At 36.4% G+C, this 72,089-nt stretch overlaps 3 protein-coding genes and 1 pseudogene across 3 annotated transcripts; 2 read left to right on the top strand and 2 right to left on the bottom strand.

Annotated features, from left to right (window-relative positions):
* The first annotated feature begins 3,133 nt into the window (after nt 1–3,133).
* On the top strand, nt 3,134–7,035 carry LOC142629797 (glycosyl hydrolase 5 family protein-like). The gene is made up of 5 exons (XM_075803836.1): nt 3,134–3,612; nt 3,943–4,178; nt 4,299–4,819; nt 4,962–5,435; nt 6,754–7,035. The coding sequence occupies exons 1-5, from the start codon at nt 3,175–3,177 to the stop codon at nt 6,768–6,770; spliced, it is 1,686 nt and encodes a 561-aa protein (XP_075659951.1). The 5' UTR covers nt 3,134–3,174; the 3' UTR covers nt 6,771–7,035.
* A 25,320-nt stretch (nt 7,036–32,355) lies between these two features.
* Nucleotides 32,356–35,589, top strand: LOC142627256 (glycosyl hydrolase 5 family protein-like). The gene is made up of 4 exons (XM_075801073.1): nt 32,356–32,833; nt 33,774–33,982; nt 34,135–34,637; nt 34,939–35,589. The coding sequence occupies exons 1-4, from the start codon at nt 32,414–32,416 to the stop codon at nt 35,382–35,384; spliced, it is 1,578 nt and encodes a 525-aa protein (XP_075657188.1). The 5' UTR covers nt 32,356–32,413; the 3' UTR covers nt 35,385–35,589.
* A 1,690-nt stretch (nt 35,590–37,279) lies between these two features.
* On the bottom strand, nt 37,280–45,818 carry LOC142629424 (proteasome subunit beta type-7-A-like; annotated as a pseudogene).
* A 2,557-nt stretch (nt 45,819–48,375) lies between these two features.
* On the bottom strand, nt 48,376–49,941 carry LOC142627114 (cytochrome P450 86B1-like). Its single transcript, XM_075800915.1, has one exon. It carries the CDS (start codon nt 49,939–49,941, stop codon nt 48,376–48,378), a length of 1,566 nt encoding a protein of 521 aa, XP_075657030.1.
* Between the last annotated feature and the right edge of the window lie 22,148 nt (nt 49,942–72,089).

Raw genomic sequence — 72,089 nt, 5'->3', positions numbered from 1 at the left:
ATATAAACAACTCATTAAAATAATAAGGAAGATAGATAGTTTGAGTTTTTTAATTGAAAAAAAAGATATAATTTTAATAAAATATTGTATTTAATTTACTGAAGGAAGTGCTAGCTGAGACTCATCGTAATTGCTTATATAGTCAAGATTTACCTAATAAAGCCACACATCCACATAATTTGGGATATCACAATCTCTCACGTTGTGCTGTGATGTAATTGAGCCACATGGTTGTCATACCAGGTTTGCTCTCATACCATTTATAACAACTTAAAAAAAATACTAGTTATATCTGTGTTGTATTCTAAAAGTATTAGTCAAATTATAATTGAAGTTCCTCATAATCACTTATATAACCAAAATCTACTTAATAAATATCCAATATGAGACTCAACATGTTAAATAACCTAGGTGACCTAGTAAAGGCATGAGATGGGTCTCAGTAAAAATCCATACAATACACACTTGTACAAACCAATCTATTAAAATCATATATAACGCAGATTTGGCTAATGTTTGGTTAAAAATTTCTTCTCACTTTAGTGTTCTCCTCGTGGTAAAAAGCTTCCCGAGAGTTCTTGGACAACTGTAGTTCAACAGGAGACTATAAGTCTATACCTTAGACGTTCTCCATGACTATAGATGGGCAAAACACCCATGGGACTTCAATTCCTCGCAATTACCATCCCCCTTTTTTTATCAAAAAACTCTGCAAGCATGGTTAATTATAGGATATTCAGTCAACCCCATAGTCTCTCGTAGCATCATACAATATTCTTATTACCTTCTCCATATGACACGTACAGGATTGCTTTTCTTTTCAAATAGGAAATAGTCTCTTAGTGACTAACACTCAATCCATAAAGTCGCTGCAAATTATTTTATTACATTTTTCTACAACTCTAATACGATAAATTGTGAGTGGTTAATCATTACTTATATATAGGCTAATTTTTTTTTTCACCACCACGGCACAATTGTGGGAAGAAGTTGCCGTCTTAGACTTTTCCATAAAATCATCCACCTTTCAAAATAATACTTTTTCTTCACAAGCTATATCCATGTGACAGGTTGCCCTTATCACACTCACACATTGCTCTTGTAGTTCGGGAATATTGTTTCCTTTTTTCAGATGAGAGGTAGGGCCCATCGAGCAAAAACAAACTTAAGAAGTTGGAATTTAATCATCACCTTACTTCATAGTTTAGGGTGAAAAACATTAGGGTGCAAACAAAGCATAACAAAGACCATAATTTAGAGTACAAAATGTGCATTCAAAAAGTTTAGAATGCAAAGTGTAATATATAGAGTTTAAAATTTCCTTCAAAATTTAATTAATAAATTTTCATATTAAAAAGTGAGAAGAATAGATTATATGTAGAAAATTATTTTTTAACTAATATATATATATATATAAAATCTCTCAATTTAGTTGTCGTCTTAGGTCCCAAGATACATCGGGTTGGCAAAAGACTAAAAAGTAAAATTGTGCCTTGCGTTATATAGCTATAGCCTATATGTATTTTTGTACTTAAATGTTTTTTTTTAAGAATATTTTTGTACTTAATTTAATTGTACTAATTAACAAAAATTAAATAAACTACGGGCCTATGAAAAGGTTTATTATGGAAATTAGCAATAGCATCCATCATAAAGTAAGTTGACGCGTTTATAATAACCCTGCTCCCTAACTTTGAAATTGAAGAAGTATTGCGTAATTCCTGAGTATGGTAACATTTTATAGTTAACCTTATCATAACTTTAATTAGTGGAGTTTACCGTGAGTGTTAAAAGAGGAAGTACCATGTTATCATACTTTGAGAATACTTAATATTTACTTATGAAATTGTATTTATGTCATACCGTCATGATTTACTTAGGGATAAAGTTTAACTACAAAATTGGTTGTAGTCTAAGGCTAAAAGCTTACAACTTTATTCAATAAAATAAATATTACTACATATTTTAAAAATCTAATCGTTGAATTGCATGTTCTTTACGCTTTTAATATATATGTCAAATTTTGAGTCAAACGGATAGTATTTACTGCATGATTTATAAACTTATATTTTACGCATAATTTTAAACTACAAAAACTTCAATTTAAATAATTTATTGATGACATAACTATTGATCTCTAATTTTCTAGAAATTTTGCAAGCTAGAGTATATAAGAAGAATATGTAATCCAGTAATGAATTTGTTAAAATTCACCTCTAATAATTAAAAACATATTGAGTAAAACTATAAGTTTGTAGCTTAAAGTTACAACTAATTTTATAACTAAATTTTATCCTTTAACTAGATGCCAGAATTTCTTAATATGGAAACTATAAATAGTAAAATTAAACTTAATAAGGGGTTTTGATTTGAATTATGTTTACACTCTAAAACTGAAAACTAAGGGTTCATTTGGTAATGTTGTTTAAATTTTTTAGAAATACGTGTGAGTGAAAAAGTATTGTGAAAATACGTGTTGTGTTGTTTAAATAACGAAAACTATTGTTTAAATATTCCTACTAAACACCCCCTAAGTGTCTTAATTTCATGATAAAGAGCAATAATTATGAAGTGGATGCCATATGTCATTGAATAAGATATATAGACTCAAATCTTACCTGCAAAAAAAAAAAAAAACCAATTAGTCTCGTAATCTTGTGATAAAGAGCAATTATCGCAACGACAAGGTATCATAGAAAATAAGTATTGAGTCACAATAACCTTCATAAAAAATATTTCACAACGGTTGAGGTGACAAATTATGAATGACAGATTGATGTTAAAATGAAGTTAGTTATAGATTCATATAAGAATCAATAAAAAACTATCAACTTAATATTGTTGAAAATATTGTTATTTATGTAGCATTACTCATTAATAGGCGGTCTCTATATCGCAAGTAACAGAAGATAGAAACTTAATGCTCAAGATTAGTTATGAAAGAATTGAGAGATAAAAACATTGGGGTTTTATTATTTATTAATTTTTTATTTCAATAAGGCCTTTTATCTCTCTTTCATTCCAACACTTCCATAGTTCAAACAAACTCAACGTGGGGAGGTTGTTTTAGTTCTCCTTCTTCTCCCATTACCTTTTACTTTCATAAAAGGCTTTCAGCTCTCTTTCATCCGAACACTTCTCCTGTCCCAAAAAAAAAAAAAAAAAAAACTCAATATGAGGAGGATCTTTTTGTTTACCTTCTTCTTCTTTGTATTTCTTCTAGTAATTTCTCTCCCTCGCAAGCCTATGATCAGCAAGCCTCCTGAGAGCAAGCCTACGATAGTTCTACCTCTATATACCAATTCAAGGTGGATTGTGGACGAAGGAGGGAAACGGGTGAAGCTAGCATGCGTTAATTGGGTGTCACATCTGGAACCCATGGTGGCTGAGGGCCTTAGCAAGCAGCCCATGGATGCAATCTCCAAGAAGATTGTATCCATGGGATTCAACTGTGTTAGGCTCACTTGGCCACTTTTTTTGGTCACCAATGACTCATTGGCTTCTCTCACTGTAAGACAGTCCTTTCAGAGTCTTGGGCTGTTTGAATCTATTGCCGGAATCCTGGCCAACAACCCCTCCATCATTGATCTCCCCCTCATAAAAGCTTACCAGGTAAAATACCTACACCCCTCTTAACAAATTTTTTTTTGACATCGTAAACATGCGAGAGAAAAGAGAAGAGAACTTTATAAACTGGAATCCTTATCTTTTAGGTTTTTTGTTTTTAATATTTGAATAGATCTTATGAAATACATGGGCATTTAACGTTAGGCTTCTTCATGGGTTTGGTTTGATCTAGAATAAACTCAGCTTAGTGTGGACTTCGTGTTCAAATTGACCTGTACAATAAAACTTGCTCAATGCTCAATGTATATATAATATGTTCCAGTTACATGATGAGACCTGTTTATCCCCTCTTATATTCGACAATTCATATCTCAGGCTGTGGTGTCTAGCCTAGGGGCAAATAATGTGCTGGTCATCTTGGACAATCGCATAAGCAAGCCCGGTAGCTCTGATGGTAATGGGTTCCTTGGCAACCAGTATTTCGATCCGGACCTCTGGATGAAGGGACTAACTCGGATGGCGACCATCTTTAATGGTGTCACCAATGTGGTTGGCATGAACTTGAGGAATGAGCTCCAAGGCTCCAGAAAGAATGTGAATGATTGGTATAGGTAAGTGAGCTGTGGGAGATGGTCTTTAAAGGCAGGACTTATTTGTGACATTGGAATTGATTTTTCAGTTTAATTTGTAGTGTTGATTCTGATTTCATGTATGTAAATGAAATGAACTAGGTACATGGAAAAAGCTGCTGAAGCAGTGCATTCAGCAAACCCAGACGTTCTTGTCATTATCTCCGGCTTGAGTAACGGCAATGACTTGTCATTTCTTCGCAATCAACAAGTAAACCTCACATTCACCAGAAAGCTAGCATATGAGGTGCACTGGAATGGGTTATCAGATGCAAAGGCGTGGGAATCTGGCAACCAAAACGAAGTATGTAAGAGAGAGGTGGATAATTTCATGAGATTGTCAGGATTTTTGTTGGATCAAGGTTGGCCATTGTTAGTGAGTGAGTTTGGGATGGACCTAAGAGGAACCAATGTAAATGACAACAGGTATATGAATTGCTTCATAGGTGTAGTGGCTGAACTTGACCTGGACTGGTCCTTAAGGACACTTGTTGGAAGTTACTATATAATAGAGGGGGTAATTGGGTTCAATGAGTACTATGGAGTGCTTGACTGGAATTGGTATGGAAATCGAAACTCAAGCTTCTTGCAAAGGATCTCTGCTCTCCAATCTTCTGTTCGAGGTATGATGGTATTCCATTTTTCCTTTCTCAAAATCAAATCTTCACAGCTGCAATTCAAATTGGTTCCTAATAAGTCTGAGATCATAAGTTGGTTAGAGACTCAATTGTAACATAACCAAGATTGAACTCATGTGACTTGCAGGGCCAGGCCTACCTGAAGATAATCTACACAACGTGATTTTTCATCCAGTAACAGGTCTCTGTGTGCTTAGAGAATCAATTTATTTGCCCCTCAAGCTTGGCACTTGCAATAAATCCGAAGCCTGGAACTACCTACCACGGAGAACTTTAACATTAAAGGGAACAGATTTTTGTATACAAGCATTTAGACTGGGAGAACCAGCAATGTTGGGTTACACTTGCGCCCTCTCTAGTTACCAATGGGAAACCATCTCAGATTCTAAAATGCATCTCTCATCGAAGGTTTTCAATGGCTCCAGAGCATGCCTAGATGTAGATTCCAAAAATACAGTTGTTGTAAACAGTTGCAAGTGCTTGAGTAGAGATAACATGTGTGACCCAGGGAGCCAGTGGTTCAAGCTTGTTGACAGCACAAGTTCAAGTTATACAAGTCCCGCTCTTGAGCTAGACACGGCCTTCGCTTATCCTTATCGATGTAAGTATTTTGTATATATGGAAGTTGTTGAGATCAGCTTTAAACCTCAAATGTTTTTGAACAATCCAAGGCACTTCCATAAGATTAGGTCACTCATAAGGATTTCTGACTTAAATCAGCCAACAATAATAGAAAGAGGTTTAAAATTTACCATTAGACCCTGTGATATTTCAATCTTGTTAGGTTTTAGATTGTTGGCTAAATTAAGTTTGGTTTGTATTATATCAAGTCAAGAAGTAGAATCTCAAAAAATCAATTTTTGGAAGACCCTCACTTGACATTTGATCATCCAAAACTGAAACTGGAAGTTCACAAAACCTCACTCAGCCAAGATTACCTAAACAATAAATGAACTTTGTTGTGTTGCCTATGAAACCTAATTTTCTCTATATAAACCTATTCTTGCTCCAAAAAGATAAATTGAAAGGCTGTCATACAAGAGTAGATCTATTAGCTAAACATTCTCGAGTCTAAAGAGTTCTAAACTCCTCTCCCTTGAATGTTCACCTTGTGAGGTCTTTTTACAAGTTTTCTTATAGAATTTCTTATTCAAAACTGTAAAAATTAATATTTTGTAATTTAATTTGTTCTATAATAGTAATAAAGTTATTCAAACAAGGTTTCACTCGATGTATTCTATGATTGTAATAAAGTTATTCAGAATTAAAATGAAAAAGTCAAATTCATTTTCAAGCATGGTAAATACTCAAAGATTACAACTTATAATCGATATAAAATAATAGAGGCCTTGCAATCAATTTTGCAAATCTCCTATTGCACCATGTCATTATTCTTTCCTTCTTCTCAAAAAAAAAAAAAACAAGTAATTATTCTTTCTCATTCTTTTTTTTCTTCACTTTGTTCAACCTTTCATCTTATTCAACCTATGCTTGATTAAATTTTCCATTTCATTCCCTTTATTCATTCTTAAATTCTCTCCTTTAGAAAACTTTAAATTCTACATTCACTTTGTTCAAAACTTTCATGTACTTCAACTACTGTCTTCTTGACTTTCTAATTAGATAAAGTAAAATTATTCTTTTTGAAACTATTCTTCATCTATCTTTTTTTTTTTTTTTTTTCATATAAATTTCTTGATACTCTCTTTCCATCGCTCTCTTCCATTCATTACATATTCTATCCATAACAAAAAAAAGGTCAATAATCTCTATTTCTTTGTATTTGTTTCTCTTTTAGTAGCTTTTATTTTATAAATTGTTTCTACCATTTTTGTTTTTGTTTTTGTTTGGTTTACTAATTGTTCTTTTTGTTATTGTTGATTTAATTGATGCATCCCATTTGTTTCTCTTCGTGGCAGATCGGTATACTATGTAATTCAAGCGTTTTGGTGTATTCATTTCCAATCACAGGTTCTCTCTATGTATCACTTTGGTTTGATTTGAGTTTGAGTTCATAATTTTTGAATTATATGGCTTTGCTAATTTTGGTTTATTTTTTAATTAATTATTTTGAGTAGACAAATATGTAGTTTTTGCGGAAAAAGTACTCTCAATAGTTTCGCAAAAGTAAGCTGTTCTCCAAATGGATCCAATTAATCATTGTTAAGTAACAATTTGTTGATATGACATTTTGTGTGTGTGTGTGTGTGTGTTTTTTTTTTTTGCAAAAAAAATGTCATATTGTATCTTTGATTTGTATCATTATGATCTTAATATATTCAATAACAAAGATCATACTCATAATTCTATACTAACACTTATTTAGACAAAAACAATGACTAATCAAATAAAAATGATCAGATGAGTGATATATTTTAGTTTGTATATTTAGAATATTATTATTATTTTTTAAATTCTTTTAATGATACATATTAAAGCCTAATTATGATGTCAGTATTTATTTATTTTATAGTAATTTTGGATAAATAGATTTGCAATTTTTGCAAAGAAAGTACTCTTAAAAGATTATCAACGGATAACAGCAAAAAAAAATTTCTTCTAATTTGTCTCATTTTTGAGCAACAATTGCTTATATGTCATTTTAAGTAAAAATGATTATGACAAGATGACTGTTTTTTTAAAAGAAGGCTAAATTACAAAGTTTGTCTCCATTTTTTACATCATATCTCAATTTTGTCCATAATATTTTAATTGTGCCAATTTGGTATCTAACATTTTCAATGTTATATCAATTTGGTATCTACTGTTATCTTTTAGATGAAAAAATGTGACTTATCAAACGGAACAAAAAAAAAAAAGATTTTTAATGCCATGTCAACTGCCAACTATGCCACGTAAGATTGAAAAATAAAAATAAAAATAAACTTTAAAATTTTCATATGTGACATGAGTCATTGGTTTTAAGGGATTGCACTTGATACAATAACAATTGATGGTTGATATTGGAGGTTGAATTAAAGTAACTTTCAATCTCAACTATTGAATAAAAAAAAAGTTAAAATAAAGTTGAAAAAAAGATTAAAAAAACATTGAAAAATGAGAATGGTAAAAATTGATGTGAGAATGAGTGGAGATAATTGCACTAGATCCAAATCTGAATGTCAATGGATTTGAAATTGGACAAGGAATTGAGTCAAATTGCTATTAGAATAAAAGCCATGGGTCCACGCTTGGAGGTGACGAAATGGGAAGCCCATTTGGTACACGAGCAAGACATTGAGGATTTGTTTAGTTAGAGAAAAAAAGTGTAGTTTTTAGTATTCATTTTTAGTTTATTGTGGGACCCATTGAAAAAAATTGGTTTGGTTTGCAGGTCTATACTCAATTTTCATTTTCAATACCCTAAAAAAGTGAATTTGAATACATAAAACAAAAACACCTTTTCACCGTTTTCATTTTTGTAAAATGGATACAATGGCATTTTTGAAATAAAAGTTAAAACTCAGAAAAAATCCAATTAAATTTTAATTTGAATATCAATTTTGCGTCACATGTCCTATTCAATTTTTAATTTTTGTACCAAATGAATTATTGAGTGCAAAAATCAAAGAGTCAAAATCTAATTAGATTATAGATTAGATTTCAATTAAAATCCAATTTCACATCGCATGTTCATCTAATTTTTTTAATTATTGTGGCAAGTAAATTATTGAGTGCAAAAATTGAAAATTATAAATCCCATTAAATTCTAAATTATATATATATATATATATTGAGATACCAATATATATTTTAGAAATGTATGGTTTAAAAAATATTAAGCTAATACCATGTATAATTTGAATATCTTCTAAAAAAAAAGGTATAATTGGAACTATGTAATTGTAATTGTTTTTAATTTTACTCGTGCATATGTATGAGGTTATATACTAGTAAGCATTATGTGTGAAATTTTTTAGGTCAAAATGCAAAACTAACCCTTTAAGTTTCACTTAAGTCATTTCAATCCTTTAAGTTTAAGTTTTATCATTTCAGTTTTCTAAGTTTCAAATATAGTCAATTCATTCATTCGGTAGGCTTCTGTTAAGTGGTGCCGTCTATTAACCAACACAATGTTATTTTTGACTTTTTTTTTTCAATCTCTTAACTTTCGCCTGAAATTTGAGCCTTCAGATTCAAGGGTGGTAGTTTTTTTTATCTCTAGGGTAACAAGGTTCCAAAGAAAGAAGAGTCACCAATCTGGAGTAGTATTGGAATATGAATATGCACACCAACCATGACCAATAGTTGAAACCAAACAAGTTTTCATATCACCTGTTGAAATCACAAACAAAAATCCAACGAAATTTCATGTCCCAGCACATTATGTTTGGCATCACATTGCCATTCATTTCAAAAAAATTTCTGATTGGTTCACTATCAGTCTTCTAGCAACCCAAAAATGGATCCCCACACTACAAAAAATGAGGGCTATAGACCCTAAAAACGCAGCTATAAGCTATAGCCGCGTTTTCCATACCTATCCTGAGCAACGAAAGCCCCTGTGGGACCAATAGCTGCATTTTTTCACCCCCTTATAGCTGCGTTTTTTACCCATAGCTGCGTTTTAAAAACGCGGCTATAGGTCCATCATATAACTGTGTTTCAAAGGCAGCCCAAACCGGGTCTATAGTCGCGTTTTTTTAACAAAACGCAGCTATAGGTCCTGTAGCTATAGGTGTGGAAAAACGCAGCTAAAAGGGGGTAAAAAACCACCACCATCAGCCCACTACCATCAATCACCAAACCCATCTCAAAAATAGAAAAAAAAAAAACCCACCGATGAACAAACCCACCACCACCACCGATCAAACCCAAACTTCGCCACCTCCACGGACCAAAACTAATCCAACCCAATTAACAAAATCATCCATTTTCTCCTAAAATAAAAAATGAAAAAAGCATAAACACAAAAAAAAAAAAACCCAGTATTCCTTTTTAGATTCAGAGCACAAATAGATAAAGCTAAACAGAATAAAAATACAAAAAAAAAAAGAGAACCTAGGAGGCAGTGACGTGAGCAAGTGGAGGCTATTCCTTGGAGCATTGTGAAGGCTCTGGAAGTAGACGAATGTAGAGGTACCGATTCTTCTTTATCGACAAATGCCTGCAAACCCATATCAAAATTAGTGAATCAAACATCAACCATTGTCTATTATTGCATATAGAGACAGTGCAAAGTGTGTGTGTGTGAGAGAGAGAGAGAGAGAGAGAGAGAGAGAGAGAGAGAGAGAGAGAGAGAGAGAGAGAGAGAGAGAGAGAGAGAGAGAGAGAGAGAGAGATTGTGTGTGTGTGTGTGTGTGTTACCAGTTCTGCGATTCCGACCTTGAAAGGGTTAGACTTTTGGTAAGAACAAGACTCGAAGTTCTCGATTTTTCATTAAGCTAGTAGTGAGATCAGAGTAGGGATTTGGAGATTTGGGAGGAAAGGGATTCGGAGAGGGTGGAACTGAGGGAAGGAGGGGAGTGTGTTGGCGGCGGCGTGGATCGAGAGGTAGCTTGAGAGTTGAGAGTGATCTGAGAGTGTTTTGTAATTTAGGGTTTGTTTTTTAGGGATTTTTATTTTTCTATTTATACTAAACCTAAGCCGCGTTTAATCAAACATAGCTCTAGACACGTTTAAGCTGCGTTTAATTAAACATAGCTCTAAGCATCTATTAAGCTGCGTTTAATTAACGCATCTTAACAGATGCTTAGAGCTATGTTTAATTATTTTTCTATTTATACTAAACCTAAGCCACGTTTAATCAAACGCAGCTCCAGACACCTTTAAGTTGCGTTTAATTAAACGGAACTCTAAGTATCTGTTAAGCTGCATTAATTAAACGCAGCTCCAGAGATATTGAAGAAAAAAAAAAGTTCTGCAAAAATGGGGTGAAGAGCCACATTTTTAAAAACACGGTTTAAGTCCTACCCACCTAAATGCAATCTCAACATCACAAAACGCAACTTCAGGGGTGGAGCTGCGTTTTTCACAAACGCGGTTCAAATTACCCCTGTAGTTGCGTTTTTGTAAAACGCAGCTAAAAAACGTGGCTTAAAAACGTGTTTTTTGTAGTGCCAGTATAAGTGAAAATGATTTTTTTTTTTAATTTTTTTTACTATCTTATCTGCGCTCAGGTTGCATTCAAGAGCCATATTTAGGACTTTATCCAAAACATCCAAAATCTCAGGATTACAATCTCAATAAAGAAGTAATCCTAAGATTTCGTAATCTTGAGCTTAGATCGAAGATCTTTAATTTCCTTCAATCTTTTTAAAGTCCACATCAAATGAGGCATTCTATACAGCCAGTTTTCCTTTCCATGGGCTCTCACAGAATTCAGAAGTTAGAAAGCTAACAGCATAACAAAAGTCAGAGAAGGGATCTTTTGGAACCCTGTTACCCTAGATAAAATAACACCACCACCCTTCAATTTGAACTTTGAAGGCTCAAATTTTCTTTCTTTCTTTCTTCTTTATTATTATTATTATTTTTTTGTAATTAACATTTTTCAATTTTTTTAAATTAAGAAAATTGAAAAAAAAAGAAGAAGTCCAAAACGGTGTCGTTTTAGTTAATAGATAGTAGCACTTAACAAAATATTAATGGAGAATTGAATTGACTATATTTTAAACTTAAAAGACTGAAATGACAAAACTGAAATTTAGAGTATTGAAATGACAAAATGTCAAAATTTAGAGGCTCAATTTTGCATTTTTGCTAATTTTTCAAAAACAAGAAAATTGAAAATATTAAAAAGAAATAAAATGAAAAATTAAACATGTTTTCAAATTTATGTAAATTTACAATGACATCATTTTATTAAAACCATGAAATTTATGATTATTGGAGTTTTAAATGATAGAAGTTTAAATCTATTCATACGTCAATTTCTATCTAAATAGTAATCACTCCACCCAAGCACACGATAATAGGGAATTTTAATAATGTAATCCATGTACATACCCGGAGCTCTGAATAGCTTTAAGGCCTAATAGAGATGATAAGTTTTTTGAGCTGTCTTCACTCTTCATGCATGCTCTTTCTCATGGATCTTTAATTGGGTTAATCAATGGGCTTGAATATGTGTGTACCTATATATAAATAGATACATAAAAGCTTAGGATTTTACTATCTAAAAAGTCCAAAATGATTCAAATTAAGTCAAATATTAAATATGTAGGATCTCAATAAGATCCTGATTTAGAGGGTTCGATCTTTTTTTAATGATTTTATTTTTATGGATTTATAAAATTATTATATTTTCTACTGTTTTTATTTTTGGATAAAACTTATAAATAGTACCTTAGATGTTTTTTTTTAGGTTCATCTTTTAAAATTTTGCCATATGGTTATTTAACTGAAAAATCCATTTCTATCTTATGAGAAAAAAAAAACCCAAATGACCGAATCTTAAAAGGAGAACTTAGGGTGTATTTGTTTGGAGGTGAAATAGAGTGGATGGAAAACTTTATAGAGAAAATAGGAAATAAACTTTTTTGGAGTGAATTCTCAAAAAAAAAAAAAAAAATTTAGAGTGTGTTTGATTGGGTGGAAATAAAGAAAAATATATAGTGGGGCTCGGATATTTTCTTTCTTGGCCTATCAAAAGTTTTTCTCTCCAAAATGGAGAAAAAACTGTGGAGAGAAGCTCAATAACAAGAACTGCCCAAAATGCCCCTCACATTCTTCTTTGCTAACTTTTTTCTTTCTTTGTTTGTTTCAGGTTCACGTTGTTTCATGATTTTTTTTTTCATCCCACTTTTTTCTTTTTCTTTATTTTGTTTTTATCACATCCTTCCATAGTTTATTTTCCCTTTGTTTTTTTCACTGTTACCAACATGCACGTTCACGTTGTTTTGGTATTTTTTTTAAAAAAAAATTTTAATCTCACTTTTTTCTTTTTCTTTATTTTGTTTTTATCACTTTCCTTTCTTTCTTTCTTTTTTCACCAGTTTTATGATCTGACTTGTGCCTTTAAAATAATAATTTAAAAAAGTGAAATGTCCATACATAATTTTTTAAATAAATAAATGTGTATAAAAAATTGTATTGCCTTTTGTTTTATTTAATAGGGACATAATTGTAAATTTATACCAACTTTATTTTTTTTTATAGTTTTCCATCTCTCTACTTTTCTATCCTCCTAACTAAACACATATGAGAGAAAATTAAATCTTTTCAATCCTCCCACTTTTCTATCCCTTCCTCATTTTCTATCTTCTCACTTTTTCACTTTTCCAATCAAACAGACCCTTAAGGAATGACACCTAAGTACATTTTTTAAGTCTCACCCTTTATATTTAGACCCACATTTATGTATGTGTGTGTGTGTGTATTTGTTAAGAAAGTTACAATATGCTACTAATCCTGTAATTAAAACTATTTTCCCCCTAGACCTCTAAACACTTTTTGCATAAAAATGTGCAAATTAAATTACAAGGTTCTTGGCACAAAGATTAAAAGGCGTAAAAGCTACTCAAATATTTTGGACTTATTGGAAGGATAAGATGACGACAACAGCCTTTTTTGGGAAGGAGTATTTAATATATACATATGCAAATTGATGATGGTATTCGATTTTGCTACATTTAACTTCCAGTAAAGTTATATCAAAAAGAAAAGAAAAAAAATTCCAGTAAAATGTGACTTTATTAATGGTTTGATCTATATTGGCAAAACTTATAATCAGCTAAGGTAATATCTTCATCTATTCGCTAACAAATCTTGTATTCCTTGTTTCTTTCCAATTGTAAGATAGATTATTTGAGTAGTAGATAACTATTTCAAAATGATACGTCCTAAAAGTTATTACTTTAAAGTATTTTTAGAATATTAGCTTGTAATTTTTTTTTTTTTTTGTGATAAAGATTTATTCTATGATGTCCGCATTGATTTTATTAGTTGAACTAATTAAAATCTACATATTAGCTTATAATTGAATTGTCTAGGGAGAAAATGGTTCGAGGTACGAAATTAGTAGTATATTGTAATTATCTCACAAAAAAAAATTTAATAACAAATTAACAGGCAAATAATTAGATTACTACATAATATTAGTTATTTTAATGGTTTGTAAAATCATATAATATTGGATATGGTTTTCTTTTTTTTGGATAATATTCTTCTGTACGAAAGACTCTTCCACCAATCTTAGGAAGATCCGATTTTCACAGCTGACATTCTTATTGTAGCTTGTAAGGACACGTTTTGCACATAAGTCCAAAATAGGAAGGGGATAGGCCCAAGAAGCCTAATACAATGAATTTGTAGAGAGTGGATTAGAAATCTAGGTTCTAATGAGTTTAAATCACAATGACAATGGGCCAAGATTACAGTATGATGAAGATGAAATAGTTTGTATAGTGAAAATTGTCCTTGGACTCAAGCCGTGGAGGTTGATTCTTATATTTCCTTCTCTCAAGGTCAGATTATAGATATTCTTATGAAGTCTACAATGTTTTTCCTTCTTTTTTTCTCCGGTCCCCCTCTTCTGGGGGTTTCCTCTACCTTTTATATCATTCTTCCTCCTCTCTCTAACCTCCACGTATGGATCAACTTGTTTGTTCGGATACTTGTCCAATCAACCTCTTCCTGAAGCCTTTGAAAACAGCCGTAAGGTTGAGCCATGCTATTCAGACATCACTTCTTCATTAATGCGGCCAGAGAGTTAGTTGTAGGGCATTTAATGCTATGGTAGTAGCTTTCCCTTTAGATATTTCATAGTTTTCTTTTGTCCTATACTCTAGTGGTGCATATCCTTATCAATAGAGTCCCATGGGATGTTGCCTTTAGACTGCAGATAATCCATTCTGACCTCCGCTTAGCTGAGCCGAGGAAGTATTCCTCCTCATACCAGCTTCTCGGATGATCATGATCAGACTTTACCTCCCTATGCACCAACACGGACCCTTAGTAAGATATTTATCCATCCTCGGACTGCTTAACACCCTCAGATTGGGCTTCCGGCCTAATATGTATATAAATACGTACTCCTGGACCTATCTCCCCCACATAGCTCAAGTGCAATTTTTTTTTTTAAAGTTTAGCACACTAGATGTAGCAATTTTTTGGTTTTTGGTTTTCTAAAATAGCAATTTTGGTGTTTTAGAGCATCCACAATAGTGATGCTATTTTTTTTTAACTATTTGGCACCATAAAAAGTTACTTTATTTATTTTACCTACTCACTTTACAAAACATCCAGCATCAGTGGATTCATTTTAGCTTTCAACACAATAAAATAATATAAACATCACAATAAAATAATATATCCACTATAATAAAATAATATATTCATTACAATAAACAACAATTACAACCACCGCAACCACTACTGCTGCCATTATCGCCGCCTCCATTGCCGTCACTGCCACCACCATGTGATAGCAAATGATCATCTAGTATAACAAGTAATTTTTTTAACCCCAAAATATACTTATACAATTTTTTTTTTTTACTAAAACAATTTTTTAATCATCATGATAGCAAATAATCATCTAGTGTAACAATAATATTTTGTTTTAACCCCAAATTATATATATACAAATTTGTCTTTTGACTAAAAAAAATTTCAATCGTCATGATAGCAAATAATCTTCTAGTATAACAGCATTATTTTTTTAACCCCAAATTATTTATATACACACACACACACACACACAAATTTATCTTTGACTATAACAATTGTCTCAATTGTTCAGAAGCAATCTTGGAACAATGTGAATTATGAAATGGAGGAACCTTATAAGAAAACATTTAAAATGAAACACATATTATAGCTAGAACAATGTAGTCCATAGATTACTCACATACATAACTCAAACCAAAGTACAATAAAACTCACACACTCGCACAAGTCCCTATGACTCATGCTTCTTAACATATAAAAAAAGAAGTTCCTACGACTCGCCTTGCAATTGCTATAAATGTTCAACGAGGTCCAACTGGAGTTGAGAATGAATTTCTCGGTCTCTAATGCGTCCATAACTCTAAATGTATGCCATAAATTCATCACTCTGTTCATGTGACACTTGTATAAGAGGATTATCCACTCCATCAATTTGTTCATAATCCAAGTCTACCACTTCATGATCATTTTACTCATCTTCAACAATCATGTTATGGAGAATTATGCACACTTTCATGATCTTTTGGAGTGTTTCAAGATGGAAAAATCGTGCAGGTCCACAAACAATTGCGAAACATGCTTGAAGCACTTCAAATGCATGCTCAACATCCTTTCTAAATGCACGCTCAACATCCTTCCTGTACGTCTCTTGGCATCTGCAAATAATTTTCTCTTTTGTCATTGTGGAGCTGGGATTGTTTTCACAAATGTAGCACATTTTGAATATATGCCATTAGCAAGGTAATATCCCATTGTATAGTCATGACCATTGATTGAGTAATATACTATAGGAGCACGTCCTTCAGCAAGATTAGAATATATATGAGACTGCTTTAACATATTAATGTTATTATTTGACCTAGGTAACCCAAAAAATGCATGTCATATCCAAAGATCATATGATGCTACTGTCTCCAAAATAATAGTAGGCTCACGAATATGACCATAATATTGACCTTTCCATGAAGTTGAAAATTTTTTCTATTTCCAATGCATACAATCAATTGAACCTAATATACTTAGAAAATTTTGGCGGTTGCCATGAGCTAACAGTCTAGCAATGTTTTTATTGTTTGGCTTTCTCAAGTATTCCTTAGAGAAAACATCAATTACCGCAGTAACAAATTTTTTCAAACTTTGTAATGTAGTAGATTCTCCAATCCGCACATATTCATTTATCAAATCACCCTATATTCCATACACAAGCATTCTAAGTGCAGTAGTTATCTTTTGTAATGAAAATAAACCAAGTTTGTTGGCACTATTTCTTTTTTAGATAAAGTAAGAGTCATGAATTTCTACCTTAGATTGAATACAGAGAAAAAGAAAACGCTTCATCTGAAATCTCCTACAAAATAAAGCGGGCAGATATATTGGTGTAGGAGTTAAGTAGTCAAGAAAAAGCCTCTCATGGCCTGCAAAATGATTATGTCAAATATAACGATAATGTTTATGTTGTGATGTTTCCATGACAACTTCTTTGATTATCTCATCCTCATCTGAGTCATCAAGAAGCAACTTGCGAAACAAAGAGCGATCCATAGATGCAACCTTCAAGACAATTAGAAAGCAATTATTACTATAGATGCAAGAAACATAACTAATCCATGCTTTTAGTACCATAAGCAATCATTACGCTTACAAGTCACAACACAAACAAGATGAACAATAAATTTAAATGTTTATAAATACATCTAGTTTAAGATTAAAGTCAAGTGACATAAGCCACTACTAAAATACATGAAAGCCTCTTGTAAGTTATTATCAAAATACATAAAGGCCTATCATAAGCTACTACCAAAATACATGAAGGCCTATCATAAGCTATTACCAAAATACACGAAGGCCTATCATGAGCTACATAAAAAAAAAAAAAAAAGGTTATACAAAAGCATCATCTAAATGTGCCAACCTTTTCCTAACATTACAAAATACATAAAGGTATAAGCTACATCCAAAATGCAATCAAACCCATTAATTACGTGAACTTCGTCTTGCCATGATTTCCTCTTAGAGTTGTTCATAAAAAGCTTTTTGTGCTCTGGTCAAGGCACTTATATATTTCATCATGATTCTCTCCTCCTCTAACATATGTTGCATCTCAAATTTTTTTCCTCTCAATCATGACGCTTTCCTTCTCAATCTTAAGTTTTTCCCTCTCAATAAAAATGTTTTCCTCTTCCAATCGAGTTCTCTCCTTATCCCTCAACTCTCCCAAGCACAACTTCTCTACTTTGATATGAAAACTCTCTTTTTCTTGTTCTTGTGATTCCTCAATAAATTTCATTTTCTTGGCCAAACATTCCCCTACATCTTTTCCGGTGGCTTTTTTATTTCGATTGGCCTTTTCGGCCTTCCTACCAATTGGCCTATCAAAATTGGAAGTGTCACCAAGTCCGGACACACAATCCCCTTCGCCAATAGATGTTGACTCTAGAGTTGGAGGCATGGATGCTCTTAATCTTTCATTAGGATCGGCTCACTTTGGTTGGTCCTTCAACATGAGCCAACAATTTTCAAGATGAAAGGGTTTCTTGAAGGTCTGTTTATACAAAGCCTTTGCATTATTAATCTAAAAAAATTAAAAAAAATATAACATGATTAGTATCTTCAAACTATTGGTGAATGGGTATGTTAACATAATTTATACCTTTATCTTGTTCGGTTATACAACTTTGATGACGTGCATTAACTTTAGCCATGCACTCACAAAACTTATTTGTCTCCTTGTTAATCTTCGCCTAACGACTCAAGGAGATAGCAGTATGTGTGGTACTGGATGTGTTGTATTGTGTGAAGAATTCTCAATTTTTTTGACGAAATGTATTATGTGTTTGTTCATTACTGTGTGTGGCATCAACACTAGTATTGAGCCATGCTGACACTAAGACTTGATCTTCCTCTACACTAAAGTTAGTGCCCCGTTTTCCTTTCGTAGAAGAGGCATTTTTAACTTGAGGTGGAGAATCAAAAACTGACATAAGATTATTTTGAGATGTTTCAAAAAGTTGTAAGTCTATCTATATCCCCGTTCATGATACCTGTGTAATATGGTAGGTCTTGTTGTGACTCCATAAAATTAGAAACAACAATATATACTTCCAAGCCAACTGAAAGTAAAGACCAATACTGTATAAATTAGGAAAAAAAATGTTAACTTCCCTGCACACAGAAAATTCCCAAACTAGCATTTACATCAATACATTAGAAACAACAAACATAAATTTCCTTACAACTAGAAAATTCCTAAAAGAATTTCCAACATGACATTTATTGTAATAAATTAGAATCAACAAATAGAAAATTAGCAAGAAGCAAAAATAGAAAAAAAAAAATGTAGCCTTCCCTGCACACAAAAAATTCCCAAACTAACATTTAAAAACAAAAACATAAATTCCTACAAACAAAAAATTTCCAATACTTTCCAATTCTTTGCAGATTTATTATTAGATTCAACAAATATAAATTCCCTGCAAACAGAAAATTCCCAACTGACATGACAAATTTATCATTCCAATTACCCAAATAAAAAGTCTCAAGCATTACATGATGAAGAAGACAGAGACAACTCACCTGGTCAGCAAGCAAGCTTCGAACTTGGTGGGTCAGACAAAAGAGAAGAGAGGCCGACCTGGATTGAAGAGGCTGAGATGGGTCAAAGCATCAAAGAATGCGAGTCGGGTTGGCGTGGGTCAGCTTCGGACTTGGGGCTTAGGACTTGGGCGGTGTGGGTTGGAGGCATGGATTAGTGGCATGAGCAAAATGGGTTTGCGAGTGGGTCGACGACATGGGTCAGCTTCGGACTTGGGCTTGGGTCGGTGATGTTAAGCGGGTCGACGGAGTGGGTCAGCGGCTTGGTTCGACGGAGTGGGTTAGTGGCGTGGGTTGGTGATGTTGAGCTTCGGGTGGGCCGATGACGTTGAGGTTCGAGTGCGCCAGCAACGATGAGACAAAGAGGTGAGAGTTTGAGAGTTGAAAGAGTTGAGAGTTTGAGAATTGAGAGGTAAGAGTTTGAGAGAGTTGAGATAGACGGGTTGGATAAAAGAAATAGAAGAAAAAAAAAAAAGACCAAACAAATAATATTTTATACGGAGGGAGAATAAATTTTTATTTATTTATTTATTTTTATTTTATACTTGTGGGGAGTAAAAAGACCCAAGTGGGCACATGGGCCTATAGACTGTAGCATGGAGGGCCGACCTGCTCCTGAGTTAAGAATTTGTTAGCTCTGTGAATTGGCCCATACGCCGAGGGTTCGAGGATACAGCCGAGGGTGAGCTTCTCCTCGGGCAAATCCAAGAGAACTTAGAGCTTCATTATGAAGGTCAAGGCACAACTCTGGAAAGACTAATGGTTAAAGGGGGAAACCCTGAACTTTCGAGGTACACCGGTGCTAGAAAAATATCAAAAGAAAAGGCTGCCACCTCCACATTAAAGACTCTGCACCTACCTCCCTGGCCGCATTAATGGGGAAGTGACCCCTAAACAGTGGAACTGAAACTTCTGGTCACTATTCAAAGGCACTAAGAAAAGAAATATCTAGGGGGGAAGGGGTTGGAGTAACACGTGGATAAAGCATCAGGAGAAGAAGTATTTAAGGGGGGTGGTCTGTAACTAAAAGGAGGATGAAGAATTGTAACTTTGAAGAAAGAAAGAGAAATGATATAGAAGTAGTCCTCGGCTTATGTCCGAGGAGGCCTATTTGCAATTATCATTTGTTATTTACAAATGTTTGTAACTTTTAGCCTGTTATCAAGTTCTCAGTACTTCTAACCTAGGTTTCAAGCCCACACTCTACAAATTTTATTGTTTAAGGCTCATTGGGCCTGAGCCCGTAGTTGTCTTTGGGTCCAGGTGCAATTGTGCACTTACAATTGGCGCCGTCTGTGGGAAATCTAGTCTAGAAGGAGCAGGGATACTATGGCAGGCCTAGGTTCTCACCATGCAGAATCACAGGGATCACAACCGGAGGATCTTTTCGAGCGTCTTGAGTGTCGAAGGGATCGTGAGGGAAGTGTCCATACAGAAGACCTAGGGGCTAGCCATACTCATGGTGGGGGTAGCACCACTCACGAGAATGGTGCTAAAGCCATGCAGAAGGAGATTAATCATTTGAAAAGAAAGTTGCACCGCGCCAGACGTAAGTCCTCACCGTCCTCATCTAATCCTTCTTCAGAGGAAGTCCGGGGAGGTAGTTACAGCTCAAGGTCATGCTCACCCCCCAGCTCCGGGGAGGACTACTAGCCAGCTCGCAGACGCAAGAAACTTCCTTCCAGGGGCTTGGGGAACGATGCTATGAGCCGGGTGTTGCACCAACTCTCCAAATCTCCATTTTCACAGAGGATTGAGAAGGGGAGGCTCCCTAGGAGATTCAGCCAGCCCACTTTTACCATTTACAATGGTCAGACTGATCCGGTGGAGCACGTGAGTCACTTTAACCAGAGGATGGCGGTGCACTCTCATAACGAGACTCAATATGTAAAGTTTTCCCCTCTAGCTTGGGACCTGTTGCTATGAGGTGGTTCAACGGCCTTAAATCGGGGTTTATAGGTTCGTTTGGGGAGCTCACTAGAGCATTCGCTTCGCGGTTCATTACGTGTAGTAGAGTACCTCGGCCATTGGACTCGCTGCTATCCATGACCATGAGGGAAGGGGAGACGTTGAAAGCATATTTCGACCAGTACTGGGAAATGTTTAATGAAATAGATGGTAACTTTGATGAGGTGGCGCTCAATACCTTTAAGGTAGGTCTTCCTACTAATCATGACTTGAGAAAGTCTTTGACTAAAAAGCCCGTCCGCAGCGTACGTCGCCTCATGGACCGTATTAACGAGTACAAGAGAGTGGAGGAAGACCAGCAGCAAGGAAAGGGTAAGGAGAAGGTTATCCCGCAGGAGAAAAAGGATTTCAGGTCGGATAGATACCACAACAACAAGCCGAGGAAAGATTATATTGGTCAATCCGACTCGGTAGCAACTCAGGCTGTGAATACTGTGTTCCGAGAACCAGTACACCAATTACTAGAGAAAGTTCGTAAGGAGCCCTTCTTCAGGTGGCCTAGTAAGATGGCAGGAGACCCTACGAAGAGGAATCAGAACCTCTTTTGTCAGTACCATCAGGACGTGGGCCATACTACTGAGAACTGTCGGACCCTTTGGAACCACTTGGAGCAGCTAGTTAGTGAAGGAAAACTAAAGCAGCACTTGTGTCAACCTGGTGGACAGGGCAGCCAATCTGGCTCAAACAATCAGAAGGGTAATCCATCTCGGCCGGCATTGGAAACAATTAACGTTATCTTCGCTGCACCTGGCAGGACTGGCTTAGGTCCCACTAGGGTGATGTCGGTTTCCCATTCTCAAGCCGAGGAGGTAGGCTGCAAGCCGAAGAGGTTGAGGGTGACTTTACTCGTTTTGGGATTTTCGGAGGAGGATAAGGTTGGTACCATTCAACCCCATGATGATGCTCTTGTTGTCACTCTTAGGATAGGGAGTTATGATGTGAAGAGAGTGATGGTTGATCAGGGCAGCGATGCAGATATCATGTACCCTGATTTATTTAAGGGGCTAAGGTTGAAGCTGGAAGATCTTACTCCTTATGACTCGCCACTTATAAGCTTCGAAGGGAGAGCCGTTTTGCCGAAGGGAAAAATCCATTTGCTCGTTCAATCCGGCTCATAAACGGTTGAGGTGGATTTCATTGTGGTTGACGCGTACTCCCCATATACAGCCATCCTTGCCAGGCTGTGGCTGCACGCTCTGGGAGCCGTCTCCTCTACCTTGCATGTTAAGGTTAAATTCCCCTCTGGGGAATATGTTGAGGAAATCCTCGGCAGCCAATCGGTGGCCAGGCAATGCATATCGGCCGCAGTGCTTCATCAGACAGAAGCCGAGTCATCAGCTTTGCCCATTCAAGAGTCATAGCAATTAATAGCTCCGGACGCACCTGGAGCGCTGACAGGAGAGGAGGTTGTTTATGAGGAGTTAGAGAAGTTTTTGATAGCGGATGACCCAGAGAGGTTCTTCCAAGTTGGCATACGTTTGCCACACTAGGAGAAGGTGGAGTTGTTGGAATTTCTCAAGGACAATATTGATGTTTTTGCGTGGGACCCTTATGAGGCTCCCGGCGTTGACCCGAGCTTCATTTGTCATCATTTAAATGTCAACCCTACTATTGTTCCGAGAAGGCAGCCACCTCGGCGTTCTTCCAAAGAGCATTCCGAGGCCGTGAAGGAAGAGGTGCTCAAACTCAAGAGGGCTGGGGCTATTAAAGAAGTTTTCTACCCCGAATGGTTGGCGCATACGGTTGTGGCTAAAAAGAAGAATGGAACGTGGAGAGTATGTGTGGACTTCACAGATTTGAACAAGGCCTGCCCTAAGGATTCGTTCCCAATGCCGCGTATTGATCAACTGGTGGATGCCACTGTCAGACATCCTCAGATGAGTTTTTTGGATGCCTTCCAGGGTTACCATCAGATTCCATTAGCATTGGAGGATCAGGAGAAGACTGCCTTCATTACTCCAACAGGAAACTACCACTATAAGGTCATGCCATTTGGGTTGAAGAATGCTGGGGCTACCTACCAAAGAATGATCACCAGAATGTTTGAACAGCAACTAGGGAAAACCATTGAAGTATATGTGGATGATATGGTGGTGAAGAGTAAAACAATACCTTCATACGTGAAAGATCTGGCCGACACCTTCCAGATGCTAAGAAAATACAAGCTGCGCCTTAACGCCTCAAAGTGCTCTTTTGGCGTGGGGTCTGGAAAGTTCTTGGGATATATGATTACTCATAGAGGCATAGAGGTAAACCCAGCGCAGGTTAAGGCTATTCAGGATTTGCAATCGCCTCGGAACCCAAAAGAAATCCAGAAATTGGCCGGAATGATTGCCGCATTGAACAGATTTATATCTCAGTCAGCTGACCGGTGTCGTCCTTTCTTCCAGTTGTTGAACAAGTGAAAAGGGTTTCAATGGACCGAGGACTGCGTGTTAGCTTTCCAACAGCTTAAGCAATATCTTTCTCGGCCACCCATTCTGTCTTGCCCCGAGGCAGACGAGGCTTTGTTTGCTTATCTGGCAGTGGCCGTCCACGCGGTCAGCCTGGTCCTCATAAGGGATGAAAGCGGGGTGCAAAGACTGGTCTACTACGTTAGTAAGTCTTTGAATGAGGCCGAGGTGCGCTATCTGCTCCTGGAAAAAGCGCTTCTGGCAATAGTTCACGCCACGCACAAGCTTCCTCATTATTTCCAGTCTCACACTGTGGTGGTTCTGACTCAATTGCCTCTTAAGGTGGTGTTACGCAGTGTCGATTACTCTGGCAGGGTGGCAAAATGGGGAACCATTTTGGGAGCCTTTGATGTTAAATACAAGCCTCGCACCTCGGTGAAAGGCTAGGTCCTTGCTGACTTGGTGGCAGAGTTTACCGAACCATTGTTAGAAGAAACTCTGAAAGAGGCACACATGGATGAAAAATCAATTGGTGTGATCACAGCTGCAGTACCTCCGACTTGGAAAGTGTATGTGGATGGGGCAACTAATCAGAGAGGGTCTGGTGTTAGACTTGTCCTGATGTCCCCTGAGGGAATTGTCTTCGAAAAATATTTGAGATTGGCGTTCTCGGCTACTAATAATGAGGCCGAGTATGAAGCAGTCTTGGCGGGCATGAAGATGGTACACAGAATGGGTGGAAAGGAAATCCATGTGTTCTCGGACTCTCAGTTAGTGGTTGGACAAATCACGGGGACCATGGAGGCTAGGGACCCAAGAATGCAAGAATATTTGGCCCAGGTCAAGCGCCAGCAAGCTGAATTTGACTCCTTTGTTTTAGCTCACATTTCTAGGAATGGAAACACCTATGCAGATTCTTTGGCTACGTTAGCAACGTCTTCGGCTCAGGGCTTACCCAGGATTATCCTCGTGGAGGATTTACTAGAGCCAACTCTTACTGCTGTCAACGCAGTTCGCACTCATCTGATAAGGCCTGGACCTAGTTGGATTGACCCAGTTATATCTTTCCTTAAGAATGACATCCTTCCTGAGGACAGGTTTGAAGCAGATAAGATACGTCGAAAGGCGCCACGTTTCTGGTTGTCCGAGGACCAGAAACTGTATAAACGATCCTTCCCAGGACCGTACTTGTTGTGTGTGTACCCTGAATCAACGGAAGCACTTCTAGAAGAACTACATGAAAGGATTTGTGGGAGCCATACCGGGGGAAGATCCTTAGCCCACAGAGCTCTGACTCAGGGTTATTGGTGGCCCAATATGCAGAGGGAGGCTCAGGATTATGCTAAAAAATGTGATCAATGCCAGAGGTTCACCCCTAATATTCATCAACCTAGAGGGGCTCTAAACCCTTTCTCTAGTCCTTGGCCTTTTGCACAGTGGGGATTGGATATAGTGGGGCCATTTCCGAGGGCTGCAGGAAATAAAAGATGGCTTCTCGTGGGGACAGATTATTTCACTAAATGGGTTGAGGCCGAGCCCTTAGCAAATATCAGGGACGTTGATTCCAAGAAATTTGTCTGGAAAAACATCGTCACTAGTTTCGGTATACCACACACACTTATCTCAGACAATGGCGTTCAATTCGACAGCAAGGCTTTTAGAAAATACTGTGGTGACATAGGCATCATAAATAGATACTCCACCCCAGCTTATCCTCAGGGAAATGGGCAAGCCGAGGCCGTTAACAAGGTCATAGTCAGTGGGTTGAAGAAAATGTTGGACGATGCGAAGGGCAGATGGGTAGAAGAGCTCTCACATGTTCTGTGGACGTATCAGACTACACCGCGCAGGTCCGCGGGAGAAACGCCATTCTCTATGACTTATGGAGCCGAGGTGGTGATACCTTTGGAATCTGGTTTTCCCACCCTGAAGACAAGTACTTTTAGTCTGGAGAATAACGATGGCCTCCTAGAGAAAGGTCTTGATTTACTTGAGGAACGACGTGAGGCAGCTATGGTCCAAATGGCTTATTATCAACAGAAGCTTAAACGGGGATATGATGCCCACGTGAAACTAAGGCCACTCGCTCCTGGGGATCTTGTATTAAGAAAAGTTGTGGGCACTTCTAAGAACCCAGCTTAGGGTAAGCTAGGACCAAACTGGGAAGACCCCTATCGCATTGTTTCAGTAGCGGGCATAGGGTCGTATCGGCTAGCTGACCTAGATGAAAGAATTGTACCACGCCCATCGAATGTAAATAACCTTCGAAGGTATTATTATTAATAAAATGTGCTTTCGTTAGTTAGTAGTTCAAAGTTATAAATACCTCAGGGGCTTACAATTACTATTCTTAAGTGTCAAACAGAAACTTGGTTAAGTATGGTCATCGGACAACAAACCTTGTGGAAATTGATATCTTATTATTTGTTAAACAGAACCTTAGTTATGCCGGGTCCTCGGACCTCCTACTTTGGGAAAATTAACATTTGAAGTTACTATTCTTAAGTGTCAAATAGAAACTTGGTTAAGTATGGTCCTCGGACCACAAACCTTGTGGAAATTGATATCTTATTATTTGTTAAACAGAACCTTAGTTATGCCGGGTCCTCGGACCTCTTACTTTGGGAAAATTAACATTTGAAGTTACTATTCGTAAGAATCAAACAGAAACTTGGTTAAGTATAGTCCTCAGACTACAAATCTTGTGGAAATTGATATCTTATTATTTGTTAAACAGAACCTTAGTTATGCCGGGTCCTCGGACCTCCTACTTTAGGAAAATTAACATTTGAAATTACTATTTGTAAGAGTCAAACAGAAACTTGGTTAAGTGTAGTCCTCGGACCACAAACCTTGTGGAAATTGATATCTTATTATTTGTTAAACAGAACCTTAGTTATGCCGGATCCTCGGACCTCCTACTTTGGAAAAATTAACATTTGAAATTACTATTCGTAAGAGTCAAACAGAAACTTGGTTAAGTGTAGTCCTCGAACCACAAACCTTGTGGAAATTGATATCTTATTATTTGTTAAACAGAACCTTAGTTATGCCGGGTCCTCGGACCTCCTACTTTGGAAAAATTAACATTTGAAGTTACTATTCGTAAGAATCAAACAGAAACCTGGTTAAGTGTAGTCCTCGGACCACAAACCTTGTGGAAATTGATATCTTATTATTTGTTAAACAGAACCTTAGTTATGCCGGGTCCTCGGACCTCCTACTTTGGGAAAATTAACATTTGAAGTTACTATTCGTAAGAATCAAACAGAAACCTGGTTAAGTGTAGTCCTCGGACCACAAACCTTGTGGAAATTGATATCTTATTATTTGTTAAACAGAACCTTAGTTATACCGGGTTCTCGGACCTCCTATTTTGGGAAAATTAACATTCGAAGTTACTATTCGTAAGAGTCAAACAGAAACCTGGTTAAGTATAGTCCTCGGACCACTAACCTTGTGGAAATTGATATCTTATCATTTGTTAAACAGAACCTTATTCTTAATATCTTGTCACTGTTCTTATTCCTATCACATGTTTTGTGGAAATCAGTATCTTACTATTCATTAATTCGGATCTTAAGTTCTATATTTTTAAGTGTTAAGCAATTTTTTGTAAGGAATGGTCCTCGGACCTTACATCCTACTAAAAGCGATACCACAGATTACAAAAGTTTAACCATCATATGAGATTTTTTAACTAAGGCATTGTTTAATGTCCAAACTAAGTTACTCTCTGTCAGTCTCTTAAGTATTCTACTTTGCAAAGCAAATATGCGCATGGCTGTGTGGGGGTTATAATTGTGCAATCCCTGGAGTTAGATTTGTTTGTTCTGACCTTCCTTTAACTATGTATTAATGAGAACTTTTACGACAAGTAAAACAAATACAACATGAGTGAAAATCAAACAAAATTGTCTTTCATTGATTATTCGGACATACATTACATGCTAAGTTTTGAGTACAAAGAAAGAGAAGTCCTAGGCTAGGTCCTAAGCTCTTGGAGGGGGGTCTTGCTGAGAAGTGCTGGTTGCCTCGGTGTTTCTTAGCTCCAACTCAAAGGGAGACAGAACTTGCTTCCCTTTGTTTGCTGTAGTTGTTGGAGGGACAACGGGCTCCGCACTCTGGCTCAAGCCCTTCTTGGCATCCCCACCCCCTTCCTTCTCTTTATTGGAACCTGAAGGTTCTGTAGGATCTGGAACGAGCTTTGGGACCATAGGAGGAAGAGCAGAAGGAGCTGTCTCAGGGGCAAGAGCAGCAGCAGGAGCCTCTTCTATCTCCTGTATGTCCAGGGGAAGCCAAACGTTCTCGGACTTCCTCAGCTCCGAGGCTGAAGGAACCCTTGCTACATTTAGAGCTTCCCCCCAGACTTGCTGACAGTACTCCCGGCACAAGGCGGCGAAAGCCTCTGTCAGCTGCTCCTCTGTTGCAGCTACCCTTTCCTCATAACTCGCTTGCTTGGCGGCCTCCAGAGAGCGTTTGAATGCGCCGGCTTCCTCCTTCATTCGCGTAAGATCCTTCTCCAAATCCGAGCGCTCCCTTTGGGCTTGGGCCAGCTCGTCATCTTTTTCACGGAGAAGCTTGCGCTGCCCTTCTATTTGAGTCTTCATAGTCTTCAGGCTGGCCTCGGCACCGTCTCTTTCTCTTTTGAGATTAGCCACCTGAGAGACAAGTTTCTCATTTTCTGCGAGGGCTTGGCCTAGGGACTTCTCAGTCTCCATTCGAATGTCAAGCTCCAGTCTGGCCTTCTTCCGAGAGTCCTCTATAAACTTCTCGGCTATAAAGACTTCTTGAACGGCCTACATAAAGTGTTAGAGAATTAGATATAGCAGGACACTCATTAATAATCCAGTATTATGAAGAAGGGAATATTCATAAAAAATTAAGCTTACCAAGGCTAATTCCCTTTTTAAAGACAGGAATAGTTGAGGTTGGCTCATTCTCTCCAAGGTTTCCATGTCCTTGGGCAGTAGAAGAGGGCGCTCCAATGCATCGGCCAGGTGGTGGACGTGGCCTTGTTGGATTGCCCTGATACTAGACTGGCAGGAAATTGGTACACCGTCCAGTCTTAGGTCAGGAGACTAGGTGGCCGGTACTCGGCGCACTTCGGCCATATCTCTGATCTCCCCACTCTCGACTGAACGAGACCTACCTTTGCCTTTGTCTAGCTTCTGCTGCTGAGTTGGCTGCGGCTGTTGTTGTGGCCTTTTTTGTTTTTCACCAGCAGTCTCCTCCCCACTCTCGACTGAACGAGCCCTACCTTTGCCCTTGTCTAGCTTCTGCTGCTGAGCTGGCTGCGGCCGTTTTCTTTTCTTTTTCGGCTCCTCAGCTGGAAGCTTGGGTTCGGCTGGAGGAGGGGGAGGTGGCAAGGATGGAACAGCTTGGGACCCTCCTGCCTTCTTCTGGGCGACTTTTTTGCCTCTCTTGGTCAGAAGGCCGTGAAGTTTGTCCATGTCCTCCTCGGAGTTGTCTTCGGGGTGGGCAACAACGAACCCTGCAATTTCGGAGGCCTCGGTGGGCTCTTCTTCCTCGTCAGAAAGTACGACGAATTGGTTTCCTCGGGGTTTTTCGACGTTCTCGAGCTGGAAGTTATCTATTTTGTCGTCTAGTGTGTGTGAAGAGGACACCTGCTCCTCCGGGACAGCAGTTGCTTGGGAGTGTGTTGAGAGGGGGATCGCCGCAATAGGACGGCTGTACAGAATGGTGTTGGGGTCGTTGGGAAGGTCGTGGTCGGCTAAGAAGTGCGGCCTGGCTACGTGAATCCTTCTTCGCCTCCGGTCACCCGCAATTATTGCGTTCTCGATCTCCTGGAAGTCCGAGGAGATAGGTTTGTACCCTAGAATCAAATGAGCCGCCCTAAGTTGTAAGTCTTCGCTGACGAACACTTCGGAGCGTCGGAGCGTAGCACTCGATTCAAATCTGCAACGTTGCAGTGGCTTAAGCGGGGGTGCACATTTTGCTTATCTGCAAAGAAAGACATCCAAATAAACAAACATGGTCAGATTCGTAGAACATGTAATAAATCAAAGTTAGACTCTCAAGTAAATGCAAATGCACATTCCTAAATGATAGAGGGAGTTATAGGGTGGGAAGTTAAATCCTAAGGTGTCGCACCTGGATCTCCCCACTCAACTGGGCAGTGGGGGCCGTCGTGCCAGTTGCCTGAGACGATGAGGTAGTCATCCTTCATGCCTTTATTAGACTTGGATAAACAGGAGATTAACCTAACTACGCTAGAACGGGATTTGATGTAATAACCTACATTTTTAAGTTTATGGCACTCGTACATAAAAACAACGTCGTGCTAGGTAAGGCTCAGACCCATTTGCTCATTTAGAGCGTCGACGCTACCTAAGACTCTAAAAACGTTGGGAGCGCACTGATCGGGACATAACCGGTGGTTGCGGAGGTACTCCCTGGTTACGGGTTTCATTGGGAGGGTCATCCCACCTTCTACGAAGGCGACCATTGGGATAATGACCTCTACGGTTTTCCTAGAACCAGCCACGGCTTCTGCCGGGCAGTATTTTAAACCTACGTCGCTGGGAATGTGATACTTAGCTCTAAAACCTTCCATCCTAGCGGCGGTATCAACTAGACACATAAACTTTCCCATCAGAAAGGAACGAAAGACTAAGTTCTAAGAGGGAAAATGGTTAGAAGGGGAGCCGAGGACAGGATCCGAGGAGAATGGGTTAAGAAAAAGGAGTAATCACTTACAAATTTGAAGTTGTGCGAATTTCCACGGATTTGTGCAGACAAAAGGTGATTATTGATGTTTTGATGGGATTAGCCTCTGAAGAAATGAATGAAGGCGCAGGTTCCGAAAGCGTCACGACGTGTGGGAAGCGGCCTTGAAATTACATTTGTCCCGCCCAAATTTTCATGAAGTAATAAGGGCCGTTGGATGCTCATCTCACCGTTGAATGTGGGGGACAAGGTGTAACTTATGGTAATAAATGCGCGCATTTTTAAAAATAAAGCCGCCAAGTGGCATCTTCTGGAACGCGAAACCGTCTCCACACGTGCACTTATTTACCAAACGTGTGGGGTAAGTTCTCGTTGGATCAAAACCCTATTTTTCTCCTCGGATGCTGAAAAATAGAGTTTTGAGGGGCTATTGTGGGGAGTAAAAAGACCCAAGTGGGCATATGGGCCTATGGACTGTAGCATGGAGGGCCGACCTGCTCTTGAGTTAAGAATTTGTTAGCTCTGCGAATTGGCCCATATGTCGAGGGTCCGAGGATATAGCCGAGGGCGAGCTTCTCCTCGGACAAATCCAAGAGAACTCAGAGCTTCATTATGAAGGTCAAGGCACAACTCTGGAAAGACTAATGGTTAAAGGGGGAAACCCTGAACCTTCGAGGTACACCGATGCTAGAAAAATATCAAAAGAAAAGGCTGCCACCACCACATTAAAGACTCTGCACCTACCTCCTTGGCCGCATTAATGGGGAAGTGACCCCTAAACAGTGGAACTGAAACTTCTGGTCACTATTCAAAGGCACTAAGAAAAAAAATATCTAGGGGGGAGGGGGTTGGAGTAACACGTGGATAAAGTATCAGGAGAAGAAGTATTTAAGGGGGGCGGTCTGTAACTAAAAGGAGGATGAAGAATTGTAACTTTGAAGAAAGAAAGAGAAATAATACAGAAGTAGTCCTCGGCTTATGTCCGAGGAGGCCTATTTGCAATTATCATTTGTTATTTACAAGTGTTTGTAACTTTTAGCCTGTTATCAAGTTCTCAGTACTTCTAACCTAGGTTTCAAGCCCACACTCTACAAATTTTATTGTTTAAGGCTCATTGGGCCTGAACCCGTAGTTGTCTTTGGGTCCAGGTGCAATTGTGCACTTACAATACTTTTTAGCTACAATGCATAGCCATATATAGCTATGAATGGTAGCAATGTAGGTAAAAAATTTACCTATACCACCATTATTGCAACACTCTTTTTGTATATAGTAGCGCTAAAAATAGTTATTTAGCTTTTTCGCACCACTATTATAGATGCTCTTAGCACACTCAATATAAGTAATCTTGCAAGCCTATATCTTAAAAACTTAGGATAAAAAGTTACGTAGAAAGAGGGAAGAATGTTGGACTTATAAATGTCATGCCCTCAAAATTTTCAAAAAAAAAAAAAAAGAAGTCTAATGTTTCGGATGCATTTAACAACACAATTTTAATTATAAAATAATATTTTTTGATAAATAACTATAAAATAATACATGACAAATGCATCTTTTGTAGATTGTTGGAGATTCTCTAAACCTACAAAAGAAGGTAAGTGATGGGTACAGACTCAAATAAGAAGACGGGGTGTTAATAAAATGAGAAAAGTTTTGACAACTTTTTATATTTTTTATAAACCGATAAACATAGATCTACTTCCATCCCAATTTGTTTGGTCTACTTAGAAAACCTAGCTATTTAGGGGAACATTATTAAATGTCTTTTCTTTTAAAAAAAAAGTTAGAAGTTTCCTAATTTACCCTTAAACAAATTTATCAAAAAGTTAAACAACCGTGTTTATAAAAAATTTTGTGAAACAATTTTTAAAGTTATTGTAATTACAAACTTATCTTCAAATTTAATTTTTTTTTCATAGAAATTCTTCAAATTTAAATTATGTTGCTACCAAAGCCTCATTCAAATTCAATCTTTATTTTCAAATCAAATTTTAATAGATTACTACAAGTAAATTATACAGAAGTATAATGAAAATGTTAACAAAATAATGAGATTTGACTTATCAAACATAAATTAATTTTAAGATATCTCAAAATAACATACTATAAGCAAAACAATTTGAGATTGAAGAAGTAACAAAACTTTTCTTAAATAGTTTGTCATAAGAGCCTAATAAGATAGGGGGAAAATAGACAGGATTTAGAAAGCCTTTTACTATTCAGTTGTTTCCTTTTCCTTTAGTCGGATTTGCGGCCATCATGGCACCATATAAGGCCTTTCAGCTCTCTTTCATCCCCCCAACAGCTCCACAGTCAAAACAAAAATATGGGGAGGTTCTTTTTCTTCTGCCTTCTATCTCTTCTAGTAATCTTTCCCACTGGCATACCTCAAACTCAAAGCAAGCCAGTCATGGCTCTACCTCTATACACCAATTCTAGGTGGATTGTAGACGAAGCAGGAGGGCAACGAGTGAAGCTGGCATGCGTGAATTGGGTGTCACATCTGGAACCCATGGTGACTGAGGGCCTTAGCAAGCAGCCCATGGATGCAATCTCCAAGAAGATTGCTTCCATGGGATTCAACTGTGTTAGACTCACTTGGCCACTTTTCTTGGTCACCAATGACTCACTGGCTTCTATCACTGTGAGACAGTCCTGTCAGAGTCTTGGGCTGTCTGAATCCATTGCCAGAATCCAAGCCAACAACCCTTCCATCATAGATCTTCCCCTCATAAAAGCTTACCAGGTAAAATACCTATTCCATTTTTTCTAGATTTTATAAACTGGGCAGCCATTCTTATGTTTAGGGTTGTGTCGTTTTTAATATAAATAGATCCAAAGCAGAACATGGGAATTAATTACGTTAGGCTTCTTCATGGTCATGGGTTTGGTTTGATCGACAATATACTCAGCGTAGTAGTTGTGGACTTTGTGGTCAACGTGACCTGCAGGTCCTGCACAATGAAACTTTTGCTTCTGCTATTATTATAAGACCTTTGGTTATTTTTATTATTATAAGAATAATTATTATTGTTATCCTATCTGAATTTGCTTCACGATTCCAAACACAATCACTTATAGATGATCAAACGTAATTTAGGATATGTTTAGTGTTTTAGGATGCTTAATTTAGTCATAAAACTGTATTTAAATTAATATAATTTGGTGTTTTTGTAAGTTGTAACTCCAAAAATTAAAATTAAAAAAAAGAAGAAAAAGAACGATGACTTAAAAAATATTGTCTTTCTAAATTTTATGTAACAATCTTAGAGGAAGTTTAAAAGAGTCAAAGGATGTCATATTATAAGAACTTTAACATACATGTTAAGAATATGAAGAACGGAATTAATTTTCAAAATATAGTTTAATGATAAATTACATCAAATTGACCTATAAATTGATCAAAGTCTTAATTGGTTGCCCTTAGGGCATTTGTTAATAGACAATTTTAGAAAAATTTTAATACTACTTTTATGAAATATATAAAAAATTGTAAAAATAACCAGTTATTTTTTTCTTTTCTTATAAAAAGTTTTTAAAAATATTTTCTAAACCAATGTTCATTAAGACATCTATTAAATTTATTTATATATATATATATATATATATATATATATATATTTACATGATTAGTTACAAATACAAGTTTACCCTCTTCAATATGTTTGACACAATTTATATCTCAGGCTGTTGTGTCTAGCCTAGGGGCTAACAATGTGAAGGTCATATTGGAAAATAACATCAGCAAGCCCGGTGATCAGTATTTCAGTGCGGATCTCTGGATTAAGGGACTAAGTCGGATGGCCACCATCTTTAATGGTGTCTCCAATGTGGTTGGCATGAGCTTGAGGAATGAGCTCCATGGCCCTAGACAAAACGTAAATGATTGGTACAGGTACAAATAAGATTTGGCTTTGCAGGATGGTCTTTATAAAGTGAACTTCATTGGGCCTAGCCTACAGAATAACCACACATCTAGATTCACATAAAAGATACATTACATGGCTACATGATTCTAATTTCAGTTTTGCAAATGAAATGAACTAGGTACATGCAAAAAGGAGCTGAAGCAGTGCATTTAGCAAATCCAGATGTTCTTATCGTTCTCTCTGGCTTGAGTTATGACAAAGACTTGTCATTTCTCCGTAATCAACAAGTAAAACTCACATTCACTAGAAAGCTAGTATATGAGGTGAACTGGAATTGGTTCTCAGATGGAAAGACATGGGAATCTGGCAACCCAAATCAAGTATGTGGGAGAGAGGTGGATAATTTTGTGAGATTGTCAGGATTTATGTTGGACCAAGGTTGGCCATTGTTAGTGAGCGAGTTTGAAATGGACCGAAGAGGAGCCAATAATGTGAATGACATCGGTTATATGAATTGCTTCTTGGCTATTGCGGCTGAACTTGACCTGGATTGGAGTTATTATTTGAGAGATGGGGTAATTGGGTTAAATGAGTACCATGGACCACTAAATATGAATTGGACTGGGACCCGAAATTTAACCTTCTTGCAAAGGATCTCTGCTCTCCAATCTCCTTTTCGAGGTATAAATTTATTCCAGTTTTCTTGCTCTTTTAACTCCAGTTTCGAATCATTTTGCTTCAATTCATGACGTGACGGTTGAAGAGACCATTCATATGTTGCTTTAATTAGATGACTTTTTTAATGAGTCATTTGACTTATTTAATAATACACATTAATAATTTTATAAATCATCACATAATAAGTTAGAAAATATAGGTTCAAATCAGTTTAGAACCAAAATTTGTCTTTATTTTTTTTCCCGGTTCTTAACTAGTTAGAGATTCAATAGTAATAGAGTAATAATGCTTATGTCACTTTCAGGGCCAGGACTATCAGAAGCCAATCTACACAAAGTGATTTTCCATCCTTCAACTGGCCTGTGTGTCCTAAGAAAATCATTAACTGAACCATTGAGGTTGGGTGCTTGCACTGAGTCTGAAGCCTGGAGCTACACACCCCAGAAAACTTTAACATTAAAGGGAACATATTTCTGCTTACAAGCAATTGAATTGGGAAAGCCAGCAAAGCTTGGAATAATTTGCACAGGCTCTAATTCAAAATGGCAAACCATCTCAGATTCTAAAATGTATCTCTCATCAAAGGTTAACGATGGTTCTACTGCTTGCCTAGATGTAGATTCCGACAATAGCATTGTCACAAATACTTGCAAATGCTTGAGTAGAGATGACACATGTGACCCAGGGAGCCAATGGTTCAAGCTTGTTGACAGCACAAGAAGTTCAAGTTCCGCAAATACATTCAATTAGACTTTATCTCGGCTTTGACTGTTAGGATTTCGTATGGAAGTTTTTGAGATCAACATTAGAGCAACAAGCAAGGGAAGCGATTCGCTATTGAAAAAAAAAACATAGGACAGAAATTGTGGAATTTCTCAATTCTCAGCATGCTAACAAATATTAGTCCACAGGAAATTGCAAATAAATAAATTTAAACAGTTGTTCTTTGATTAAAGAAGCTCAGATTAGTATACTGGAGATGATTGCCTGTGTAAATTCTCCAAATTAATTATTGGGATTATATGCTGCGCAATTATCAACTAAAGCATGTGAACCCTATGGCTTAGATTATCTCTTGTGGGCAGAGCATTGGTTGCTATCCTTCAATCCTTCATGGAAGGGTCTCGATCCTTTTTGGAGCTTTGATTTTCCACAACCCTTTCGATTGAGTGTCATTGATGCTACTTATCTGGTATGCTGATTTCACTGAGAAAATTTGGTACCCAAATAAGTTTATCTTTCTTAGGCTTGATTGGGATTGGAAGGGAGAGGCTAGCTTGGGCAGAATGTAGCTTGAACAACTCATGTATTAAGCTTTCCTTTCAAGGGTCAGTCCAAATGAGCTTATCTGTATCTGCTTGCAACCTAGGGATTGGGGTGAAGTTCTATAGCCATGGCACCCAAAGGCTAGTCCATATGTTGATTGATGCTCCATCCCCAATAAGATAGTATGCACTCTTGGCTATAATTCTATTTGCGCTTTCAATGGCTTTCTAAACAGGAGAAGCGGTCTTGGGTGGGGGTTTATAGAGCCAGTCTTGTCTTACCTTGTACTTTGCTCTCGACATGCACAAACTGTCTCTTTTAGAGGCAACCATTCAACTGAGCTTGGCAAGAAACGCATTGTTGATGTCCTTGTTTTTTTTTAAAACTTAGTCCACCTTTGCACTTTGGCTTACAAAGGTTATCCCATGCTAAAAGAGTGAGGAATCTACCTTCGAAGCCATTTGGTTTCCACCAAAATTTGTGAGCAAGAGCATCCATTTTGTTTCAGGTTTTGGCTAGTATGCTACAAAAAGACATGACATAATTTGGGATGGCTTGAACAACTAAGTTGATAAGTCTACCTCTCCCAACCCAACATAGTGTCTTACTCCTCCAATCCATTAGCTTAGCTTCAAGATTTTCTAGAATGTATTTGAAGTCCGTGCATCTTTTTTGAGGAGAAATCTTTAGGGGTAGCCCCAAGGTGTTGACTAGTAGCATTGTACCAAAAACCTCATGGATCTTTAGGAATTCTATGGTGGAAATACCCTAAAAGCTCTAGAAGAAATTAATCCTTAAGCCGTCCATTATATTTAAGTTATAGCCCACCTAATTAAATAGGTGTTAAATGGGTAACGCATCGGCTACTCACGGGAAACCAATCAATTTTTTTTCCTAATTCTTCCCTACCCCAATATCCATTGAAATGACAAATATAACTCTAAACCTCTTAGATAACTTAAGTTACTCCTAGTGGGAGAGTTTTGTGTTACACTCAAAAAGCGCCCGAGGGTTAAGTGTAACATAATCAATAGTTTACACCCACACAATACCAAAGAAAGGTTAATTGTTACACTAAACTTTAAGAGGTTTTTCACCCAAAAAAAAAAAATCTTTAAGAAGGTTTCTGGTTTTACGGGAAATTACCTATTAGAGAAGTGATATAATGGTTAACTTGAAGAAGGTTAATTGTTAATTGTTACAGGAAGGTTAACTTTTAAGAAGGTTTATTGTTAATTGTCATTTGTGTATCTTTCTCAATTTCAAAAAACTCAAACCTTTAAACCTCAAGTAATTTTTAAAATTTAAAAATTTAAGGCATGTCACAAGATTAAGGGACTCACTATGATTTCCAGCTTGAATCTGCCAAACATAATAGACCAAAGTTTGAAATTGTAGATCTGAAACAGTTCATTCAAATCACTCTACAGAAAGAGATCTAAAACAAAGGAAGTATAATAGAAATTCATTCAAATTGCAACATGGAGTTGAATAAAAAATCTTATTCTTCCATTGTATCTCCTCCTTCAATCACTTCTACCAGTTCTTGCAATGGTGTGATCCCTGTCAATAGAACCTCTGCAACCATGAAAATTTGATGGTATCAGATGACCAATAGTTCACGGATGTATCAATTTGCATGCAGAACGAATAGAAACGAAAGAATAGTATATAAATTTGATTGTCCTTGCCTGATGCATCTTCTTGAATAGAAACGAAAGAATAGTATATAAATGAATCAACGAATAAATTGGTAATCATTTAACACAATTAGGCACACTTACAATAGTCACAAACCTTTCATACATCCTAAATATTATTGTAACAATTAACTGCATTCAAATAATTGTGATTAGCGGAGAGACCAAAGGGTCATAATCTTCTGCTGAATTTTTTAAGAAATGTTAAGTGAAAAACAGAAACAGTAAAATGACACTGCAATGCTTCTTTACTAAAAGGAGAAAGAAATAGAAAATAAGTACATATTAAAAGGAGCTTGAGGCATTTCATTTATTCTCCGTTGACTTGGCTAATTGTTGTATTCAACTTGCCACTGAATCTATTTCTTCAAATCAGATCTATATTCTAAGGAAATTTATATTGAGCCCAGAGAACAAGCGAAAAACTTTACCCAATCAAGGAGAGGAAAATTTAATATAAACCAAACAAAGTGGAAATAACTAAGAATTAGATTTACTATAACCAATACTTTAAACCATCCAAAGTTAGCTTCATTCATCAATAGATAAGAGCATCTAAGTCAATTAACTTCTAGACGGCTAATGATTCTTAGGATAGAATTACTAACCAGTCTTCTTGGGAAATGAAAATCCTTTGGAACTGACATAGGTGTGAGGATTTGCTAACTAGTGGTTTCTCAAGTACTCTTTTTGTCCCTAGACAAACAAGCATAATTAAAATCAGTTAATGACACTGGTCTAGGTTGAGAGATAAAAAATTCAAACAAAAAAGAAAATTAAACCACAAACCTTAGTTATCACACAAACATCTACATTGCTTCCACTTCCTAAGTCATTGAATATGCCAGAGGAAATAGCCTCACACACCAATTTTATTCCTTCTTCTTTCTGTAGAAAATTGTATTTGAAAATCATTATCCACAGAAACATTAAAATATATAATCTCCAACAACAAAAAACCAGCACCTGGTTATTAGAACAATGAACTTCATTTCAGAAAACACAACTACAACCAAACTAGAAGAATCTTTCACAAAGTAGACTAAAAAGAATTTTTAGTGATGACAGAAAAAAGAATTTTTGACTTAATTCCGCAGAGGTTAGATACACCAAAGTCGATGGTAAAAGCACTTCCAATTATATAGCAGAGACAATAGACTAGCTTACTGTCAGCCCTTCACGGTACTTCGACTCAAAAACAGAGATTGCAGCAAGGGAACCAGAACCCATTGTAGCAAATGGCAATGTGTCTGTTGATCCATGAGGGTAGATCTGTGCAATGAAATAAATTCCAAAACTAAAATCAGTATCATGAAGAACAAGAAAACAATATATGTTCAAATGTTCATGAATTGAACCCGACTCACAGTGTGCAAACGTGGTCCATTAGCATCAACTCCACCAAGCACCAAAGCAGCTTGAACATGACCTTGGTATCTGAACAAGTCTCGAAGAAATTAGACCTCCTTGTCCTTATCATCTACTAAAAAGTATAGAGCTACATTGCTAAGGACGATGTCAATAGAAATTTGCTTACTTGAAAAGGTGAGACTTTAAAAGAGTAAGAGCAGTGACAACCCTAGATTCTCGACCAGTATGATACCGATGTAGTTGCAGCTGAGAACTGACCATGTCTAGAAAAGACAAACGGCAAGGAAAACAAAGTATAAGATAACTATAAAAACTGAAAAAGAGTTAGATAGACAGATGGAGGACAGTTTTCACATAGAAATAAATGATTGCGGAAGCATAAAAAACAAGTACAGGCTACATTTTCTTAGAACTCAAAGATACCTGTCACAGCCTCTGTATCAGCAGCTGTTCCTGCTCCGCAGCAATAAATATTAGGCGCCATATAATGAATTTTCTCACAATTCTTATCACAAACAATAGGTCCTTCAGTGGCTCTTGTGACTGCCCCTTGAATGACACCATCCTGGTGACAAATTGAGAAGTATATCAGCAAGTTGAAAGAAATTTGAAATCCACACGAAATATAAGGAATTAAAAAAATTAATGACTGGTAGAAAAGTCCTACCAAGAACTTCACTGCAAAAGAATACCAAAAAAAAAAAAAAAAGGCGCAGTCCCCACCCCCCCTCTCTCTTTCTATCTCTTTCCAAAAAGCAAAGCATAAGTGCTCAAGTTCATGAGGGCATTAAAGACTTGCAAACAAATTAATAAAAAGTATCTTCAAAAGAATTAAAGATTCAAGCATGCTAATAAACCCACTACAAAATTCTAACTGGGAGCATATAATGCAGCACTTTCAATAACACGAGTCCATATTCATGTATAGAGGTACTTAGTGTCCATTTGGGTTAGTTTTTTTAAAATGTGTGTTTTGAATAAAATATCAATCTCAAAATTTTTTTTTTTTTGAAAACATGCTTTTAGAAACACAAATAAGCTTTTGATTAAATGTGTAAAAAGTATTGTTTCCATGAAAATTGACAGTGTGAAATGAGGAAATTTTTAAAAAAGCACTCCATGAGCTGTGATTTGAAAACATACTTTTTCTCTAGTTTTAAGAATGCAATTTTCTTAAAAATGCAAAACCAAACACTAATATATATATATATATGGGAAAAATGTCCATACACCCCCTAAACTTTAGAAGAGTGATCATTACACCCCCTAAACTTTTATTTTGGCCAATTTACTCCTTCAACTTTACACATATGCCAAATCACTACCTCTGTTAATTTGCTGTCAAAATTCTAACAAAAAATGCACATGAGACACACGTGAAACAAAGGAGAGAACTGTTTTTTGAGTGAAGGAGACACAGTCGATCAGAATGACCATCTCGTCATTCAACCACAATATGGATCTACACCAGACACATCCAAAAAAAGTCTTAACATCTCTACAACTTTGTTTTTTTAAGAAGGTTCTAATGGATTTGAATATGAGGGATTGCGCTGCTAAAGCTCCCTAGGGATTTCCTAGAAACCCAAACAACAGGAGGTTTTTTGTTTTTAAGTTTTTAATTGAAAACAAAAATTATGGGTTTTGTAGAATTTGGTGCCGTGGGACCATAAACGACAGGACAAAGACTTCCAGTTCCAGCCTCGGAGGTAGGGATGCCACAGTGGTGTTCTAACCATTGATCTCTGTATTCTTCTCATCTTTTTGATTATGGTATTTTTAGCATCACGTGTCACACGTGTATTTTCTGTTAAAATTTTGACAGCAAACTAACAGAGGTAGTGATTTGGCAGATGTGTAAAGTTAAAGGAGTAAATTGGCCAAAATAAAAGTTCAAGGGGTGTAATGACCACTGCTCTAAAGTTCAGGGGGTGGGTGGGCATTTTTCCCAATATATATATATATATATAAAGCAGACCAGGGAGACTTATTATTTCTAATAAGCTTTTTCACAAGCAAATCATGAATTTCCTTTTTACAAAATTCAACAGTTTCAGCATTCATTTGAATGGGCATATAACATTCTCATATGAATGGACCCTTAATCAATTTTGTTTTCAGGTCTTTATATCATATGAGCATATAACATTCTCATCAAATTTAGCTCAAAACCACAACATAAATCGCTTATGCTCCTTACTAACAAAACACTAGAGTACTAGTGAGCAAACAGTGGCGGCGCCATGTTATGGTCAGGGTGTTCCCAGGAACACCCTAACTTGAAATTTATATATATAAATTTTTTTTTTTTTACCCTTAAAAAATAAAATAGGAACACCCTCAATTAAAATTAGGAACACCCTCACATTAAAAAAAAATATATATTTGTTCTACTTCCAAGCCAAAAAAAAAAACCCAAAAAAAAAATTCAACTAAAATCTGAAAAAAAAAAAAAAAAAATTTGTAATAGAGAAAAAAAAAAATGTAAGAGCAAACTGCAAACGGATCACAGCAAGCCCAACAGAGACAGATCACAGCAAAATGTAAGAGAAAAGAAAGCGAACAGATCACAGAAAGCCCAACATCAAGCCCACTGCCCACGGCAAGCCCAACAGAGACAGAGGAAGCAAACCCACGGTTTCTCAACCAAAAAAAAAAAAAAAATTACAGACCCATCAGAAACCTCAAATCAGTTCAGAGTTCAGTACATCATCACTAAAGCTCTTCTCAAAAAAATTAAAAAAATTAGTAAAGCTAAACAAACCTAAAAAAGGAGAAACAGAGCAAGTGAGCAACGGCGCTCCCCTTCGAAGCTAGATCGATCCACCGTCCACGGTTCCAGCCGCTCATCGGACATCGGAGATCGCCAGATCGGTCCAGCTCCAGTCGCTCATCGGAGATCGGCCTCATCGCATCGGAGAAGGAGATCGGTCCGCAACTCCGCAACATCCAGTCGCAGCGCTCATCGTCGCTGTGCTCATCGTCGCCGTGCTCATCGTCGCCGTGCTCATCGTCGCCGTGCTCATCGTCGCCGTCGCCATCCCAGGTATTTCTCTCTCTTTTTCTCTCTGACTCTTTGTCTCTCTCTCGCCTCTCGGTCTCTCACTCTCTCTATACTCTCTCAAGTCTCAAATCTGAAATGAAATAGGAATAAATGAATGAAATGCCTTTAATCTTTATTTATGACTCTCTCTCTCTTTAGTCATTATTAAATTTATGACTTTGTTTGTTTCAATTGTTTGTCATTTTGTCTGTCTGTTTGTCACTTTGTCTCGTTGTGGAACTGGACCAACTGGTGATCCGTGATTGGCTGCTGATTCCAGCAGCACTCAGTTTTGCTTTTTTTTATTTTTTTTTTAAGTTAAAGTGTTACTGAGTGCTTCAAGCACTCAGTAACACTTTAACTTTATTATTATTTTTTTTACTTTTTAAATTTGACATTTTGCTTTTGGCTTTATCTTATGATTGAATCTTATCCGTTGATTGATGTGTAAATTGAAATGTGTTGGTGTTGCCATATTGGACTATTGGTGTGTATTGATATTGGACTCAACTCAAAGACATTAATTGTCTTTTAGCGTTATTGTGATTTATAAAATTGTGATTGTGAAATTTTCTGATTGGTAGCTAGATTTTGTGAAATTTTCTGATTGTCTTTTAGCGTTAATAATTTAATTAATCAATACATTATAAAAGACAAAAAAAATTAAATTATGTTAGACTAAACAACAATTAATAATCTTATAATTAATGAAACAATAATATAACAAATTATAATTTATAAAAGACAAACAAATTAATGAAACAACTAAATAATAATTAATAATTTATTGATATTTCAAATAAACTTATAATTTATTTTTTATTCTTTTGCTAGAATTATGGACAAATACTTGATAAAAAAACCGCGTACCCAAGATTCATTTCTTGTGCAAGATTCATCTCCTGTGCAAGATTCATCTCCATCTTCTAAGCGAAGTCGTGTTGACTTTAATTTAGAAAATCTTCCTTCAGATCCTGGGCTACGACAAAAGATATCATCTTATCATCCTAATACTCATGATGAAATAAGAAGATATTATTTAGGAAAAGGCCCTTGTCGACCTCCTCATGATTACCCGGTATCATATTTTTCTGGAAAGCCCCGTCGATTTAGAGTTGAATGGTATGAAAATAGAAATTGGTTGGAATATAGTATAGCCAAAGATGCAGCATTTTGTTTTTATTGCTACCTATTTGGGAAAGATGTTGGTAAGCAAGGAGGAGGTGACACTTTTGTAACGAAGGGATTCAGACTTTGGAATCAGGTTGGGAAGTTAGATTCCCATGTTGGAGGAGTTAATAGTGCTCATAACCAAGCTGTCAAGAAGAGTGAAGATTTACGAAAGGAAAAGCAACACATTCAAAGTGTCTTGGTTAAGCAATCAAATCAAGATAAAGCTAATTATCGGATTCAATTAAACGCAATAGTTGATTGCGTAAGATTCCTTTTATTCGAGGGATTAGCTTTTCGTGGTCATGATGAATCTCAAGGTTCAAGTGATAAAGGAAATTTTCTTGAGCTTCTACAATTTTTGGGGGATCACAATGAATCTATCAATGAAGTGATGCAAAATACTTGGAAAAATTGCAAGCTTACCCATCATGATATTCAAAAAGACATGGTGAATGCAATTGCACGTGAAACATCTAAAGCCATCATCGAGGATCTTGGCAATGGGTTCTTTTCAATATTAGTTGATGAGTCACGTGATATCTCAGTGAAAGAACAAATGGCACTCATTCTTCGTTATGTGAACAAACAAGGAATTATTATAGAGCGGTTCCTTGGTATTGTACATGTAGCAAGTACCACCGTTTTGTCACTCAAATGTGCTATTGAAGGTTTACTTTGTGAACATAATTTGAGTTTATCGAGACTACGTGGGCAAGGTTATGACGGAGCTAGTAATATGGAAGGTGATATCAATGGTCTCAAAACTTTAATTTTGAAAGAGAATAAGTCTGCATTTTATGTCCATTGTTTTGCTCATCAACTTCAATTGACACTTGTTGCCGTTGCTAAAAATCACATTAACATTGCCGATTTTTTTTATGTGGTTAGTAATTTAGTAACTGTTGTTGGAGGCTCTTGTAAGAGACGAGATGCTCTTCGAGATGCTCAATTTGCCAAAATTAAAGAAGATTTAGAGAATGGTGTACGAAGAAGTGGACAAGGTTTGACTCAAGAGACAAATCTTAAACGTCCTGGTGATACACGTTGGGGATCATATTATGAGACTATTCTCAACTTGATTTTGATGTTCTCTGCATTCTTGATGTACTTGAGATTATTGAACAAGATGGGCTCTCAGACCAAAAAGTTGAAGCTCGATCTATTATGAGGTCAATTCTATCTTTTGAATTTGTTTTTGCTCTACACTTGATGAAAAACATTTTAGGGATTACAAATGAGTTGTCAATAGCATTGCAAAAAAAAATCAAGATATAGTAAATGCTATGGATCTTGTTAAAGTGTCTAAGCAACGATTGCAAGTGATGAGAGATGATGAATGGACATCTTTATTAGTCGAAGTGTCTTCATTTTGTGCCACACATGAAATTCCTATCTTGAACATGGATGAAATATTTGTAGTTAGTGGGAGGCCGCGACGCAACACCCAACAAAATACAAATTTACATCATTATCGTGTTGAGCTATTCTACACGGTCATAGATATACAACTTCAAGAGCTAAACAATCGTTTTTCGAGAGGTGAATACCGATTTGCTAATTTGGATGGCGTGCTTGAATCCAAGTAATTCATTTGTGGCATTTGATAAGGAAAAGTTAATACATCTAGCAAAGTTCTATCCATATGATTTTCCTGGGACGGATATCTTGGCACTTGACTCTCGGCTTCGAGAATTTCATTTTTGATATGCGCAACAATGACTTGTTTTTAGAGCTTGAGGAGTTAGTGAACTTGCTTTGAAAAGTTAGTGAGCACGAGGAAGCATGAGACTTATCCATTAGTCTATTTGCTTGTGAAGTTAGCTTTGACCCTTCCTGTTGCTACTGCAACAGTAGAAAGAAGTTTTTAATGAATGAAATATATAAAGAATGAAGCTGCGCAAATCGAATGGGAGATCGATTGGATGAATGATTAACTTTGGTTGTATATATTGAAAAAGATATAGGCTTGTAGCGTTGATAACGAAATATCGTACGACGATTTTAAAATATGAAAAATCGTAGAAGGCAATTGTAAATTTTATGTATTTACATGTTTTTTGATTGTTGTTGTCAATATATAAAATTTTCTTTTTATTAGATCGTGTAATTTATACTTATTAAGGAACACCCTGGGAAAAATTCCTGGAGCCGCCACTGTGAGCAAACCCAATTTAATAAAAGGAAGTAACAACTCCAGTTTACAACCAGTGATTCAGCCCAAGTTCAATTTGTCAATATACAATTTAAAACAATAAACTTTACCAACATGACATTTAATTCATTAACAAAAACTAGTCCAAAATCATTAAAAAATTACACGTTTAAATCACATTTCTTGGAAAGACCAGAATGACAAACCGAATTTGACTCAAACCACAGGTGAATTAAGAGCAATTAACCCCAAAAAAGAGACTCACAATGAGAGAAAATCTAAAAAAACTCATAAAACATTAAAAAAATTGATATGAAAAGGGTTACCTGAAAAATTAGACCCACAATTGTAGTTGCAGTCTTGCGATAAGACGAGGCGGAACACCCTTTTTAGAAAGCATGCCATTCCTTCTGCACAAATCGAAACTGAAACCACCCTTTGGAGGAGCCTCCACAGCTACCTGAGACATTCTTTTTTTGATTTCTACTAACAAAGAAGACAAAAAAAATGAGATTTATGAAATACCCAGATGCTCTTTTCAATGATAAACTGGGAACCAAAGTGTTGTTGTGAAAGTTAACATGGGAATTGGAGAATACCTGAGAGATCGATAGGGAAAGCAGATGAAAGTTTGTGAGAATGAGATTGTGAGAAAGACACAGAGTCCGAGAAGTTATTTTTAAGAGAGTATCTTGGAGCGGAAGAAATTTGAGTTTTTATAAACGACACTAGTTGTCGTTTTTATCGACATTTGTATTTGTTTACGTTTAAACTTTAAAAAGTTACATCCTTTCAAAAAAAAAAAAAAAAGTTACATACATACTGCCGTATATCCTCCAATTAAATAAAACCACATCATTTAAAAAAAAAAATTAAAAATAGAAACTGACGTGTACAATTAAAATTTTAATTTTAGTCCAATTTACTCTATATTCTTCTCAAAAAATTAATAAATAAATCATACGAGAGAAACCAAAAGCCCATTAAGAATATATCCATAGTCAAGATCAAAAGAAGGCCAATGAATTTTAGCATAATTGACACCTCCTCTTGCAAGTGTTAAGTGGACGGTGAGATCATGTTCAAGTTCTATTGGGTGTGTGTAATTTACCAATATTAATAAGATAGAGATCGGAAGAAGCAAGTGTATTGTGGAGATTGTGCCTAGGATGGCCATTAGGCAATGCCCACCACCAATAGAGGTCAAGGAAATAGAACTGTTTGCAGCTTAATTTCCTAAATAGAGAATGATTTTTGATTATTTGGGGTTGTAGTGTTTTTTTTTTTTTTTTAATGAAAACTAGTTGTTAATTTGTCCAATTTTGCATTAATGTGATAATAAATATGCACTATAATTAAATAACATTTCTCCACTCTTCAAAAGATTAAAAATCCAAATTAAAAATGTTATAAATGAATACAAAAGAGATCTGTTAATATAAGGTAGAAATCCACTTGTAACATAACACCCAATTTGTTCTAGAGAAAATTCAAAGTGAATCGGAGTGGACTAAAATGGACTAAAATAAAGTGAAATGGACTATAGTGAACTGAAATGGATCGAGTAAACCAAAGTTGATCAAAATTTTCCGAAGTGGACCAACCGAACTGAAGGTGACCGAATGGACTAAACTAGACCGAAATGCTATGTTGATGTGCCTCAACAACTGCATAACAATAAAGGGTGAGTTTGGTTCGGTTTTTTGAAACTGGGCTTTTTGAAAAAATGGAGCTTTTAAAAAGTGCAGTATGAAACTGGGTTTTTTTAAAAAGCTGAGTATTTGGCTAGCACTTATAAAAGTGGTGATTTGAGTGGTGAATTACCAAAAAGAACAATGTATATATAAGGGAGTTTATTTCATTTTTAAATCAACTACTTCATAATACTTACTAAAAAAAAAGCTACTTAATAATAATAATAATAAATATATTATTGTCATAATTATTTGTTATTACTATTACTATTATTGGTATTATTTTAATAATGTTAGTTTTTTTTTAGCATCAATTATTTGTTATTCTAAAAATTTTGAACCAAGTATATTACCTGTCTTACTTTAATCATGTTATCTATTTTTAATAATATAAATATCACTATTTTAATAATGTTTTTGTTTTATTGAATATGATGTTATTTGTTCTAGCATGATGGTCTGAATGGGTTTCAAAAGGTAAAGTTGGGTTTTTAATAAAACAAGTGAGGAATTTGGTAATTGAACCAACAATTCCTGAAAGTTGAAGTAACTTTTTTGCAAAAGCTGGCCGAAGGTCCTTTGGTTTTTTGGGGGTCTTGTACTTTTTGAAAAAACAAAATTCTTGCTAAAACAACTTTTTAATATCCATCAAACACTTAGCATTTTGAACTTTAAAGTAAAAAGTGCTTTTTGTCATCTGAAAGTGCAAACAAACAGGTACTAAATCATACACTTCAAGTTTTAGATATTAATAGATAGATTGGATATTGTGGGTCTAATTTGGCTATATCTGGAAGGTGTAAGTGTAAATTATCTTTTTTTTCCATATCATATTTTTCTCTTTATGTAAGTCTTGTTTCTTTATTATTATTATTTCCCCTTATCATTATATATTTTTATAGGTTTTATGATTTTTTTTCCATTAAAAGATATTGATAAAATATTGAAGACTTTTTTCCTTTTTATTTCTTAATATAAAAAAAAAGTACAAGATTTTTGTTTTTTTTTTGGGGGTGGTTGTTGTCCCTGTTGCCGAGCTCTGCCCTTGTATGCAACATCCAGAAACACGCACACATATTTTTATATTGATATTTGACACATTCCTTAAATATAAATCAAGATTTATTGATAGCCAGCTTGTAAATTTAACACAACTTCATTTAGAATAAGAATACAAGGTTCAACATGCATTCCACTTTATTTATTATATAGTCTAGTTAGTCAGAACAGCAATCTGAGAAACATCAGACACAAAATAGAACTCTAGTACGTAAATTCCATTAGCCCAATGAGTCTTAAAAATTTGGGACATATGATCTCGACCCATTGTGCTCATCAAAGCTTATGCAACGCCAACCAACCTAGGCTTGATAGTCACTAGCAATCCATGCTTCATATAAAGAGTGGTTGTCAGTTTTGGATCAACTTTATGGCCTTCAACAACCTTAACTTCATATCTCAACAGGATTGAAGCAGCTACCATTTTCATCTGCATGTAAGCAAGTTTCTTTCCAAGACACAATCTTGGACCGGCATTAAACACTACATATTTGAATTGATTCTCGCTGACAAACTGCCCGTCCTTAAGCCACCTCTCTGGCTTAAACTCCAAGCAATCTTTTCCCCATATGGACTCCATTCTAGCCATTGAGTAAATACTGTAAATAACCTGACTCCCCTTCTTAATCATGGTGCCATCCGGGAAAACATCGTCTTCTATAACCTCTTTGAAGTCAAATGGCACTGAAGGGTACAGCCTCAGAGATTCTGACAATGCTGCTTGTAAATACGACATCTTCCTCAATTCTTCCACTGTAAAAGCCACATCATATGGTTCATTTTTGCACTTGCGGTAACACAAAATTTCATTAATCTCACCGATAATTCTGCTTTCGACCTCTGAGTTCTTGTGTACTAACCAGAAGAACCATGACAACGCCACAGAGCTCGAGTCTCGTCCTGCTAAAATGAAATTAATGCAGAAATCGCTGAGAAATTTGTCTGAAAAATGATTTTTCATACCTTGGTCAGAGTCCTCAATGAGTCTGGACAAGAGGTCAGAATGATCATTTAAGCTTCCAATCTTCACTAATTCGTTCTTTCGATCAGTCACTATCTTCTCAGAAAAATCATTCACGATTTTTATTGCCTTCTTGAGCCGCTTCTCATATCCAACTCCAATGAGTCTCATGACTTTCCATACAAAAGATGGCACCAAGAATCTGAATAGAGTGAATTCTGTGGCTTCTTCAAAAGCTTTTGCAAAAGGAATTTCAGGTAAATCAAGGGCCAAGCACCCTGGATCAATGCCAAGAGCAGCGGCGCAAATGTTATCAAATGCGAACCGAAGAAGCACTTCTTGGAGATCAAAGCTATCTCCTGACACCACAAGTTTCTCTAACAATTTTAGTAGCTTCTGGTGCACCAGGTCTTGCATGGTTTGGAATGAGTGCTCCACAAACCTGCTTGAATGCATCTCAGAAATTGCGATTCGTCTTTGTTCCTTCCATAGTTGATCATCAGCATTAAAAATACCATTCCCAAGCAAGTCATAAAACCTCTCTATATAGTGCTTACCTTTGGGGAAATTCTTGAACTTTGTTTTAAGCATATATTCAATGTTTGAAGGTACAACGGTCATGATTCCATAGGATCCTTCCATCCACATTCCCCTGAAGTGGAAGGTACCCCCAGCTTTGATCAAAGACCTGGTGATCCAATCATACATGTTGTTGATATGAAGGAATACCGAAGGTAGGATCCCCATAACTGGCCATAACATTGGACCCTTGTTGGTGAGTCTCTGAAGTATACAACTAAGAATGATTAGTACTAGCAGGGATATAGAAACTTCCCAACATAAGTGAGTATACAGCCATTGTATTGAAGAGAAAACAAGATTTCTCATCACTGCTATATCTCTTGTACTTTGGTGATTTGGCAAAGATGAATATAATGCATGGTAGAGCGCGAAGGATGGAAGTGATCATTTGTAAAAGAGAGATCTAAGAATATAAATGAAATAATTATCGTCATTTACTGCTGAGGAGAGTCATTTTCTTTTGTATTTCTTTTTCACTTTAATCAGAAGATAGTGTTAGGTTTAATAGATTGGTAGCAACCCATAACAAAAAGATTGACTTTTGTGAGTCACAAAGTGTTCTATTTCAAGTTCAAGATGAAGACCCAAGATTAGCTTGAGAAAAGAGAAGATTTTGGAATCTCTACACCTATTTGACACATCTTCAATCAATCGATAATTGTAGGTAAAGTTTTTGATTTAACATTTTTGTTGTAGCATTTTAATATTATCTAATTAAAATGAATAAATACCACAACATAAATATAAAGATATGAGATAATATGAATGATAAAAACTTAGTGAAACGTTTAATCCCATGTTTAAAAGGAGGCAATTTTTTTTGTTTTTTTTTTGTTTTTGTTTTTGTTTTTTTTTTTAAGTGTGAGATTAATGGGATGGTGGAGTTTTGGTCTTGAACACTTTGTGCAAAAGTTTCATTTTCTAAGTGTATATGTGTAATTCCTCAAAAAAAAAAAAAAAAGTGTATATGTATATGAAACTCTCTCCTAGGAATTTGCAAAGAAAAAGAATAAAAATGCTTTATATGTGATTGCAAGTGTGTCTTCTAAGAGATGTGGGAGTTATAGGATATACCTCAAAAATTATAATCCCCATCAAGTAGTTATGATCATGTATGAGTTAAATTAATTTTCTCATATCCCAAATCATCATAACATGTAGACACTTATGTAATCTTACGATGTTTTCCACACACAACACGCAATATTCTTTGCTACTTTTGATACATGTGCAGGTACAATGTGACTTGGCCATCACAAGGAATACATGTGTTAATGTATGCTCACTAAATTGTATTGACTTGTTTTGAAATATAAAATTGGTTAGACTTGTTTAGTGTGTGTGTGTGTGTGTTTTAGATCTAAATGCTTGTCATTTTTTTTTTTGAGAGATGATTTTGAGAGCTTAAAATGTTGAGAGATGTTTAGTGTGTCTGCGATTTTCTCTTCCTTAAAAACCTATTTTGAGCAATCTTGACAGATTCTCAATACCTCTCGACAGCCAGGCTATCTATCGAGCCTCTTGATCTTCCTTTCTCGACAGCTGTTATCGCAATTTTGATCCATCGAAGTTTTTGAGAATTTGTCTCAATAGCTTCTCGACAGCTTCTCGATCCATCGGGAAAGATTCTGTCTTCTCGATAGCTGCTGGATAGCTTCTCGATCCATCGAGGTCACTTTGTTGTGGACACCTCTCGATAGCTCCTCGACAGCTCTATCGAAAATTAAATCTCGACACCTTTCAATCCATCGAGAATCGCAATTTCCTATATAAAGCTTTAGCACGATTTTTCTCTCATTTTTCTCGATCTCCCTCAATTGTTTCTGACTATTCACCTCCCCAAACACCTTTCTTTCACTCTTAGCCTCTTCCCCACTCAATCTTCGGCCTCAAGAGTGATTTCTTCCTCTCGAATGATCTTCCTTCTTACATTTATCATACATTTCATCTCTTTTAACCTAACTTTTGGGGTTTTTCAAAATTGATGAGTTTTTTGCAAAATTTTTGGGGTGGGTTTTGTTTAGATGGTTATATATGCTCATGCATTGCATCACATTTTTATTTTTACAATGTTTCATGCATTATAGATGTGTGTTTACTATGTTGAAATCATGTATGCTGGTAGGATTGGATTGGGCTGAGCCCATGATGTTTTATTGTTGCATATCACATGCTCATGCATTTTTCATGCATACATACCATTTATTCCCTATCTATTGATATTGATTTGTGCTTGGTACTTCTCTCTCTCTCTCTCTCTCTCTCTCTCTCTCTCTCTCTCTCGGTTAGTTTGCTCTATGGCACCTAAGCGTAAGTCTACTCCATCTTGAAACCCTCTTCGTTTTGAGGCAGCATCTACTTTTGATTCTACCCCCTCTCACATTTGGTTTCGTGATGAGAAAGCTCATTAGGACTTCTTGGAGAACTTTTCTCGATGAGGCATTCATTTGGAATGCCAAGTCATCTTATCAAATTTTTTCGATACTGACCTTCTCACTGTCATTTACAGTAGGGGTTAGGAGTCCCTTTGTGGCATCCCAGTCACTTGTCCCTCTATGATCATACAAGAATTTTACTCCAATATTCACGGATTTAATTACTCTATTCCTCATTTCATCACTCGCGTTCAAGGTACACACATTGTAGTCACTTTGGATTTTATATCCGAGATGCTACCCATTCCGAGGGTAGAGTTTGCTGACTACCCTGACTATGATCGTCTTCTGACTATGTCCAAAGACGAACTCATGTCTCTATTCTGTGAGACACTCTCATCTTAGGGTGACCGTCAAAACACCCCTTGCTCGGGCTTTGCAAAAGTTCCGAGATTCCTGAATATGGTGATGACATTTGTTTTACATCCCTTGTCTCACTATAATTCGATTACTGAGCCTCGTGCTTGATTTTTTCTATCCCTACTTGAGGGACTTACCATAGACTTTCCCTCTCACTTCATACTCTCTCTTATAGATCTATAAGGATACGGTGATCTGTGATAAGCTCATTTTTCCTTCTGCTATCATGTGGATTCTTCACCATGCGTCGGTCTCCTACCCTAAGTCTCCACACTTCTCTGTCATGTGTGCCATAGACGCAGCGACCATTAGATGGAGCGAGGCCCAGCTTCGACTGAAGTGGACACGGATCGAGACGGCGACTCCTCTGGCTTCTTCTGCTCCATCCACCTTCGCTCCTTCTTCTTCCGTGGGTGGAGTGACTCTCGAGGCCATCATGGCACAACTTATGCGCATGGATGATTGCCTTGACACTCTTAGTGATGAGTTGTGTCAAGTGAACACCCATGTTAGTCGTATCGCATGACGACAGGCTGTCATGGGTGGTATCACTGCATCTTCATCTCCATCTCCACAAGCTTCAAAGGATGAGAGTGATGATGATGGCTTCGGTGGTGGTGATGCTGATGAGGATGAGGCTTCCAGCTCTTCTAGTGATGATGAGATGACTGCTTCTTAGTGACTTACCCTTTGTCATTCGATACAAAAAAAGGGAGTAGTTTTGGGTATGAAAGTAGTCATGTACTTAGGGGGAGAGTTAGTTATAGGAGATATTTTTTGTTAGGGGGAGTGTTTTTGTTTATGAGGGATGTAGTGAGGACTTTTTGTATCTTTTCTTTTATTTCCTTTTTAGATACATTGTTCTTACATTGTGATAACAAACCTTGTACTCTTATTGATTTTTTTTTTAAGGTTGTTATTACATTCTTTCACCTATCTCTTCATGTATTGTTTCTTTTCTCTTTTTATGCACATGCTTCTTATTTATTATATGCAATCTTTTATATTTCTATTTCACACTAAGATGCCGTGATGAGTTTTATTTAAAGTGTTTTAGAAATACAGGTTGTCAAAGTCTTTCTTGCCATGAACTCTCTTCTTGCAAAGTTTTTCAAGAGTTTGTGTTAGGATTAGATTTTATTGTATTCAACAAGTGAGTATGAGTTGAGTGATTTATGACTTCTCTCATATGTTCATTTGTTTGTTGTGGTTTTGTCACGGATTGCCAAAGAGGGAGATTGTTAGGACATACATGAATCATTTTAGGAACATATGTCATTTAGAATTGGCTAATCCTTTGACAAAATGCACTTTACTTGTAATTGGGTAGACCTAGGATGTGTTTAATACTTCAAGGAATAAGAGTTCAAGTCCAAGTGTTAAAACCATGCAAATCTGTCCAAGAATCAAGTAAAAAAGTGTTGTATTTTAAAGCTCGACAGCTAGCTCGACAGATAGCATCTATCGAGGTTTAAAAGGCTTGTTTAGCCCAATGCTCGAAGTTGCTTGATAGATAACCTATCTATCGAGATTTATGAAATCTGATTTTCAAATCTGATTTCACACAAATCCATGTATATTTGTTTAGGCTTTCTTTTCTCATAACCCTAAACATATATAAGGATTATTTTAAGGGCCGTCACAGCTGATGCAAGTGAGTGCAACTTGATGCAAAGGTTTTTCACAAGCATATTGTGACCGAAGACATATGCCCTAGTTCATCTTTCTTTTGAAGAAGCTACTGTGTTTATATGCAGTAGGGTTTTGTAACCAAGGAGCTTCGTAATCTTTATCGTATTGATGAACTGAAGAACTTTGCAGCCAATGTCCTTCTCAAGTTGGTAGTTAGTTACGTACTGGATTCGTGCATCAATTGGTTAGTTACGTATTGGGAGCCGTGCATTGAAAGGAGAGATTGTCACTACAGAATAAGTCCAATTGGGTATTGGGGTAAGGGTTCAACTGTAGGTTGGTATAAGGTACCAAGATTCCTTTACTTGTAACCGCTTGTTGTGATAATAGTGGATTCTCGAGAATGGTGACCTTAAAATCACCTGGTGGGGTTTTTGCCTTGAAAGTTTTCCCCATTCGTAAAAAAATTACTGTGTCAACTTTATTTTCCGCTACATATTAACTTAGTTGGTGATTGTTTTATGCTACCACCTATATTGCATGTTAATCGGATTAATTAATTAACTTGGCTAATTAATTGGTTAATTCATCACAAAAGATCAATACATTCTTGGTCTATCACCTTGCACTAAAAACCTTATAAAGAAGTGTATCTTTTTGGTGAACAAGTCTCCACACCTGTTTGGCTAATAAGGCATTGTTGAAATTTTTAATATCCCAAAAGCCCATCCCCCTAACTGATTTTGAAGAACACAAAGAACTCCATTTAACCCAGTGGATCTTTTTTGCATCACCTTGTTCCCACCAAAATCTATAGATCATCATTTCTATCTCCTTGCACAAGCTAACCGGTAATTTAAAGACTCTCATCGAATATGCTGGGATAGAATGAATTATCGCTTTAGTCATGACCTCTTTTCCTGCCTGTGATAGTAGCTTCACTTTCTGGCCTTGTATTCTAGCCCAAATCCACTCCTTTATAGTGAGAAAACAAGCTTTCTTATTCCTACCAATGAAAGAAGGAAGGCCCAAATATTTCTCATAGTGCTGGATAGCCAGTGCTCTAAGGGACACTTTAATGGCTTCCTGTGTTTGATCATCAATGTTTTTGCCAAAGAAAAGGGTAGTTTTCGCCTAACTTATCATTTGGCCATATGTAGCCTCATAATAAACAAGCAAAGTTTGAATTTTCTGACATTCCTCTAAGGTTGATATACAAAAAATTAGGCAATCATCGGTAAAAATAAGTGGGTAAGTTTTGATCCATTCCTACATAGAGAAAAACCCCTATATCTCCCTCCCTTGCTGATCTTCTAAGGATGGCATCAAGCCCTTCTACGCAAAATAGGAACAAAAAAGGTGAGAGAGAATCACCCTGCCTCAAACCCCTAAAGGAGGTAATAATTCCCTTCGGCTCTCCATTAACCAAAATGGAGTAAGAAACGGTGCTAATACACTCCATAATCATTGTCACCCAAGAGGCTTGGAAACACATTTTTAGGAGTATTTTCTCAAGGAAAATCCACTCCACCCTATCATAAACCTTACTCATATCCATCTTAAGAGCCATAAAACCCTTCTTCCCTATACAGTTAGTCTTCATGTTGTGCAAAGTTTCAAAAGCTATCAGGATATTATCAGTAATCAAACGATCAGTAGTGAACGCACTTTCAGTTTCTGAAATAATAGAATTAAGCATAGGCTTAAGAAGATTTGCAATAACTTTACTCACAATCTTATAAATCACATGACATAAGCTTATAGGCCGAGAATCAGAGATATTTTCTAGATTAATGACCTTATGAATCAAAGTGATAAAAGTATGGTTTATAGATTTCAAGATAGCACTTGAGTTTAGACTAGACAAGACTGCCTGGTGAACATCCATCCCGATATCAGTCCAATAGGTCTAGAAGAAGAGAGGGGGCATACCATCCTGTCCCGGGGCCTTCAAAGGCGCCATTTTCTTTATAGCAGCATCCACTTCCTCACTTGTGTAAACCTGAGCTAGATCCGCTCGCATCCCATCAGTCACTACCTTATCCACCCATCCAAAATTTGGTCTAAATCGTGGGCTCCTGAGGAAATGAACAACTGAGTATAAAACTCATTCAACATTCCCGCACAGGTATCCTCATCCTCATGCCACACACCATCAACATCCTTCAAACCTTTTATAAAAATTTTCCTCGTTCTTTGAGTGGCTAACCCATGAAAGAATTCAGTATTCTGATCTCCGCTTTGTAACCATTGAATCCAAGACCGCTGATGCCACATTTTCTCTTCCCTATCATAAAGAACTAGCAACTCGGATTTAAGGCAAGCCACCTCAGTATAGACCCCAGACCTGGCTACTTTGGGAATGTTTAGAGACCACTTAAGTTTAATATAGAAATTTCTTCCTAAAAAAAAAAAAAGGTTTCATATAGAAAGACATATAAGATTTAATGAACACTCCTCTTCAAATAAATTCCACTCCTCTATGATACATAACCATATATGTTCATTAAGCCTCCAATCTTTGTTTGATATTCACATGCTTGTTCCTAGATGAATCAGGTGTTGTGTGCTGACTCCCTTTTCTCTGCCTTGGTCCACTTGGTGAGTTGCATACTCTCGAGACTGTGTCTACCGCGAGTTGTAATCGTTAGCAACAATGAGGGGTGCCTACAATTCCAAACCTAATTATGATAAAGATTGTTGCAAAAACTTGGTCCAACGGTCCTATTCAATCTGATAAAACCATTGTAGGCTTTGAATATCACCAATGAAAGGGCTTCCTCCCACTACGACTTTTAATAGATGCTATGTTAGATTTTAGATTTGTTGATGATGGTTGAACTATGCCACGTAGACTTGGCTAGAGATGGTTTTATAGATCCATCCTAGGATGGTAGTGGTGGGGTGGGTGGATAAGGGGGAGGAAGAAGTGGGGTGGTATATCCAACATGTAGTATATTTTCTTTGTCAAATAAAATCATGGGCTCTGTTAGTACTATTGGTCCCTAACGTGGATGACAATCCTTTTAGGTTGGCAATCATAAAAATAACAATTTGTTTAGGGTGGTGATCACAAACATAGAGTTGTATAGTTACCATGAAAATTAAGTGTCTGTTCGGGGGCCCTTTTTTCGGTTGCTCGGCCACATGTTGTTCGCTGAAGGGGTGACCTTGCTAGGCCCAAGTTGTGTTTGGGGAGTTGCATCCAGAACTCAACATTGGGCCACATGGTCCAATGACTATCGGCGTACTTTTAAGCCTACAAAACCATTATAGCCAAAGTCTAAAAATCATGATAATGGTTGAATAAATATATAATATGTGTTTGATATAATAGCTTTGATTAGTAGTTGTAATAGCAGTTGAAATAAAGTAATATGTATTTAAGGGTGAAGTAATCATGTATTCAATGATGTAAATTTAAAGATATGGAAGCAGAGTCACTTATCTTTGTATGGTTTGTAGTTCCAGCCATATAGCATCTGTGAATTGATAGGATTCCAACAGAATGACTCCAGCGGTAGAGAGGCAGTTTGCCATGATAACTTCAAGATTGAAGGGGAAAAATGAGTGCAGCTAGAGGGAAGATGAGTATGTCCAGATATATGTAGAGGCTAGTTAAGCTTGTTCCTTTTATCATGCACTTAAATGAGTTTCCCCTTGACAATGCTCTTTTAGTTGTTGTGAAACTATGAATAGGATTGCCTTCCATGAGAAGGGTTTTTGTAAGATGTATTTGTGCCTTCTATGAGAAGGGCTTCATGTAAAATAGATTTATGTCTTCCATGAGAAGGGTTTTGATATGAGAAGGGTTTTAGTATTAGAAGTTTATGCCTTCCACGAGAAGGGCTTTTATAAGAGAGGTGGAGAAGTGTGTTGAGATGTGTTTATGGGCAACAAAACAGTAGAATTTCAGAGTTAGAGAGTATAAGAGTGGAGCTTAGAAGATTTGTGGTGTGTTATATGTAATGGTGTAGTAAGTGTGTATGAGATTGTGTGAGAGAAATGGAGAAAGAGATGTTTAGAGATATGGGTATCAAGATAGATGTATTTTCTAAATATGGAAAGTGAGAGAATGAGTATAAGAGAGTAATGGTGTTGTAGTGTGTTTAGCACTAGTGTTGAGATTTTTTGCTAGAGGATAGAATATAGCTTATGAAGGACATTTATGAGCTAAGGGCTGAAGAGTTTAATTCCTAATTTGGAAAATAAAAACTTAGAAGCTCAGAACTTCATTAAGAGCTCAAGAAGATAATTAGAGGGAGAGAAAATAGAGAAGTTTATGAGAGAGTTGTTCTTCTCTATTAGTGTGTTTTGAGGTGTTGATGAAGGGCTCTGTTTATAGCTGAGTTTAAGGGGGGTATTTTAGCAAATAATCTCAACCAAAATCTATCCCAATCAACAATAAATCTTCAGAAAATCCATCCTAGGATTTGGCCAAAAATGGTATGTTTAACTTTAAGATTTTCTTGTTGTTTTGAATAATAGCTGCTGGAGAAAAGAGTAGCAAAAAGGAAAGTAATTTAGTAAGAAAAAGATAGTTTCTTTAGTTGGGTCAGTTGTCACAACTGTTCTAAAGAAGTCGTCCCATCTATCAAGAAAAGTTGTCCCAACTGTCATAAGACAGTTGTTGCTTGGGGTAGAAGCAAATGAGGTCAGCTAGGTGATGTCATACGGCTGGAGAAGATATTCAGCAATTATTTTATGGGTTTGGCCGAAAATGGTAAGATCTCTTTTAAGGGTATCTTTCCATTTGGGGTATAGTAGCTGGCTACTAGGATTTTATCATTAAATGGCTAGTGATGTCAGTTTCAATCAGGTGTCAAGTGTTGAACACACTGCTGGGGTTTTGGTAGAAATTTTTCCTTTTTTGAGTGTTTATATTTTTGGTCCAAGATTCTATTACAACACAATCTTAGTAAGTAACAGAATGATTGATTGATAGTTAATAAAGCTTTAGAGATCTAGTCAAAATCTCATTGTGTTGTGACTTAATCTTGGTGAGCAAGAAGAGCATTTAATGCTCTGCAATAGCAGTTGTCAGAAGAATATTTAGTCTGATTGTAGCAGATAGCAGCTAGGTATTAGAGTTGTCATGAATATTTTATATATTTGGAGATTAAAGATAGCCAATCAGATTAGGCTATGTGTTTGAGTTAGATTTTAACTGAAAGTAGTAATAAGATTTATGTAGAATAATATAATTAAGTTTCTACATTTGTATATCAATAGCTGGAGATTGAATGAATAGCTATTTGTTTAGCATTTAGATGGCTGGGATTTTGAATACAAGTTTTAGTAAAGAGCACTGAGGAGTTTTATTATTTTAAGTGCTATGTGATGAAGATGCTCACCATATGTTACCAGCACACACGGACTCGTCAGAATTCAGGGAGTTGGAGAAGACACGCCAAGCAACATGTTTCTTTTATCAACTTTAAACCACTAGAGCTTTACTGAACATACATCTTGGCCCTCCAAACCACAACTCTCAAAGTTTCCCTAAAGAGACTCATAGGCTTGGATCATAAGTCGAAGATGAGATGACGTACCTTGGGTTTTGTTGTCATTTTGCGTAAATATGGGTTTTTGTTGAAGAAGCCGCTTGCCATGAGTGTAAGAGAGATAATATGGGCCGTGAGCTTTGATTCATTGCTTGAGCCCAATCCATATGTTGATGTTGATGATGTCATGGGGTTATGATCCCAATTGATAAAGAGGAAATGTGGACCATGATTCTGCCTCTTGAAGTAAGGATCTTGTGGGCAATGTGAGCCCAATCCATGAGATATAAGCTTATTTTGGGTTTTAAAGAGATTTATCCAAAAAATCAATAATATGTTGATGTGACGTGGGTTGCCAATGAAGTAGTGCCATGTGGGGCGAAAAAAGAGTCCTCAACATTTAGCCCCCCAAGTGCATGGGCTTGTACTGCAAGGGTATGCACGAGTAATGGGTTCGCTTGAAGACCTTTTTAGATGAGCTAGTCTGAGATTGTTGACCGCTAAAGATGATGCTCCTAGATTGAAGGCAGTAAGGCAATGTTGCAGCTGGTCAGGATTGCAGCCAGATGTGGTGCTACTGGATTGAGGGCAACAAGGTGATGTTGTAGTTGGTCAAGATTGCAGCTGGATGTGGTGTTGCTTTGATTATGATTGAGTTTGTTGAAGCCGATGCGTTTGGAGCAGACTTCATTCTTGTAGTTGTGACCGCAGTTGGTTCATTCAAAAATAATATGAGCACAACTTTCAATGTTATAGCTAGAGAGGATACCACTCTTGATTCAATGGATTGAGGTTGTTGCTGGTGAAAGTGTGAATACTAGGTTTACTATTGGAGTAGTCTAGAATGTAGTTTGATATCATAGTAGATGAATATTTTGCTGATACTGCTGATTGTAGTCAATTCTTGAAGAAATTTGATAGAGATGGTCAAGATAATATGAGCTTCCCATTGAGATCCTGTCCTTGTTGGAAGAGTTGCTTTAGGAGGCATAGAGATCGAATGACCACTTATAGGATTGGCTGCATGATCATGATTGTATTGATAAAGTCATAAGTGATGATCATATTGTTGGATCTGGTAGTACTGCTGGAGTAATAAAACAGGAGCTGGACATGTGCAGATTCAATGTAGTAGAAAGTTCCATAGCTAGAGCAGTAGCCTTGATTTAATTCGTGGAGTGATTGGTTTATATGTAATCCTCTCGAATAGATAGTGAGAGACCAAGCCCCAAGTGTAAGATCACTGCAACTTTGATGATGACGTCGCAAAGATTGTATGATGCATAAGACCGATATGATTCCAATAGTGTAGTGCATGGGACTACCACGGCTTTGAAAAGGGTGCGTGACTGCCACAACTTGATATAATAGTACTTCAATGGATAGAGCTCCATTTTTTTCTTGTAATTTTGTGAGAATGCCGAATTGATGAGTAATGTGTTCTTGAAAGAAGTTGGTCACTGCTAGACCAATAGAGTTGTATAGTGGAAATGCCTCCATTGATATTGTTGTACTTTGTTATGATAAATATCCAATTGCAGCCCCCAGAGATGGAACCTTTGGATTGATAAGATCAAGCCCCAAGTGTAGAGAGGCCTTAAATAAGCATATATTAGCAAGTGAGGAGTACCTTGACAAATTCAGCAGTGAATTTGACACTTTGCTGCTTGAAATAGTATAGGTACTTGTGGTCATGATCTTGTATGATGATTGCTTGATTAAGCATGCTAGATCAGTAAGTCTATTTGCTGGAGGCATCTATATAGACTAATGGATCTGCTGGAGTTCTAAACATGAGTAGTTGGAGTTTGTTTAGTCTGCCAAGGTAAGCTGCTGGGTGTGTGTCAGTTTACTACTGGAGTAATCTTTTCTTGATTTGAATAGGTGATTCATCATTCTGATGACTTTCTGATTTGTTGAATGTAATGAGTGTTGAATAGATGATAATGATTGAAAATATTTGATCGCTATGTCATTGGTCTATGAAGGAAATAGTATTAGCAGCTTCTAGGAAAGTATGGCTGGCATGAGTTCCAGTGGTAAGATAGGAAATACCAGATTGATGACGATGGTCTGGATCCAGCAATAGAATAGTACGGTGGCAACTTCCCCCTTGTGTTTAGGAAGTAAGTTTTGCTGAACCTCTTGTTGCCCTTAAGTAAGAATCAAGGGTGCCACTTGACAATGTTGATAGATGATTCTTTGAAGTGCATGTATTTTGTAGCATGGAGTAGTATTGTTGATGATTCTGGTTGTCTCCTTTGATACATCCTTTGTCGGACTTGGAAAGTTTGGAAATATCTTCCACTAGTCACTTGTAGATGATTACTTCATCTTTTCCAGCGGTACCAGGTATAGGTGGATTCTTGTCAAGTTGTTGGCCATTGGCTTCTTGCATTTTTCAACATTCACTGGATCATGATTAGAAGTAACAAGGACTATGGAGTACTCATCTTGCTTTCCAACGGTGCAAGGCTTTTATTGATGTAGTAACTTTTTAGACCTTTGCAGCAGCTAGGTAGATTGTGTGATGTGAAGATACAGCAGTAGGAAGTTTGGAATAGTGCCATGAGATTGCTGGATGGATTCAAGTAAGACTTGGATATTATATTTGCTTCTAGAGGGCAGCAAGAGTGATCCTTAATTCTTCATGAGAACATTTTTAAGCAAAGATTCCCCATGTAGCAATGGAAGTAGGTTGAATAGTGATGTAGCAAAATGTTGGAAATGTTGGCATGATCTGTGATGGATTAAAAAAAGTTCTCTTGCAAAGTTCTCCATTTTTTGGATGTTGGTCTTGAATGATAACTTGAATATTAGTGAAATAGAGATAATTGCCATGAAATTTACCATAGGCTTTGATAAGTAATTGCCATGAGCTTGGACCATGGGCTTTTAATATGGGATTGAATTCCATTGATTAAATAGTTTTTCCATGGACTTGAGTTATGGGCTTTTGAAATATATTGTTGTCAAAGTATTAACTTTGGGCTTTGAGCATAATATGATATTATTTTCCAAACAATATTTGGGCTTTTATAAAATAATTATTTGTCAAAAAAGTTATAGTTTTGGGTTGTTGATAAAATATTGCCAAAATAGTATTGGAATCTTGTAAAATATTGCCAAGAATAGTATTTGGGCTTTCAATAGTATTTAGGTTTTTGTAAAATTTTGCCAAAATATTATTTGGTCTTTCGATAAAATATTGCGAAAAATAGTACTTGGGCTTTTAGTAGTATTTGAGTTTTTGTAAATGGTTGCCAAAATTGTTAGGCTAAAAACGTATTGACCCATTGTGATAGATTAAGCTGATTAATTAGCCAAGTTTAATTAATTAATCAATTTATCATGAAAACACGTGGTAGCACAAATAAATCACCAATAAACTAAAGTGCAACGGAAAATAAATTGACACGGTAATTTGTTTACGAATGGGGAAAACCTCTAAGGCAAAAACTCTACCGGGTGATTTTAAGGTCACCATTCCCGAGAATCCACTATTATCAAAACAAACGGTTACAAGTAAAGGAATCTCAGTACCTTATACTAACCTACAGTTGAACCCTTACCCCAATACCCAATTGGACTTGTTCTGTAGTGACAATCTCTCCTTTTGATATACGGCTCCCAGTATGTGACTAACCAATTGTACGGATCCCAGTACGTGACTTACTCCTTTGCACGAATCCCAGTACGTGACTAACTGCATAGCAACCCTTTGATTGTTGTCATTGATTTGCAGCAGCTTCACATAGAAACACCAATAAGATCTTCAATGTTGGTGCAAGAGACTTTGCTTGGTTACAAAACCCAAAGGCGTACAAGAAACGCAGTAAGACTCTTTCTTTTGTAGAAGGAGGCTAGGGTTTCAAAAAGAAAACCTTATGAAACTCTCTAAGGTTAGGTTTTTCTTTTTCCACCTACTTTAAATAGGAGCTTAATGAGCTCTCCTATTCTAAATAGATTTACACAAACCTTGGGCTTTCCTAGTCCAATAAGAATCATACAAACCCATAAATAAATAGCCTTTTAGGATAAAAATGTTGCTGGCTATAGACTGAAACCTGTAAGCTCGATAGATCGAGACATCTGTTGAGCTTTAATGAATCTTGACAGATCGAGCTTCTGTCGATGAGGTATCGAGATCTACAGATTGCGCTTTTCTTGAGTAATCTTCCTGTTTTAAATTTAACCACTTGTAATGATCATCTTGAACCTACTTAGATTTACCCAAATACAAGTAAAGTGCGGTTTGTCAAAGGATATGCCAATTACATAAAAATATGCCCCCAATAGTCTCCCCCTTTGGCAATCCATGACAAAACCATAAGGGTACATTGAATGTCCTAGAATACATTCTACTCAAGATTACAGAATAAATAAACCTAGTCTAAAATATCTGAACCTTGGAAGTTGCTACAAAAAGAAGGTTCGGAATCTTGACTTGGCTTTAACTTTATTTCCTGAAAGGCACTAAACAAAACACATCAAGGTACCATGTGGAAAACAATGACAAGTTAAATAAATAAGAAACATGTGTATAAAGAGAGAAAAGAAACTACACATGTGCAGTGGCGGAGCCAGGAATTTAGGTCAAGGGGGGCAAGATTAAAAGACAAGATTGAAAAATCATGATCAACTGGTTGACAAGGTTTATTTTGTAGATAATACCTTGTAATTTGATCTCTTTCATTAGGATGATAGTTACAAATTTTTATTCTTAAACCAGGATCCGTGGGAAGATTTGCAACATCCACTTCGATACGAGTTCGTTTAGGATTTGATCCGGACTCATTATTATGATCAAGATTCTCCATAATCTCAATTAACTACAAATATATATGTCATATCATTAAAATAAAGAAAAAAAATTACAATCTATGATTAAGAATAATCAAATGAGGAGATCATTATAAATACAAATAGTTTAAACATATAATTTGAATTATAAATTTATGGTTAAGAATAGTCAAATTAAGAGATCCATCTAAATATAAACAGTTTAAACATATAATTTGATTCTTAAAAAAATAAATAAATAAATAAATCAAAGCAAAAGTATTAAGAGTATGCATACCTATAAATATTTGAATGTAACTTAAAAACCCAACTTGAATGCTTTTAAAAACTGCACAGTAATTCTGAGATCCAAACAAAGAAACTGGATTGAAAAGAAAATTTTTCGTTGTGATGGGAGGCGTGCCTTGTTTGCATTATATATACTTTTTTTTTTCTCCAGAGTTCTACTGACTTCTAATCCGGGTAGGTGTAGCAAAGTTGTTATAGAGATCATTAGAATTGTACTACTTCTAGGGGTAGAAGTCTACTACTACTAGGAAAGCAAGAAAGGTTTTATCACTTCTGTCAAAAAAAAAAAAAAAAAAAAAAAAAGGAACTCAATTAAGTCACGTTACTTTTCCTTTCTAGCTTTTTTTTTTTTTTGTAGGGGGGGGCAAATATGGTATTTCCTAGTAAAAAAAAATTGAAATTTCAGGGGCACCGCCCCCCTCGCCCCCCCCCCTCCCTCCGCCCCTGCACATGTGAGATAAAGAGTGAAACACATACATCATCATCAAATATAGAAACAACACGTGATGTATGTAAATGGTTACAAAACCAAAAGATATACAATACAAAAATATATCAAAATCAATGTGTATCAAACTAACTCTCCCCTTAAGTTAGTTACAACAAAAACTTTCTTCCCTTTAACATGAAGTTCTCCCCCTGAGGAATGACATTCAATTCTCAAATTTCTCGTCCTTTTTGACACAATTGTCAAAGGGCATAAAAAGCCAAAAGACTTGACTGGAGATAGACAGAAAACTGATATAGAGGGAACGAGGAGAACAAGGAAGCATAGACCTACAAGAAAAAGAAAAACAAGATGCTATGGACACAAAGGAAAAAAAATACAAAATAAAGAAAAAATGAAATTCATGCAAGGGTATCTCGATCGATTGAGAGGTGTCGAGAATCTATCAAGAAGAAGCCAACCTCGATGGATTGAGAAGGTATCGAGCATCTATCAAGGAGACAAGATATTTCTCAATCGATCCACCTAGCTGTCGAGAGGTGTCGAGATTGCGATAAGATGCAACAAAAAAGCTTGACAGAGGTGTCAAGGAGGTGTCGAGATTGCATAAAAACAGTTTTTTCAAGAAGAAAAAAACACAGATATGAATGCAATCACACATGCAACTCAACCAATGATCCAAACAACATTTTGAACTCTCAAAATCATCTCTCAACAATAAAAATGATAAGCATTTAGATCCCAAAAACACACACACACACACTAAACAAGTCTAACTAATTTTATATTTCAAAAACAAGTTAAGAGAGTTTAGTGAGCATACATCAACACATGTAATCCTTGTGATAACCAAATTACATTATACCTGCACATGCATCAAGTATAGCAAAGAATATTGCGTGTTGTGTGTGAAAAACCTTGCAAGATTGCACAAGTGTCTCTATGTTATGACAATTTGAGATATGAGAAAATCACTTTAACTCACACACAATCATAACTGTTTGATGGGGACTATCACCTTCGAGGTACATCTTATAACTCCCACATCTCCTAGAAAACACGCTTACAATCATGTTGTAAAGCATTTTGTTCTTTTTGCTTTTATTTTCTTTGCATATTTTATTTTATCAAGCAAATCATGCATGGGTATACAAGAGAGAGAAAAGAAATACCCATTTATGTTAAGCTTTTTGACATTGCACTTTTGCTATGCCGAAGCATACAGATGTCATTAACATTGCATTTTTGCTATGCCGAAGTATACAGATGTCATTGTCATGATTGGCGGGTAACAGTGGTGAGATGGTTATTTATGTCTTTCTCTTAGGATTTTCTAGTCTTTCCCGTCGAAAAGAGTAATACGAGTGTTAAGTACAAGAAATCACTCAGCCTTATTCATCACAAACAAAGAGCCACAAATCTCACTTGCTTAGTTGTGCACAGAGATGCTCATCTAAGCTACAAATGATACAAAGTTTAAAAAACTCTATTTCAATGGCCATTTTAAGGTTCACAAGAACCAATGTACACATACACACACTGTTTTTGTATTTTTTTGAATTTTTATTTATTTATTTCGAAAACAAAAAAATAAAAACTAAACAACCAAACAAAAATAGACAAACAACATGAAAGCATGAAAGAAAGATGCAGATGCATGAAAGCATGATTCCAAAAACAGATAAGAAATCAAGCAAGAAAGTCCTACTTTAAATAGAAAGAATTAAAGAAGAAGACAACAGAAAAGACAATTAAGTCTTAGGATCCTTTATTACCCACATAGTATGAGTCTTTGGCAGTGAAGATAAAAAGACACATGTCCTTGTATGACTATTAAAGGACATAGAGGAATTGGAATTCCCCCGAAATTGAGTTAAAAAACTCAAAACTTTTAATAACTCACCAAGACTAGGTACAAAACCTTTATACAAAGGATGAGACCTATTGGACACTCGCTTATGAGGAAACAACTTGAAACAAGTAGGACAAGTCTGTCTAGAAACACCACAATGGTGACAAACATGAGCAGTTTTAGAGGTACTCGGCTTCCTAGAAAGAGGTTTAACCTTAGAGATTGACAGAGACCTCAACTTGGGACAATTTGACCTAATATAACCAACAATATTGCAATGATGACAAGTGGGGACAAATTCAGAATTTTTATTCAGCCTAGAAGGAGTTTTAGACATAGGTTTAGAAACTTCAGCGTTAACATCAGAATTTTTACCTTTGTCTATCCTAGCAATAATAGCCTTCAACTCTTCTATTCCTTTTAAATGGGGGAATATAAAAATCTTTTTCTTTTGAGTTAGGCTCAACAACAAGTTTGGCAATAGTTAATTTTTTCAACTTCAGTTTTAAATTCAACTAGTTGCTCTTTCAAACTCTTAATTTTGTCCACTTGAGATGAAATTTGATTTTTAAAATTCTCATTCAAATTATTAGCTTCATCCAATTTCGCAATCAAATCATCTTTTTCAAGCTTGACCTTTTTAAATTTAGCTTTTAATTTTGTAGAACATTCAAGATATTTCATACAAAAATTATAAAGCTTGCAATAGACATCTTGAATATCATCATCATCATTCAACACAAGATCATGCAAATCAAAACAATCAAGAGTCTCCATGACAACAGAGGTTAATGGATCTCATAGCAAAGATTAAACCCTAATCAGAGTTTGCCTGTTCTGATACCACTTGTTAGGCCAAAAACATATTGACTCCTTGTGATAGATTAAGTTAATTAATTAGCCAAGTTTAATTAATTAATCAATTTATCATGCAAACGCGTGGTAGCACAAACAAATCACCAATAAACTAAAGTGTAGCGGAAACTAAATTGACACAGTGATTTGTTTATGAATGGGGAAAACCTCCAAGGCAAAAACCTCACAGGGTGATTTTAAGGTCACCACTCCTGAGAATCCACTATTATCAAAACAAGCGATTACAAGTAACAAGTAAAGGAATCTCAGTACCTTATACTAATCTACAGTTGAACCCTTACCCCAATATCTAATTGGACTTGTTCTGTAGTGACAATCTCTCCTTTTGATGCACGACTCCCATTACATGACTAACTAATTGCGCGGATTCCAGTACGCGACTTACTCCTTTACTTGAATCCTAGTATGTGACTAACTCCACAGCAACCCTTCGATTGTTGTCGTTGATTTGCAACAGCTTCACGTAGAAACACCAATAAGATCTTCAATGTTGGTGCAAGAGACTTTGCTTGATTACAAAACCCAAAGGTGTACAAGAAACGCAGTAAGACTTTTTCTTCTATAGGAGGAGGCTAGGGTTTTAAAAAGAAAACCTTATGAAGCTCTCTAGGGTTAAGTTTTTCTTTTTCCACCTCCTTTAAATAGGAGCTTAATTGGCTCTCTTATTCCAAATAGATTTACACAAACCTTGGGCTTTCCTAGTCCAATAAGAATTATACAAACCCATAAACAAATAGCCTTTTAGAATAAAAATGTTGCTGACTATAGACTAAATCCCGTAAGCTCGATAGATCGAGACATCTGTCGAGCTTTAATGAATTTCGACAGATCAAGTTTCTGTCGAGGAGGTATCAAGACCTACAGATTGCACTTTTCTTAAGCAGTTCTTGAGTAATCTTCATGTCTTAAATTTAACCACTTGTAATGATCATCTTGAACCTACTTAGATTTACCCAAATATAAGTAAAATGCGTTTTGTTAAAGGATATGCCAATTACATAAAAATATGTCCCCAACAAAAATAATATTGGGTTTTTGTAAATAGTTGCCAAAATAGTATTAGGCTTTTAGAAATAGTTGCCAAAATGGTATTTGGGCTTTTGTAAATAGTTTCCAAAATAGTACTTGGTTTTTTTTTTCTTTTTTTTTGTAAATAGTTTGAGATTTTGTAAAAATATTTCCGTGTAGCAATGGACCTTAGGGTGCCGTGTAACAACAGGCTTTAGAGGTGCCGTGTAGCAACAAGCTTTGCAAGGGTGCCGTGTAGCAACAAGCTTTGCAAGGGTGCCGTGTAGTAACCAGTTTTGTAAGAGTGCCGTGTAGCAACGGGCTTTAGAGGTGTCGTATAGCAATGGGCTTTGTAAGAGTGTCGTGTAGCAACGGGTTTTAGAGGTGTCATGTAGCAACAGGCTTTAGGGTGCCATGTAACAACGGGTTTTGTAAGGGTGTCGTGTAGCAAAAGATTGCACTTTTCTTGAGCAGTTCTTGAGTAATCTTCATGTCTTCAATTTAACCACTTGTAATGATCATCTTGAACCTACTTAGATTTACTCAAATACAAGTAAAGTGCGTTTTGTCAAAAGATATGCCAATTACATAAAAATATATCCCCAACAAAAATAATATTGGACTTTTGTAAATAGTTGCCAAAATAGTATTGGGCTTTTAGAAATAGTTGTCAAAATGGTATTTGGGCTTTGTAAATAGTTTCCAAAATAGTATTTGGGTTTTTTTTTTTTTTTTTTTTTTGTAAATAGTTTGAGATTTTGTAAAAATATTTTCGTGTAGCAACGGGCTTTAGGGTGCCGTGTAGCAACGGGCTTTGTAAGAGTGCCGTGTAGCAATGAGCTTTAGAGGTGTTGTATAGCAACAGGCTTTGTAAGAGTGTCGTATAGCAACAGGCTTTGTAAGAGTGTCGTATAGCAACAGGTTTTAGAGGTGCCGTGTAGCAACAGACTTTAGGGTGCCGTGTAACAACGGGCTTTGTAAAGGTGCTGTGTAGCAACAGGCTTTGTAAGGGTGCCGTGTAGTAATGGGCTTTAGAGGTGTCGTGTAACAACGGGCTTTGTAAGGGTGCCATGTAGCAATGGGCTTTGAAAGCAATGCGCTTTACGGTGCCGTGTAGCAATGGGTTTTAGAGGTGTCATGTAGCAGCGGGCTTTGTAAGAGTGCCATGTAGCAATGGGCTTTAGGGTGCCGTGTAGCAATGGGCTTTGTAAGGGTGCAGTGTAGCAACGGGCTTTAGAGGTGCCGTGTAGCAACGAGTTTTGTAAGAGTGTCGCGTAGCAATGGGCTTTAGGGTGCCGTGTTGTAAAAGGTTTTGTAAGGGTGCCGTGTAGCGATGGGCTTTAGAGGTGCCGTGTACCAGTGAGCTTTGTACAGGGTTTTGTTGGGCTTTTTGGGTTTTGCCTACAAGGTAAATGAGTTTGGGCTTTTAATAGAAATGGTATAATTTTGTGGCCGAATATGGTAATGGTATGGTGAGTATTTGTGTGGGCCTAAAATAATTTATGGGGCTTGTATAGAGAGTATTTGTGGGAGCTCAAGTTGGGTAATAATGTGGAGAATATTTGGGTAATATGTGGGAAGTATTTGTGAGGGTTATTTGAGTATTTTGTATTTGGTGAATGGGTAGATAGGGATTTGAGATGTAATATTTCGTCCAAATGAAGAAGTTTTTTCTATTGGGGGTTGTTCTAATTGAATTGTTGGAGAAGAAAATAGATTGTTCAACAAAATGAGGGTTTTCTGTTGATGAGGTCTGCTGCTGCAAAAGTGATAGATAACAATAGTAACAAGTTTTTGAGCCACGTTAACATCGTATTGGGAATAGAACAAAGTTTGGCTATAAATGTGTTTGAAGTCTTAGGCTTCAATCCACAATTAGAAGATAACATGTGTCATTGTCATGCACATGACTTACTTAATCACACTTAAGTGATTGTATATAATAGGGACACTCGTAATTTTCCTATTGCATGTTGGAGCTTAATGCTCTAACTGCTCTTGATAATTACTCTTTGTCATCATACCAAGACACTAAATTTTTTTTGGTATAGGCAGTCATCAAATCCAAAATCTTTTATTCTACAACAAGAGACTTTAATAGTTGAGCTAATTGAAACCCACAAGGGTTGTGACTTGTGAATATTAAGGGCCTGTTTGGTAGCGGTATTGAAGTACTCATATACAAAAAATGTGTTTGGTACCATATTTCAAATAACATATTTTGAAATATGAAAAAAACATAATTGTGTGTTTGGTATGAGTGTGTTTTTTTTTTTAAAGGAAAGTAATTATCTGACATAAACAGTATGTATAATATAGCAACTTGCTCCACAAATTTTTTTCTATATTTAATTTATGAAGTGACAAATTGTGAGTATGAGTCTACTTGAAGGTGATTGTCAACCACATTGATGTTGAGTATATTAATACACCTAACTTGAGTTAGCTGGGTGTCAAAAATAATAAATGTAACTTAATGCTAAAGGCCCCTCATTGAAAATTGTATCATACTTATTGATTGTCATTCCAAATTAAAGACGTTGAATTAAGAAAAAATCTTATCCATTTGAAGTTGGGTTTTACTAACGTATGCTTATAGGGCATATATTAGTAAAAAATTTTAGGAAAATTTTTATCGAAAATTGAAAAAGTTGTCAACAAAAATTTTACTAAAATAGATTATTAATGTATGCCTTTGAGCATTCACATTCCATATCTTCGAACTATTCTATTTTACCATCTTAAAAGTTAATTTATCTTTTATACCATACATTTTTACAATACTCCCAACATCTCAACTTTTATTTTATAATACAACACTTTAAAATAATATGAATTATACAGTAAAATAATAAACAAATTATCTATCTCCTCTCTCTCTCTCTCTCTCTCTCTCTCTCTCTCTCTCTCTCTCATTCATTTTTGCCCATGCCTCTCTGTCCCTCTCTCAAAAACCAAACAACCTAATCGCCACCATGCCCACCACACCACCATTGCCCATTTCCCACCAAAATCCCACCAGAACCAAAAACTCAAATTAAAAAAAGAAAAGAAAAAGAAAAGAAACTCAGCAAATACCCACCACAAACCCAGCAAACCCATTAAAAAAAACCAAACAATGCCCACCACTCCACCATGGCCCACGACCCACCAAAATCCCATCGGAACCAAAAACCCAAATTAAAAAAAAAAAAAAAAACACAAAACAAAACCCACCAAAAACCTAGCAAACCCATAGCAAAAACAAC

The sequence above is a fragment of the Castanea sativa genome, chromosome 3, assembly GCF_040712315.1.
Source record: "Castanea sativa cultivar Marrone di Chiusa Pesio chromosome 3, ASM4071231v1".
NCBI lineage: Eukaryota > Viridiplantae > Streptophyta > Magnoliopsida > Fagales > Fagaceae > Castanea > Castanea sativa.
The sequence above is the reverse complement of the archived record's forward strand: the minus strand, read 5'-3'. Positions and strand labels throughout refer to the sequence as shown.

Coding starts and splice junctions, on each gene's coding strand:
- LOC142629797 (XM_075803836.1), top strand. CDS start 3,175: ATGAGGAGGATCTTTTTGTTTACCTTCTTCTTCTTTGTATTTCTTCTA. Junction 4,179..4,298: donor AATGTGAATGATTGGTATAG/GTAAGTGAGCTG, acceptor GAAATGAACTAG/GTACATGGAAAAAGCTGCTG. Junction 4,820..4,961: donor TCTCCAATCTTCTGTTCGAG/GTATGATGGTAT, acceptor TGTGACTTGCAG/GGCCAGGCCTACCTGAAGAT.
- LOC142627256 (XM_075801073.1), top strand. CDS start 32,414: ATGGGGAGGTTCTTTTTCTTCTGCCTTCTATCTCTTCTAGTAATCTTT. Junction 32,834..33,773: donor CCCTCATAAAAGCTTACCAG/GTAAAATACCTA, acceptor TTTATATCTCAG/GCTGTTGTGTCTAGCCTAGG. Junction 34,638..34,938: donor TCTCCAATCTCCTTTTCGAG/GTATAAATTTAT, acceptor TGTCACTTTCAG/GGCCAGGACTATCAGAAGCC.
- LOC142627114 (XM_075800915.1), bottom strand. CDS start 49,941: ATGAGAAATCTTGTTTTCTCTTCAATACAATGGCTGTATACTCACTTA.